We start from the raw sequence: 72,089 nt of genomic DNA, 5'->3' as shown, positions 1-72,089 counted from the left end.
CTGAGAGAGAGCTTTATTATATTTTGTTGTTTTTTTTTTTTTGGCACTTTTATTGTTAGAGTGTATGATGAGGGGCACATGGCGTTTTTATCATTTAGGTTGATATATCCGACATGTTTGGTTTTCGGCCCATGTGGGCATCAGTGAGGCTCGAGTATGCCCACGGTGGGCGGGGCCTATTTTCGCACTTTCAGTCGCGCAGTCTTCATCCGGAACAAGCAGCACGGTCCTGAGCTACGGTGGGGCCTAAGTTGATTTGTACTCCAAGGGTACAGAGGGACTTAGGATAGGAGGGACTGCTATCTAAGACGAAGCAGTGTGATCTGGGGGCAGGTAGGCGCCACAGCAGAGCTGTGGCGAGGTGCAGAGGCCTTAAGTGTTGATAAAATGAATAAACTTCATAAAAGTTGATATTAGTTGATAAATATCTTGCCAAGCAAGCAGTGCAATATTATAAAGTCTATTTTAACACATTTTGCTAATCACAGAAAAAAATTGTTGCGCTTTTATTATTTAAAGGCGCAGTATTCGTTGAAGTAAAAAAAATGTATCTATGTAATTTGACTTCAGAGCTAAATATATTGAGTTAAGACCAACTATTACTGCTATTGATAGTCTGTTTAACATGTCTGAACTTGAGGAAACTACTTGTTCTATGTGTTTAGATGCCATTGTGGAACCTCCTCTTACTTTTTGTCCCTCATGTATTGAAAGGGCCTTACAATGTAAAGGGCAGATTTTCTTTAAGGAAAGTGTGTCTAGTATGCTTCTCAGTCTGATGAGAATCGGGGTATGCCGCTACTTTCTCCCCATGCGTCACAACCTCTAACGCCCACCCAAGCGACGCCGGGTTCTTCAACCACGTCTACTTCATTTACTCTGCAGGATATGGCTGTAGTTATGTCATCTACCCTTACAGATGTGTTATCTAAGTTGCCAGTGTTACAGGGCAAACGCTTCAGGACGGAAGTCAATTTGAATACTGCGACCTCTGATGCTTTGTTGGCTATTTCCGATGTACCCTCACAGGGATCTGATTTGGGGATCAGGGAACTTCTGTCTGAGGGGGAACTTTCTGATTCGGGAAATGTGTTGCCTCAGACGGACTCGGATGTCATGTCCTTTAGATTTAAGCTGGAACACCTCCGCCTGTTGCTTCGGGAGGTTTTAGCGACTCTGGATGACTGTGACTCTATTTTGGTACCACCAGAGAAATTGTGTAAGATGGACAAATCCTTAGAGGGTACCTACTTACTCTGATGTTTTTCCGGTTCCTAAGAGAATCTCGGATATTATTACACGGGAATGGGAAAGACCGGGTATTCCCTTCTCACCTTCTCCTAATTTTAAGAAAATGTATCCCATATCTGACACTTTTCGGGACTCTTGGCAAACAGTCCCTAAGGTGGAGGGATCTATATCTACCCTAGCTAAGCGTACAACTATTCCTATTGAGGACAGTTGTGCTTTCAAAGACCCTATGGATAAGAAATTGGAGGGACTTCTAAAAAAGTTAATTATTCATCAGGGTTTCCTTTTACAACCGGCAGCCTGCATTGTACCAGTTACCACTGCGGCGGCTTTCTGGTTTGACGCCTTAGAAGAGTCTCTTAAGACTGAGACTCCTTTAGAGGAAATTCTCGATAGAATTAAGGCGCTTAGGCTGGCTAATTCTTTTATTACTGACGCCGCCTTTCAGATTGCCAAGTTGGCGGCTAAGAATGACGGATTTGCCATTTTAGCGCGTAGAGCGTTATGGTTAAAGTCTTGGTCTGCTGATGTGTCAAAGCTTTTGGCTATTCCTTTCAAAGGGAAAACCCTATTCGGACCTGACTTGAAAGAAATTATTTCTGACATTACGGGAGTTAAGGGTCATCTCCTACCTCAGGATAAAGCAGCTAAACTGAGGGGTAAACAAAATAATTTTCGTTCCTTTCGGAACTTCAAAGGAGTCCCCGCTTCTTCTTCCGCTAAACAGGAATGGAATTTTGCGCAAGCCAAGACTGTCTGGAGGCTTGGAACAAAGGTAAACAACCCAAGAAGCCCGCTGCTGCTCCCAAGACAGCATGAAGGGGCGGCCTCCGATCCGGGACCGGATCTAGTAGGGGGCAGACTTTATCTTTTTGCCCAGGCTTGGGTAAGAGATGTTCAGGACCCCTGGACACTGGAGATCATGTCTCAAGGGTATCAACTGGAATTCAAAAATTCTCTCCCAAGGGGGAGGTTTCTTCTTTCACGATTGTCTGTAGACCAGATAAAAAGAGAGGCGTTCTTACGTTGTGTAAAAGACCTCTCTACTATGGGAATAATTCGTCCCGTTCCAATACTGGAACTGGGGCAGGGGTTTTACTCAAATCTTTTTGTGGTTCCCAAAAAAGAGGGAACGTTCAGACCCATTTTAGATCTCAAGAGTCTTAACAAGTTTCTCAGGGTTCCATCCTTCAAGATGGAGACTATTCGAACAATTTTACCAATGATCCAGGAGGGTCAATATATGACTACCGTGGACTTGAAGGATGCATACCTTCATATTCCTATCCACAAGGATCAATATCAGTTCCTAAGGTTTGCCTTCCTGGACAAACATTTTTAGTTTGTGGCTCTTCCCTTCGGGTTGGCCACAGCACCCAGGATCATCACAAAGGTTCTAGGGTCCCTTCTGGCGGTTCTCAGGTCACGGGGTATTGCAGTGGCGCCTTATCTAGATGATATTCTGATTCAGGCGTCTTTCCATCTGACACAGTCTCATACAGACATGGTTCTGTCCTTTCTGAGGACTCACGGGTGGAAGGTGAATCTAGAAAAGTGTTCACTAATTCCGCAGACAAGGGTTCCCTTTTTGGGAACTCTGATAGATTACATATCCATGAAAATTTTCTTGACAGGGGTCAGAAAGTTAAAGATTCTGAATACATGCCGAGTCCTTCAGTCCAATCATTCATCATTCAGTTTGCTCGTTTTCATCTCAGACCGCTACAACTGAACATGCTCAGGAAGTGGAATGGAGATTATGCAAATCTGTCTCCTCAGATAGATCTGGATCAGGAGACAAGAGACTCTCTTCTTTGGTGGTTGTCGCCGGATCATCTGTCCCAAGGGACGTGCTTCTGCCGACCCTCATGGGTGATGGTGACAACGGACGCCAGCCTGCTAGGTTGGGGTGCAGGCTGGAATTCCCTGAAGACTCCAGGGTGTGTGGACTCGGTCAGAGTCGTCTCTTCCAATCAATATTCTGGAATTGAGAGCAATATTCAATGCGCTTCAGGCTTGGCCTCAGTTGGCTTCGGTCAAATTAATTTGTTTTCAGTCGGACAACATCACGACTGTGGCTTACATCAATCATCAGGGAGGAACAACAGTGATGACAGAAGTATCCAGGATAATTCGGTGGCCGGAGGCTCACTCTTGTTATCTGTCAGCAATCTACATCCCAGGAGTGGACAACTGGGAAGTGGACTTTTTAAGCAGACGTTTCATCCGGGGGAGTGGGAACTCCATCCGGAGGTCTTTGCCACTCCAATTCTCTGGCCTCGCAGGACTTGGTATGCCGATCTAGTAGACATGTCTTCTCTGCCACTGTGGAAGCTTCCATTGAGGCAGGACCTTCTCATTCATGGACCCTTCCAACATCCAAATCTAGTTTCTCTGCAACTGACTGCTTGGATATTGAACGCTTGATTTTATCTAAACGGAGGTTCTCTGATTCGGTCATTGATACTTTGATTCAGGCACGTAAGCCTGTTACTAGAAAGATCTACCATAAGATATGGCGTAAATATCTTTATTGGTGTGAATCCAAGGGCTACTCATGGAGTAGGGTTAGGATTCCCAAGATTCTGTCTTTTCTCCAAGAAGGATTGAAGAAAGGGTTATCAGCAAGTTCCTTAAAGGGACAAATCTCTGCTTTGTCAATTTTATTACTCAAACGTTTGGCAGATGTTCAGTCTTTTTGTTAGGCTCTATCCAGAATCAAGCCTGTGTTTAGACCAATTGCTCCACCCTAGAGTTTGAATTTAGTTCTTAATGTTCTTCAAGGGGTTCCGTTTGAACCCATGCATTCCATAGATATTAAGTTGTTCTCTTGGAAGGTGTTATTTTTGGTTGCTATTTCTTTTACAAAGATATGATGAGTCCACAGATTTCATCCTTACTTGTGGGATATTAACCTACTAACAGGAAGTGGCAAAGAGCACCACAGCAGAGCTGTATATATAGCCCCTCCCTCCACCTCCAGTCATTCTCTTTGCCTGTGTTATACTAGGGATATGGAAGAAGATTTCTGCCCTGAGGTTTGATGATCTTAGCATTTGTAACTAAGATCCACGCTAGTTCCCACAAGACTTCTGAAGGTAACCATGAGACATCTTCAGTCTGGAGACCGGTTTCATGCTACAAGCAGCATTAAGGTATGTGCAGCCTTTTTTTCTGAGGAGACTTGGTGTATCAGAACTGGTTGGCATTATTTCCCTGTATGGGAAATGGGGTAAGCAGTAAAACCTATTTCTTTCATGTAATTAGCAAGAGTCCATGAGCTAGTGACGTATGGGATATACATTCCTACCAGGAGGGGCAAAGTTTCCCAAACCTCAAAATGCCTACAAATACACCCCTCACCACACCCACAATTCAGTTTTACAAACTTTGCCTCCCGTGGAGGTGGTGAAGTAAGTTTGTGCTAGATTCTACGTTGATATGCGCTCCGCAGCAGGCTGGAGCCCGGTTTTCCTCTCAGAGTGCAGTGAATGTCAGAGGGATGTGAAGAGAGTATTGCCTATTTGAATTCAATGGTCTCCTTCTACGGGATCTATTTCATAGGTTCTCTGTTATTGGTCGTAGAGATTCATCTCTTACCTCCCTTTTCAGATTGACAATATACTCTTATATACCATTACCTCTACTGATTCTCGTTTCAGTACTGGTTTGGCTATCTACTATATGTAGATGAGTGTCCTGGGGTAAGTAAGTCTTATTTTTTGTGACACTCTAAGCTATGGTTGGGCACTTTTATATAAAAGTTCTAAATATATGTCTTCAAACTTATATTTGCCTTGATTCAGGATGATCAATATTCCTTATTTCAGACAAGTCAGTTTCATTATTTGGGTTAATGCATATGAATAATCAATTTTCTTACCTTAAAGATTGTTTTCAAATTGACTGTTTTTCCCTGTGGGCTGTTAGGCTCGCGGGGGCTGAAAATGCTTCAATTTATTGCGTCATTCTTGGCGCTGACTTTTTTGGCGCAAAATTTTTTTTGTCATTTCCGGCATCATTCTTGATGCCGGAAGTTGTTTGTGATTGCGTAATTTTTTTGACTTTTGTGCCAAAAATGTCGGCGTTACTGGATGTGGCGTCATTCTTGGCGCCAAAAAATTTAAGGCGCCAATAATGTGGGCGTCTTTTTTGGCGCTAAAAAATGTGGGCGTCATTCTTGTCTCCACCTTAATAAGAGGGGTGTTACTGGAGTCCCTATATTATATTTATCATTAGTTGATATTTGGGCATTATGTGACATGGAAGACAATGTATAAAACAATGTTTTATGTTTTTTATTTTTGGCACTTAAAACTTATTGGTTTTATGTTTGAGGGTTGTATTGTGTGTGTATTTCTACTTTAGTGCAAAACCGCATTCCCATGCAGTGTTGTTTGGACCTACTCCGACTTTTGACCTTAAGGGGCGGAGCCTATTTTTGCACGCTCAAATGCGCACTTTCTTCAGGCTTAGCAGCAGCAAACAGTAACTCGGTGGCTCCTGGACTGTGTAGCTGGTCTGAAGGGTTGGAAACTTGATTCGAAGTACCCTGGGGGCAGGTAGGCGCCACAGCAGAGCTGTGGCGAGGTGCAGAGGGTATTTTTATCTATCTTTTGACTACATGTTGATATATGTACTTCTAAAGCCTTATTTCTGCCCTTGCTTCTGGGTGCAGTCATTTTTGGATTAACCAACGATATTAAGTTAAATTTGGGAATAATTTAACGTTTTTTGTGCATTTTTGAAAAAGTGTTCACTTTTTCTTTTCTTAAAGGCACAGTACACGTTTTTTCTAATGTTTATTTTATGCTATAAATTAGGGTTGCACCGATACCATTTTTTTTATGACCAAGTACAAGTACCAATACTTGTTTTCAAATACTCGCCGATACCAATTACAGATACTTTTTTTTTTTATGTCATGTGACAGTTTACCAAGCACAATACAGACCAACTATTTAAGATTCCTTCTTTATAATTATAGAGGACTGTAACTCAAAAGACATTATGAAATAATAAAACAGTTTTATTTGTCAAAGTTCACAGAACATGTTTATAAATAAAAAATATTACAATAAAATATTAAATTTAAAGGGGTGATGCAATTGGGTTGTAGGGCTTTTATATAACATCAGTCTGACATTTGTATTTAATACAAAGTAATATAATTTAATTCTGAAAAAATATTGGGAAAGGAGTGTCCCAGTAAACCCCTATGAGAAAAATGTGACGTGCATTCTACCGACTCAACGGAAATAGGGCTTGTCTTCATATTTTTTCCAGGGCTGCTTTTCATTCCCAGTCCAGCCCTGGCTATAGATCTTCCTCAGAGTACAGTATGTTTTGAACATAATTGTGCAAGATGAGAACTAGCAGTAAAAAAGGCAATCTAGCAATTAGAATATTTTTTCAAAAGTTAGTGGCAAGTTAGAAGCATCTCTGCATGTTCAGCTATAAGTCTGTTTTTGCTATCAGTAAGGAGGTTCAACTTTCCACACTACTGTATGGGACAGAAAGATATTTTTGGGCCATTTTAGCCAGAGCTGGAAATCTGTTTATTAACTGCCCAGTACTTCATGGGTTTGTCTGAATGATGTACAGTGATCTCTCCTACAATAATACAAATAACAGCAATTTTTATTAGCAGAACACTAGTAAACAATTTTTAGTTTAGTCTCCACTCCAGTTTAAAATGAAATGGGAACATGCAGTTTGAAAAAACGCCACAAGATAGCTTATGGGTAGGAAGTGGAGGTATTGGTTTAAGTATTGGTGCATTTGCACGAGTACAAGTACTCATGCTAATACTTGGTATCGGTACCGATACTAGTATCAGTATCGGTGCAACCCTACTATAAATAAGTGTTTAAACGACTTTTTTGGTATTACTAGTCTGTTCAACATGTCTGACATTGAGGTTTCTCATTGTTCTATGTGTTTAGAAGCTATTGTGCAACCCCCTCTAACATTGTGTAACTTTTGTACAAAAAGGGCTTTACAATGTAAAAAGCATATTTTAAATAAAGAAAGTGTGCCTAAGGATGATTCTCAGTCTGAAGAGAATCAGGATATGCCATCCAATTCTCCCCAAGTGTCACAACCTTTAACGCCCACACAAGTGACGCCTAGTACTTCTAGTGCGTCTAATTCCTTTACTCTGCAGGAGATGGCTGCAGTTATGTCAACTACACTTACAGAGGTATTGTCTAAATTACCAGTGTTGCAGGGTAAACGCAGTAGGTCAGGTATTAATGTAAATACTGAATCCTCTGATGCTTTATTAGCTATTTCCAATGTTCCCTCACCGTGCTCTGAGTTGGGGGTCAGGGAATTACTGTGTGAGGGTGAAATTTCTGATTCAGGGAATGTTTTACCTCACAGATTCGTATGCTATGTCATTTAAATTTAAGCTTGACCACCTCCGCCTGTTACTTAGGGAGGTTTTAGCGACTCTGGATGATTGTGACCCTATTGCGATTCCTCCAGAGAAATTGTGTAAAATGGATAAATATTTAGAAGTACCTACTTACACTGATGTTTTTCCGGTTCCTAAGAGAATTTCGGAAATTATTTGAAAGGAATGGGATAGACCAGGTATACAGTTTCCTACCCCTCCTAATTTTAAGAAAATGTTTCCCATTCGGGACTCATGGCAAACTGTCCCTAAGGTAGAGGGAGCTATATCTACCCTAGCTAAGCGTACTACTATACCCATTGAGGATAGTTGTGCTTTCAAAGATCCTATGGATAAGAAATTAGAGGGTCTACTAAAGAAATTATTTGTTAATCAGGGGTTTCTTTTACAACCTACGGCTTGCATTGTTCCAGTAACTACTGCAGCAGCTTTTTGGTTTGAGGCTCTAGAAGAGTCTCTTAAGGTTGAGACTCCATTAGATGACATCTTAGATAGAATTAAGGCTCTCAAGCTAGCTAATTCTTACTGATGCTGCTTTTCAAATTGCTAAATTAGCTGTAAAAAATGCAGGATTTGCTATTTTAGCACATAGGGCATTGTGGCTCAAATCTTGGTCTGCTGATGTGTCATCAAAACATAAGCTTTTAGCTATTCCCTTTAAAGGTAAGACCCTTTTCGGGCCAGAATTGAAGGAAATCATTTCTGATATTACAGGAGGTAAAGGCCATGCCCTACCTCAGGATAAATCAGTTAAAATGAGGGGTAAACAGAATAATTTTTGTTCCTTTCGGAACTTTAAAGGTGGACCTCCCGCTTCTTCTTCTTCCTTAAAGCAGGAAGGGAATTTAACCAATCTAAGTCAGTCTGGAGACCTAATCAGAACTGGAATAAGGGTAAACAATCCAAAAAGCCCGCTGCTGCTCCTAAGACAGCATGAAGGGGCGCCCCCCGATCCAGGACTGGATCTAGTAGGGGGCAGACTCTCTTTCTTTGCTCAGGCTTGGGCAAGAGATGTTCAGTATCCCTGGGCATTAGAAATAGTGACCCACGGTTATCAATTGGAATTCAAGGACTTTCTCCCAAGAGGGAGATTTCATCTTTCAAAGTTATCTGCAAACCAGATAAAGAGAGGCATTCTTACGCTGTGTAAAAGACCTTTCTACTATGGGAGAAAACGGTATACCTGGTCTATCCCATTCCTTTCTAATAATTTCCGAAATTCTCTTAGGAAACGGAAAAACATCAGTGTAAGTAGGTACTTCCAAATATTTATCCATTGTACACAATTTCTCTGGAGGAATCACAATAGGGTCACAATTTGTCTAGTTCCAAAATTGGAACAGGGACAGGGTTTTACTCAAACCTATTTGTGGGTCCCAAAAAAGAGAGAACGTTCAGACCCATCTTAGATCTCAAGTGTCTAAACAAATTTCTAAGAGTTCCATCATTCAAGATGGAGACAATACGAACAATTTTACCAATGATCCAGGAGGGTCAATATATGACTACCGTGGACTTAAAGGATGCTTACCTTCATATTCCAATTCACAAGGATCATCATCAGTTTCTAAGGTTTGCCTTCTTGGACAAACATTATCAGTTTGTGACTCTTCCTTTCGGGTTGGCCACAGCACCCAGAATCTTCACAAAGGTTCTAGGGTCTCTTTTGGCGGTTCTCAGACCGCAAGGAATAGCGGTGGCGCCTTATCTGGACGATATTCTGATTCAGGCGTCAACATATCATCTCACAAACTCTCACACGGACACTGTGTTGTCTTTTCTGAGAACTCACAGCTGGAAGGTGAACATAGAGAAGAGTTCACTTGTTCCACAGACAAGGGTAGCCATGAAAATATTTTTGACGGAGGTCAGAAAATCAAAGATTCTAAATACTTTCCAAGCGCTTCAGTCCATTCCTCGGCCATCAGTGGCTCAGTGTATGGAGGTAATTGGATTAATGGTAGCGGCAATTGACATAGTTCCGTTTTGTTCTCTTTCGTCTCAGACCACTGCAGCTGTGCATGCTCGGACTTATGCGGACTTATCTCCTCAGATAAATCTGGATCAAGAGACCAGAAACTCTCTTCTTTGGTCGTTGTCGCCGGATCATCTGTCCCAAGGGACTTGTTTCCGCAGACCCTCGCGGGTGATAGTGACAACGGATGCCAGCCTTCTGGGCTGGGGTGCAATTTGGAACTCCCTGAAGGCTCAGGGTGTTTGGACTCAAGTGGAGTCTCTTCTTCCAATCAATATTCTGGAACTGAGAGCAATATTCAATGCGCTTCAGGCATGGCCTCAGTTGGTTTCGGCCAAATTCATCAGATTCCAGTCGGACAACATTGCGATTGTGGCATATATCAATCATCAGGGGGGAACAAGGAGTTCCTTAGCGATGATAGAAGTATCCAAGATAATTAATTGGACAGAGGCCCACTCTTGTCATCTGTCAGCAATCCACATCCCAGGAGTAGAGAACTGGGAAGCGGATTTTCTAAGTCGACAGACTTTTCATCCGGGGGAGTTGGAACTTCACCCGGAGGTATTTGCCTCATTGATTCTCAGATGGGGCAGACCAGAATTGGATTTGATGGCATCTCGACAAAATGCCAAGCTTCCAGGATAAGGATCCTGGTCAAGGGATCCTCAGGCCGAACTGATAGATGCCTTGGTTGTTCAGCCTAGCTTATGTGTTTCCACCGTTTCCTCTCCTCCCACGTGTGATTGCTCGAATCAAACTGGAGAGAGCATCAGTGATCCTGATAGCGCCTGCGTGGCCACGCAGGATTTGGTATGCGGATCTAGTGGACATATCCTCTCTGCCACCGTGGAAACTTCCATTGACAGGACCTTGTCATTCAAGGTCCTTTTCTACATCCAAATCTAATTTCTCTGCAGCTGACTGCATGGAGATTGAACGCTTGATTTTATCGAAGAGGATTCTCTGATTCGGTCATCAATACTTTGATACAGGCTAGAAAGCCTGTCACTAGAAAAATCTATCATAAGATATGGCGTAAATATCTTTATTGGTGTGAATCCAAGGGTTACTCATGGAGTAAAGTTAGGATTCCTAGGATTCTGTCTTTTCTCCAAGAAGGATTGGAGAAAGGGTTATCAGCGAGTTCCTTAAGGGGACAAATTTCAGCTTTGTCAATTCTGTTTCACAAACGTTTGGCAAATGTACCAGATGTTCAGTCTTTTTGTCAAGCTCTATCTAGAATTAAGCCTGTATATAGACCCATTACTCCCCCCTGGAGTTTGAATTTAGTTCTTTGAGTTCTTTAAGGGGTTCCGTTTGAACCCATGCATTCCATGGATATCAAATTGTTATCCTGGAAAGTTCTATTTTTAGTTGCTATTTCTTCTGCTCGAAGAGTTTCTGAACTTTCAGCACTACAGTGTGACTCCACTTATCTCATTTTACATTCTGATAAGGTGGTTTTACGTGCCTAACCTGGTTTCCTTCTTAAGGTTGTTTCAAATAAGAATATTAATCAGGAAATTGTTGTTCCTTCCTTATGTCCTAACCCTTCTTCTAAGAAGGAGCGTATGTTGCATAATTTGGATGTGGTCCGTGCCTTAAAGTTTTACTTACAGGCAACTAAGGATGTCCGTCAATCTTCTTCATTATTCATTGTTTATACTGGAAAGCGTAGGGGTCAGAAAGCTACGGCTACCTCTTTCTTTTTGGCTGAGACGTATCATCCGCCTGGCATATGAAACTGCTGGACAGTAGCCTCCTGAAAGAATTACGGCTCATTCCACTAGGACTGTGGCTTCCACATGGGCTTTTAAAAACAATGCATCTGTTGAACAGATTTGTAAGGCTGCGACTTGGTCGTCCCTTCACACTTTTTCCAAATTTTACAAATTTGATACTTTTGCTTCTTCTGAGGCTATTTTTGGGAGAAAGGTTCTTCAAGCAGTGGTGCCTTCTGTTTAGGTTCCTGTCTTGTCCCTCCCTTTCATCCGTGTCCTATTGCTTTGGTATTGGTTTCCCACATGTAAGGATGAAATCCGTGGACTCGTTATTTATGCTTACCTGATAAATTACTTTCTTTTACAATATGACGAGTCCACGGCCCACCCTGTTCTTTTTAAGACAGTTTTTCTTTATATTTTTTGTAAACTTCAGTCGCCTCTGCACCTTTTTAGACTTTCCTTTTCTCTTCCTATACCTTCGGCCGAATGACTGAGGGTGGAGGGGAAGGGAGGGGCTATATATACAGCTCTGCTGTGGTGCTCTTTGCCACTTCCTGTTAGCAGGAGGTTAATATCCCACAAGTAAGGATGAAATCCGTGGACTCGTCATATCGTAAAAGAAAGTAATTTATCAGGTAAGCATAAATTTAGTTTTTTTGCTTAAAATGTCTTAGAGGGTAAATTCCATTTTTCCTTATAGGGTGCAATGATTTTTGGGCCAATTGAATATAGATATTTAATTGTGTAGCGTTTATTAACGTTTTTGGCAGTTTGAGAAAAAATTGTGCGCTTTTTATTTCTTAAAGGCGCAGTACACATTTTTCTAAAAGTGGTTTAAATCAATAAATAAGGTGATCTACGACTATTGTGGTTATTGCTAGTCTGTTCAACATGTCTGACATTGGCTTCTAAACACACAGAACAATTAGTTTCCTCATTGTGGTACCCCCTCTTACTTTGTGTACCTCTTATACTGAAAGGGCCTTACAATGTAAAAAGCATATTTTAGGTAATGAAAGTGTGCCTAAGGATGATTCTCAGTCTGAAGAGAATCAGGATATGCCATCTAATTCTCCCCAAGTGTCACAACCTTTAACGCCCACACAAGCGACGCCAAGTACCTCAAGTGCGTCTAATTCTTTTACTCTGCAGGATATGGCTGCAGTTATGTCAACTACCCTTACAGAGGTATTATCTAAGTTACCAGTGTTACAGGGTAAACGCAGTAGATCAGGTATTAATGTGAATACTGAATCCTCTGATGCTTTCTTGGCTATTTCTGATGTACCCTCACAGGGCTCTGAGTTGGGGGTCAGGGAATTGTCTGAGGGAGAACTTTCAGACTCGGGAAGTATGTTACCTAAGACAGATTCAGACGTCATGTCTTTTTTAAATTTAAGCTTGAACACCTCCGCCTGTTACTTAGGGAGGTTTTAGCGACTCTGGATGATTGTGACCCTATTGTAATACCACCAGAGAAATTGTATAAAATGGACAAATATCTAGCGGTACCTACTTACACTGATGTTTTTCCGGTTCCTAAAAGAATTTCGGAAATTATAAAGAAGGAATGGGACAGACCGGGTATCCGTTCTCTCCTCCTCCTAATTTCAAGAAAATGTATCCCATATCAGACACCATTCGGGACTCTTGGCAGTCGGTCCCTAAGGTGGAGGGAGCTATTTCTACCCTGGCTAAGCGTACAACTATACCTATTGAAGAAAGTTGTGCTTTCAAAGACCCTATGGATAAGAAGTTAGAGGGTCTTCTAAAGAAATAATTTATTCATCAGGGTTTCCTTTTACAACCAACAGCTTGCATTGTTCCAGTTACTACTGCAGCAGCTTTTTGGTTCGATGCTCTAGAAGAGTCTCTAAAGGTTGAAACCCCTTTAGAGGACATTCTAGATAGAATTAAGGCACTCAAGCTAGCTAATTCTTTTATTACAGATGCCGCCTTTCAAATTGCTAAGTTGGCGGCGAAAAATGCAGGATTTGCCATTTTGGCGCGTAGAGCGTTATGGTTAAAATCATGGTCTGCTGATGTGTCATCTAAATCAAAGCTCTTAGCTATTCCTTTCAAAGGGAAGACCCTATTCGGGCCTGAGTTGAAGGAAATCATTTCTGACATTACTGGAGGTAAAAGTCACGCTCTAGCTCAGGATAAGTCTGTTAAGATGAAGGGTAAACAAAATAATTTTCGTTCCTTTCGAAAATTTAAAGTTGTACCCTCTGCTTCCTCTTCCTCCACAAAGCAGGAAGGAAATTTTGCTCAGTCCAAGTCTGTCTGGAGACCTAACCAGGCTTGGAACAAGGGTAAACAATCCAAGAAGCCCGCTGCTGCTACAAAGACAGCATGAAGGGGCGGCCCCCGATCCGGGACCAGATCTAGTAGGGGGCAGACAATCTTTCTTTGCCCAGGCTTGGGCAAGAGATTTTCAGGACAACTGGGCACTGGAAATTGTGACCCACGGGTATCAACTGGAATTCAAGGATTTTCTCCCAAGAGGGAGATTTCTTCTTTCACGATTGTCTGTAGACCAGATAAAGAGGCGTTCTTACGTTGTGTAAATGACCTCTCCACTATGGGAGTAATTTGTCCCGTTCCAAGACTAGAACAGGGACAGGTATTTCTCCAACATAGGTGTGTCCGGTCCACGGCGTCATCCTTACTTGTGGGATATTCTCTTCCCCAACAGGAAATGGCAAAGAGCCCAGCAAAGCTGTTCACATGATCCCTCCTAGGCTCCGCCTTCCCCAGTCATTCTCTTTGCCGTTGTACTGGCAACATCTCCACGGAGATGGCTTAGAGTTTTTTGGTGTTTAAATGTAGTTTTTATTCTTCAATCAAGAGTTTGTTATTTTAAAATAGTGCTGGTATGTACTATTTACTCTGAAACAGAAAAGAGATGAAGATTTCTGTTTGTAAGAGGAAAATGATTTTAGCAACCGTTACTAAAATCGATGGCTGTTTCCACACAGGACTGTTGAGAGGAATTAACTTCAGTTGGGGGAAACAGTGAGCAGACTTTTGCTGCTTGAGGTATGACACATTTCTAACAAGACTTGGTAATGCTGGAAGCTGTCATTTTCCCTATGGGATCCGGTAAGCCATTTTTATTAAATAAGAATAAAGGGCTTCACAAGGGCTTTAAAGACTGGTAGACATTTTTCTGGGCTAAAACGATTGATTTATAAGCATTTTTAATACTTCATAGCTTTGAGGAGTTATTTTATTCTTGGGAATTATGTAAAATAACCGGCAGGCACTGTATTGGACACCTTTTTCACTGGGGGCCTTCTCTAATCATAGGCAGAGCCTCATTTTCGCGCCTCTATTGCGCAGTTGTTTTTGGGAAGCAAGGCATGCAGATGCATGTGTGAGGAGCTCAGATACATAGAAAAAGCTTACTGAAGGCGTCATTTGGTATCGTATTCCCCTTTGGGCTTGGTTGGGTCTCAGCAAAGCAGATACCAGGGACTGTATAGGAGTTAAATATAAAAGAGTTAAAGCTTTCAAATTTGGTGTGCAATACTTTTAAGGCTTTAAGACACTGTGGTGAAATTTTGGTGAATTTTGAACAATTCCTTCATACTTTTTCACATTTTCAGTAATAAAGTGTGTTCAGTTTAAAATTTAAAGTGACAGTAACGGTTTTATTTTAAAACGTTTTTTGTACTTTGTTATCAAGTTTATGCCTGTTTAACATGTCTGAACTATCAGATAGACTATGTTCTGTATGTGAGGAAGCCAAGGTTCCTTCTCATTTAAATAGATGTGATTTATGTGACACAAAATTTAGAGAAAATGATGCCCAAGATGATTCCTCAAGTGAGGGGAGTAAGCATGGTACTGCATCATCCCCTCCTTCGTCTACGCCAGTCTTGCCCACACAGGAGGCCCCTAGTACATCTAGTGCGCCAATACTCCTTACTATGCAACAATTAACGGCTGTAATGGATAATTCTATCAAAAACATTTTAGCCAAAATGCCCACTTATCAGCGAAAGCGCGACTGCTCTGTTTTAGAAAATACTGAAGAGCATGAGGACGCTGATGATATTGGTTCTGAAATGCCCCTACACCAGTCTGAGGGGGCCAGGGAGGTTTTGTCTGAGGGAGAAATTTCAGATTCAGGGAAAATTTCTCAACAAGCTGAACCTGATGTGATTACATTCAAATTTAAATTGGAACATCTCCGCGCTCTGCTTAAGGAGGTGTTATCTACTCTGGATGATTGTGAGAATTTGGTCATTCCAGAGAAGTTATGTAAGATGGACAAGTTCCTAGAGGTCCCGGGGCCCCCCGAAGCTTTTCCTATACCCAAGCGGGTGGCGGACATTGTAAACAAAGAATGGGAAAGGCCCGGCATACCTTTTGTCCCTCCCCCTATATTTAAGAAATTGTTTCCTATGGTCGACCCCAGAAAGGACTTATGGCAGACAATCCCCAAGGTCGAGGGGGCGGTTTCTACTCTAAACAAACGCACTACTATCCCTATAGAAGATAGTTGTGCTTTCAAAGATCCTATGGATAAAAAATTAGAGGGTTTGCTTAAAAAGATGTTTGTTCAGCAAGGTTACCTTCTACAACCAATTTCATGCATTGTTCCTGTCACTACAGCAGCGTGTTTCTGGTTCGATGAACTAGAAAAGTCGCTCAATAAAGATTCTTCTTATGAGGAGATTATGGACAGAATTCATGCTCTCAAATTGGCTAACTCTTTTACTTTAGACGCCACTTTGCAATTGGCTAGATTAGCGGCGAAAAATTCAGGGTTTGCTGTTGTGGCGCGCAGAGCGCTTTGGCTAAAATCTTGGTCAGCGGATGCGTCTTCCAAGAACAAATTGCTTAACATACCTTTCAAGGGGAAAACGCTGTTTGGCCCTGACTTGAAAGAGATTATTTCTGATATCACTGGGGGTAAGGGCCACGCCCTTCCTCAGGATAGGTCTTTCAAGGCTAAAAATAAACCAAATTTTCGTCCCTTTCGCAGAAACGGACCAGCCCCAAGTGCTACATCCTCTAAGCAAGAGGGTAATACTTCTCAAACCAAGCCAGCCTGGAGGCCAATGCAAGGCTGGAACTAAGGTAAGCAGGCCAAGAAACCTGCCACTGCTACCAAGACAGCATGAGATGTTGGCCCCCGATCCGGGACCGGATCTGGTGGGGGGCAGACTTTCTCTCTTCGCTCAGGCTTGGGCAAGAGATGTTCTGGATCCTTGGGCGCTAGAAATAGTCTCCCAAGGTTATCTTCTGGAATTCAAGGAGCTTCCCCCAAGGGGGAGGTTCCACAGGTCTCAATTGTCTTCAGACCACATAAAAAGACAGGCATTCTTACATTGTGTAGAAGACCTGTTAAAAATGGGAGTGATTCATCCTGTTCCATTAGGAGAACAAGGGATGGGATTCTACTCCAATCTGTTCATAGTTCCCAAAAAAGAGGGAACATTCAGACCAATCTTAGATCTCAAGATCCTAAACAAGTTTCTCAAGGTTCCATCGTTCAAAATGGAAACCATTCGGACAATTCTTCCTTCCATCCAGGAAGGTCAATTCATGACCACGGTGGATTTAAAGGATGCGTATCTACATATTCCTATCCACAAGGAACATCATCGGTTCCTAAGGTTCGCCTTTCTGGACAAGCATTACCAGTTTGTGGCACTTCCATTCGGATTAGCCACTGCTCCAAGAATTTTCACAAAGGTACTAGGGTCCCTTCTAGCGGTGCTACGACCAAGGGGCATTGCAGTAGTACCTTACTTGGACGACATACTGATTCAAGCGTCGTCCCTACCACAAGCAAAGGCTCATACGGACATTGTCCTGGCCTTTCTCAGATCTCACGGGTGGAAAGTGAACGTAGAAAAAAGTTCTCTATCTCCGTCAACAAGAGTTCCCTTCTTGGGAACAATAATAGACTCCTTAGAAATGAGGATTTTTCTGACAGAGGCCAGAAAATCAAAACTTCTAAGCTCTTGTCAAGTACTTCATTCTGTTCTTCTTCCTTCCATAGCACAGTGCATGGAAGTAATAGGTTTGATGGTCGCGGCAATGGACATAGTTCCTTTTGCGCGAATTCATCTGAGACCATTACAACTGTGCATGCTCAGTCAGTGGAATGGGGATTATACAGACTTGTCTCCGACGATCCAAGTAGATCAGAGGACCAGAGATTCACTCCGTTGGTGGCTAACCCTGGACAACCTGTCACAGGGGATGAGCTTCCGCAGACCAGAGTGGGTCATTGTCACGACCGACGCCAGTCTGGTAGGCTGGGGCGCGGTCTGGGAACCCCTGAAAGCTCAGGGTCTTTGGTCTCGGGAAGAATCTCTTCTCCCGATAAACATTCTGGAACTGAGAACGATATTCAATGCTCTCAAGGCTTGGCCTCAGCTAGCAAAGGCCAAATTCATACGGTTTCAATCAGACAACATGACGACTGTTGCGTATATCAACCATCAGGGGGGAACAAGGAGTTCCCTGGCGATGGAAGAAGTGACCAAAATCATTCAATGGGCGGAGACTCACTCCTGCCACTTGTCTGCAATCCACATCCCAGGCGTGGAAAATTGGGAAGCGGATTTTCTGAGTCGTCAGACATTTCATCCGGGGGAGTGGGAACTCCATCCGGAAATCTTTGCCCAAATAACTCAATTGTGGGGCATTCCAGACATGGATCTGATGGCCTCTCGTCAGAACTTCAAGGTTCCTTGCTACGGGTCCAGATCCAGGGATCCCAAGGCGACTCTAGTAGATGCACTAGTAGCACCTTGGACCTTCAACCTAGCTTATGTATTCCCACCGTTTCCTCTCATCCCCAGGCTGGTAGCCAGGATCAATCAGGAGAGGGCATCGGTGATCTTGATAGCTCCTGCGTGGCCACGCAGGACTTGGTATGCAGACCTGGTGAATATGTCATCGGCTCCACCATGGAAGCTACCTTTGAGACAGGACCTTCTTGTTCAAGGTCCGTTCGAACATCCGAATCTGGTTTCACTCCAACTGACTGCTTGGAGATTGAACGCTTGATTTTATCAAAGTGAGGGTTCTCAGATTCTGTCATTGATACTCTTGTTCAGGCCAGAAAGCCTGTAACTAGAAAAATCTACCATAAAATATGGAAAAAATATATCTGTTGGTGTGAATCTAAAGGATTACCATGGAACAAGATAAAAATTCCTAAGATTCTATCCTTTCTTCAAGAAGGTTTGGAGAAAGGATTATCTGCAAGTTCTTTGAAGGGACAGATTTCTGCTTTATCTGTTTTACTTCACAAAAAGCTGGCGGCTGTGCCAGATGTTCAGGCTTTTGTTCAGGCTCTGGTTAGAATCAAGCCTGTTTACAAACCTTTGACTCCTCCTTGGAGTCTCAATTTAGTTCTTTCAGTTCTTCAGGGGGTTCCGTTTGAGCCCCTACATTCCGTGGATATCAAGTTATTATCTTGGAAAGTTTTGTTTTTGGTTGCAATTTCTTCTGCTAGAAGAGTTTCAGAGTTATCTGCTCTGCAGTGTTCTCCTCCTTATCTGGTGTTCCATGCAGATAAGGTGGTTTTGCGTACTAAACCTGGTTTTCTTCCGAAAGTTGTTTCTAACAAAAACATTAACCAGGAGATAGTCGTGCCTTCTTTGTGTCCGAATCCAGTTTCAAAGAAGGAACGTTTGTTGCACAATTTGGATGTAGTTCGTGCTCTAAAATTCTATTTAGATGCTACAAAGGATTTCAGACAAACATCTTCCTTGTTTGTTGTTTATTCTGGTAAAAGGAGAGGTCAAAAAGCAACTTCTACCTCTCTATCTTTTTGGCTTAAAAGCATCATCAGATTGGCTTATGAGACTGCCGGACGGCAGCCTCCTGAAAGAATCACAGCTCATTCCACTAGGGCCGTGGCTTCCACATGGGCCTTTAAGAACGAGGCTTCTGTTGATCAGATATGTAAGGCAGCGACTTGGTCTTCACTGCACACTTTTACCAAATTTTACAAATTTGATACTTTTGCTTCTTCTGAGGCTATTTTTGGGAGAAAGGTTTTGCAAACCGTGGTGCCTTCCATCTAGGTGACCTGATTTGCTCCCTCCCATCATCCGTGTCCTAAAGCTTTGGTATTGGTTCCCACAAGTAAGGATGACGCCGTGGACCGGACACACCTATGTTGGAGAAAACAGAATTTATGTTTACCTGATAAATTACTTTCTCCAACGGTGTGTCCGGTCCACGGCCCGCCCTGGTTTTTTAATCAGGTCTGATGATTTATTTTCTTTAACTACAGTCACCACGGTATCATATGATTTCTCCTATGCAAATATTCCTCCTTTACGTCGGTCGAATGACTGGGGAAGGCGGAGCCTAGGAGGGATCATGTGACCAGCTTTGCTGGGCTCTTTGCCATTTCCTGTTGGGGAAGAGAATATCCCACAAGTAAGGATGACGCCGTGGACCGGACACACCGTTGGAGAAAGTAATTTATCAGGTAAACATAAATTCTGTTTTTACTCAAATCTTTTCGTAGTTCCCAAAAAAGAGGGAACGTTCAGACCTATTTTAGACCTCAAGAGTCTAAACAAGTTTCTCAGAGTTCCATCCTCCAAGATGGAGACCATCCGAACAATTTTACCAATGATCCAGGAGGGTCAATATATCACTACCGTGGACTTGAAAGATGCATACCTTCATGTTCCTATTCACAAGGATCATCAGTTCTTAAGGTTTGCCTTCCTGGACAAACATTTTCAGTTCGTGGCTCTTCCCTTCGGGTTGGCCACTGCACCCAGGATCTTCACGAAGGTTCTAGGGTCCCTTCTGGCGGTTCTCAGGCCGCGGGGCATAGCAGTGGCGCCTTATCTGGACGATATTTTGATTCAGGCGTCAAGTTATCATCTGACGAAATCTCATACAGACACAGTTTTGTCCTTTCTGAGAACTCACGGATGGAAGGTGAACCTAGAAAAGAGTTCACTAGTTCCACGGACAAGGGTTTCCCTTCTTGGGAACTCTGATAGACTCGGTATCCATGAAGATATTTCTGACGGAGGTCAGAAAATCAAAGATTCCTAAATACTTGCCGAGCCCTTCAGTCCAATCCTCGGCCATCAGTGGCTCAGTGTATGGAGGTAATTGGATTAATGGTAGCGGCAATGGACATAATTCCGTTTGCTTGTTTTCATCTGAGACCACTGCAGCTGTGCATGCTCGGACAGTGGAATGGGGACTATGCAAATTTATCTCCTCAGATAAATCTGGATCAAGAGACCAGAGACTCTTCTTTGGTGGTTGTCGCTGGATCATCTGCCCCAGGGGACGTGTTTCCGCAGACCTTCGTGAGTGATAGTGTCAACAGACGCCAGCCTACTGGGCTGGGGTGCAGTCTGGAATTCCCTGAAGGCTCAGGGTGTATGGACTCAAGTGGAGTCTCTACTTCCAATCAATATTCTGGAATTGAGAGCAATATTCAATGCACTTCAGGCATGGCCTCAGTTGGCTTTGGCCAAATTCATCAGATTCCAGTCGGACAATAATCACGGCTGGGGCTTATATCAATCATCAGGGAGGAACGAGGAGTTCCTTGGCGATGATAGAAGTATCCAAGATAATTCAATGGGCAGAGGCCCACTCTTGTTATCTGTCTGCAATCTACATCCTAGGAGGAGTGAACTGGGAAACGGATTTTCTAAGTCGACAGACTTTTCACCCGGGGGAGTGGGAACTCCACCCGGAGGTGTTTGCCTCACTGATTCGCCGATGGGGCAGACCGGAATTGGATCTGATAGCATCTCGAAAGAATGCCAAGCTTCCAAGATACAGATCCAGGTCGAGGGATCCTCAGGCCGAACTGATAGATGCCTTGGCAGTTCCTTGGTCGTTCAGCCTAGCTTATGTGTTTCCACCGTTTCCTCTCCTTCCACGCGTGATTGCTCGGATCAAACAGGAGAGAGCTTCAGTATTCCTGATCACGCCTGCATAGCCACGCAGGACTTGGTATGCGGATCTAGTGGACATGTCCTCTCTGCCACCGTGGAAACTTCCTTTGAGACAGGACCTTCTCATTCAAGGACCTTTCCAACATCCAAATCTAAATTACTTGATTTTATCGAAGCGGGGATTCTCCGATTCGGTTATCGATACTTTGATACAGGCACGTAAGCCTGTCACTAGAAAGATATATCATAAGATATGGCGTAAATATCTTTTCTCTTGTAAAGGTGTATCCAGTCCACGGGTTCATCCATTACTTGTGGGATATTCTCCTTCCCAACAGGAAGCTACAAGAGGACACCCACAGCAGAGCTGTCTATATAGCTCCTCCCCTAACTGCCACCCCCAGTCATTCTCTTGCAGCTCTCGACAAGAAAGGAAGTATCAAGAGAGATGTGGTGACTTAGTGTAGTTTTTACCTTCAATCAAAAGTTTGTTATTTTTAAACGGTACCGGCGTTGTACTGTTTTTACTCTCAGGCAGAAATTGGAAGAAGACTTCTGCCTGGAGGTTTGATGATCTTAGCGGTTTGTGACTAAGGTCCATTGCTGTTATCACACATAACTGAAGAGTATAGAAAGAAAACTTCAGTTGGGAGGACGGTCTGCAGATTTCCTGCTTTGAGGTATGTTCAGTATATTTTTTTCTAGAGAGATAAGGTCTAGAAAATGCTGACAGTGCCTGGTATATTTAAGGTAAGCCTGATACAGTGATTTAACAACAACTTGGATCATGCTTGCAAAAAGGGATAATATTCATGTTAATACCTATATTACTCTCTGACGCTTTAGTAGCTATGTCTGATATACCCTCACAATGTGCAGAAGTTGAAGCAGGAGAGCTTCTATCTGTGGGTGACTTCTCTGATTCAGGGAAGGCGTTACTTCAGTCTGACTCTGAAATGACAGCATTTAAATTTAAGCTTGAACACCTCCGCGTGTTGCTCAGGGAGGTTTTAGCGACTCTGGATGACTGTGACACCATTGTAGTCCCAGAGAAATTGTGTAAAATGGACAAATACTTTGCAGTGCCTGTTTACACTGATATTTTTCCAATCCCTAAGAGGTTTTCAGAAATTATTACTAAGGAATGGGATAGACCAGGTGTGCCATTCTCTCCCCCTCCTGCTTTTAAGAAAATGTTTCCTATAGATGCCGCTACACGGGACTTGTGGCAGACGGTCCCTAAGGTAGCTACCCTAGCTAAGCGTACAACTATTCCTGTCGAGTACAGTTGTGCTTTCCTAGATCCTATGGATAAGAAATTAGAGAGGGTTTCCTTAAGAAAATCTTTATACAACAAGGTTTTATTCTCCAGCCTCTTGCATGCATTGCCCCAGTCACTGCTGCAGCGGCTTTCTGGTTCAAGTCTCTGGAGGAGGCTTTACAGGTAGAGACCCCGTTGGATGATATCCTTGACAGGCTTAAAGCTATTAAGTTAGCCAATTCATTTATTTCTGACGCCGTTTTTCATTTAACCAAGCTAACGGCTAAAAATTCAGGTTTTGCCATTCAGGCACGTAGGGCGCTATGGCTTAAATCCTGGTCAGCTGATGTCACTTCAAAGTCTAAACTTCTCAAGATCCCCTTCAAAGGGCAGACCCTATTTGGGCCTGGACTGAAGGAGATCATTTCTGATATTACTGGAGGAAAAGGCCACGCCCTTCCCCAGGATAGGTCAAACAAGTTAAGGACCAAACAGACTAATTTTCGTTCCTTTCGAAACTTCGAGTGGCGCAGCTTTATCTTCCTCTTCTACAAAACAAGAGGGAAATTTTGCCAAGTCCAAGCCAGTCTGGAGACCTAACCAGGCTTGGAACAAGGGGAAACAGGCCAAAAAGCCTGCTGCTGCCTCTAAGACAGCATGAAGGAGTAGCCGGGACCGGATCTAGTGGGGGGGGCAGACTTTCTCTCTTCGCCCAGGCTTAGGCAAGAGACGTCCAGGATCCCTGGGCTCTGGAGATTGTTTCCCAGGGATATCTTCTGGATTTCAAAGCTTCATCTCCAAAGGGGAGATTTCATCTCTCACAATTATCTGCAAACCAGATAAAGAGAGAGGCATTCTTACATTGTGTTGAAGACCTACTAGTTATGGGAGTGATCCACCCAGTTCCAAAGGAGGAACAGGGGCAGGGATTCTATTCAAATCTGTTTATAGTTCCCAAGAAAGAGGGAACTTTCAGACCAATCTTGGATCTCAAGATCCTAAACAAATTTCTCAGGGTCCCATCCTTCAAGATGGAGACTATTCGAACCATCCTACCTATGATCCAGGAGGGTCAATATATGATTACCGTGGATTTAAAGGATGCTTATCTACATATTCCGATACACAGGGATCATCATCAGTTTCTCAGGTTTGCCTTCCTAGACAGGCATTACCAGTTTGTGGCTCTTCCTTTCGGGTTAGCCATGGCACCAAGAAACTTTACCAAGGTTCTAGGGTCCCTTCTGGCGGTTCTAAGACCGCGGTGTATAGCAGTAGCCCCTTACCTAGACGACATCCTGATACAGGCGTCAACTTTTCATATCGCCAGGTCCCATACGGACATTGTTCTGGCATTCCTAAGGTCTCACGGGTGGAAGGTGAACGAAGTAAAGAGTTCTCTCTCACCTCTCACTAGAGTTTCCTTCCTAGGAACTCTGATAGATTCAGTAGAAATGAAGATTTATCTGACAGGTCAGGTTGTCAAAACTTCTAACTTCCTGCCGTGCTCTTTATTCCATTTCTCGTCCGTCAGTGGCTCAGTGTATGGAGGTAATCAGATTAATGGTAGCGGCAATGGACATAGTTCCGTTTGTCCGCCTACATCTCAGACCACTGCAACTTTGTATGCTCAATCAGTGGAATGGGGATTACACAGATTTGTCCCCTCTACTAAATCTGGATCAAGAGACCAGGGATTCTCTTCTCTGGTGGTTATCTCGGGTCCATCTGTCCAAGGGAATGAGTTTCCGCAGGCCAGAATGGACTATAGTATCAACAGATGCCAGCCTTCTGGGCTGGGGTGCAGTCTGGAACTCCCTGAAGGCTCAGGGTTCGTGGACTCAGGAGGAGGTCCTCCTTCCGATAAACATTCTGGAACTAAGAGCGATATTCAATGCTCTTCAGGCTTGGCCTCAGCTAGCTGCGGTCAGGTTCATCAGATTTCAGTCGGACAACATCACGACTGTAGCCTATATCAACCATCGTGGGGGAACAAGGAGCCCCCTGGCAATGTTGGAGGTTTCAATGATAATTCTATGGGCAGAGGTTCACTCTTGCCGTGTCTCAGCTATCCATATCCCAGGAGTAGAGAACTGGGAGGCGGATTTTCTAAGTCGGCAGACTTTTCATCCGGGGACGTGGGAGCTCCATCCGGAGGTATTTGCCCAGTTGATCCAACTTTGGGGCAAACCAGAACTGGATCTCATGGCATCTCGTCAGAACGCCAAGCTTCCTTGTTACGGGTCCAGGTCCAGGGATCCCAAGGCAGCTCTGATAGATGCTCTAGAATCGCCCTGGTCCTTCAGCCTGGCTTATGTGTTTTCACTGTTTCCTCTGCTCCCTCGTCTGATTGCCAAGATCAAGCAGGAGAGAGCTTTGGTGATCTTGATAGCCCCTGCGTGACCACGCAGGACTTGGTATGCAGATCTGGTGGACATGTCATCCTTTCCACCATGGACTCTGCTGCTAAGGCAGGACCTTCTACTTCAAGGTTCCTTCAAACATTCAAATCTAATTTCTCTACGTCTGACTGCTTGGAGATTGAACGCTTGATTCTATCAAAGCGTGGTTTTTCCGAATCAGTCATTGATACCTTAATTCAGGCTCGAAAGCCTGTCACCAGGAAAATCTATCATAAGATATGGTGTAAATATTTTCATGGGTGTGAATCCAAGGGTTACTCATGGATTAAGGTCAGGATTCCTAGGATATTATCTTTTCTCCAAGAAGGATTGGAGAAGGGATTGTCAGCTAGTTCCTTAAAGGGACAGATTTCTGCTCTGTCTATTCTTTTGCACAAACGTCTGGCTGAGGTTCCAGACGTTCAGGCGTTTTGTCAGGCTTTAGTTAGAATCAAGCCTGTGTTTAAACCTGTTGCTCCGCCATGGAGTTTAAATTTAGTTCTTAAAGTTCTTCAAGGGGTTCCGTTTGAACCTTTGCATTCCATAGATATTAAGCTTTTATCTTGGAAAGTTCTATTTTTAGTAGCTTTCTCCTCGGCTCGAAGAGTTTCGGAGTTATCTGCTTTACAGTGTGATTCCCCTTATCTGATTTTCCATGCAGATAAGGTAGTGTTACGTACCAAACCTGGGTTTCTGCCTAAGGTGGTATCTAATAAGAATTTCAATCAGGAGATTGTTGTTCCTTCCCTATGTCTTAATCCTTTTTCAAAGAAAGAACGTCTATTACACAATCTTGATGTGGTTCGTGCTTTAAAGTTTTATTTACAAGCTATGAAGGATTTTCGTCAAACATCTGCTTTGTTTGTTGTCTACTCTGGACAGAGAAGAGACCAAAAGGCTTCGGCAACTTCTCTTTCCTTTTGGCTAAGAAGCATAATTCGCTTAGCTTATGAGACTGCTGGCCAGCAGCCTCCTGAAAGAATTACAGCTCATTCTACTAGAGCAGTAGCTTCCACATGGGCTTTTAAACATGAGGCCTCTGTTGAACAGATTTGTAAGGCGGCGACTTGGTCTTCGCTTCATACCTTTTCTAAATTCTATAAATTTGATACTTTTGCTTCTTCGGAGGCTATTTTTTGGAGAAAGGTCTTACAGGCAGTGGTGCCTTCCGTTTAAGTTTCCTGCCTTGTCCCTCCCTTCATCCGTGTCCTAAAGCTTTGGTATTGGTATCCCACAAGTAATGGATGAACCCGTGGACTGGATACACCTTTACAAGAGAGAACCAAATTTATGCTTACCTGATAAATTTATTTCTCTTGTGGTGTATCCAGTCCACGGCCCGCCCTGTCATTTTAAGGCAGGTGTTTTTTATTTTTAAACTAGTCACCACTGCACCCTATAGTTTCTCCTTTTTTCTTGCTTGTCTTCGGTCGAATGACTGGGGGTGGCAGTTAGGGGAGGAGCTATATAGACAGCTCTGCTGTGGGTGTCCTCCTGCAGCTTCCTGTTGGGAAGGAGAATATCCCACAAGTAATGGATGAACCCGTGGACTGGATACACCACAAGAGAAATAAATTTATCAAGTAAGCATAAATTTTGTTTTTTTGGTGTGAATTCAAGGGCTACTCATGGAGTAAAGTTAGGATTCCCAGGATTGTCTTTTCTCCAAGAAGGATTGGAGAAAGGATTATCAGCGAGTTCCTTAAAGGGACAGATTTCTGCTTTGTCAATTTTGCTACACAAACGTTTGGCAGATGTTCCAGATGTTCAGTCTTTTTGTCAGGCTCTAACCAGAATTGAGCCTGTATTTAGATCAATTACTCCACCTTGGAGTTTGAATTTAGTTCTTAGTTCTTCAAGGGGTTCCGTTTGAACCCATTCATTCCATAGATATTAAATTGTTATCTTGGAAAGTTTTGTTTTTGGTTGCTATTTCTTCTGCTCGTAGAGTTTCTGAGCTTTCAGCATTTCAATGTGATTTGCCTTATCTTATCTTTCATTCTGATAAGGTGGTTTTGCGTACCAAACCGAGATTCCTTCCTAAGGTTGTTTCAAATAAGAATATTAATCAGGAAATTGTTGTTCCTTCCTTGTGTCCTAATCCTTCTAAGACGGAGCGTCTGTTACATAACCTGGACGGGGTCCGTGCCTTGAAGTTTTACTTGCAGGCGACTAAGGAGTTCCGTCAAGCATCTTCATTATTCATTGTTTATTCTGGAAAGCGTAGGGGTCAGAAAGCTACGGCTACGTCTTTCTTTTTGGCTGAAGAGTATCATCCGTCTGGCATATGCGACTGCTGGACAGCAGCCTCCTGAAAAAATAACGGCTCATTCTACTAGGGCTGTGGCTTCCACATGGGCTTTTAAAAATGATGCTTCTGTTGAACAGATTTGCAAGGCTGCGACTTGGTCTTCTCTTCATACTTTTTCCAAATTTGATACTTTTTCTTCTTCTGAGACTGGTTTTGGGAGAAAAGTTCTTCAAGCAATGGTGCCTTTCCGTTTAGGTCTCTGTCTTGTCCCTCCCTTTCATCCGTGTCCTGTAGCTTTGGTATTGTATCCCACAAGTAAGGATGAAATCCGTGGACTCGTCGTATCTTGTAGAAGAAAAGTAAATTTATGCTTACCTGATAAATTAATTTATTCTACGATAAGACGAATCCACTGCCTTCCCTTTCATTTTTCAGACAGATTTAAATTATATTTTTGTAACTTCAGTCACCTCTGCACCTTTTAGCTTTTCCTTTCTCTTCCTAAACCTTCGGTCGAATGACTGGGGGTGGAGGGAAGGGAGGAGCTATGTATACAGCTCTGTTGTGGTGCTCTTTGCCACTTCCTGTTAGCAGGAGGTTAATATCCCACAAGGATGAAATCCGTGGACTCGTCGTATCGTAGAAGAAATAAATTTATCAGGTAAGCATAAATTGACTTTTTCTTATTTTTCATCAGGATAAGGCGGTTTTGCGGACTTCATTTAAGTTCTTACCTAAGGTTGTGAAATCTAACAACATTAGTAGATACATTTAGGAAAGAAAGAAAAGAAGGCGCCACAATAGTGCAGTATCAATGGTAACACGCACTTTCCCCAAGTTCCATCTGCTCTACTTACAAAATGAAAAGCACTTGATAAGTGCCACAAGCGCAGACTGTACTTAATAGTCGTACAGCTGACTATCCTCCGTCTCTTTCAGGAGTCTCTGTCTCTTTCAGGAGTCTCTGTCTCTTTCAGGAGTGTCTGTCTCTTTCAGGAGTGTCTGTCTCTTTCAGGAGTGTCTGTCTCTTTCAGGAGTCTCTGTCTCTTTCAGGAGTCTCTGTCTCTTTCAGGAGTCTCTGTCTCTTTCAGGAGTCTCTGTCTCTTTCAGGAGTCTCTGTCTCTTTCAGGAGTCTCTGTCTCTTTCAGGAGTCTCTGTCTCTTTCAGGAGTCTCTGTCTCTTTCAGGAGTCTCTGTCTCTTTCAGGAGTCTCTGTCTCTTTCAGGAGTCTCTGTCTCTTTCAGGAGTCTCTGTCTCTTTCAGGAGTCTCTGTCTCTTTCAGGAGTCTCTGTCTCTTTCAGGAGTCTCCGTCTCTTTCAGGAGTCTCCGTCTCTTTCAGGAGTCTCCGTCTCTTTCAGGAGTCTCCGTCTCTTTCAGGAGTCTCCGTCTCTTTCAGGAGTCTCCGTCTCTTTCAGGAGTCTCCGTCTCTTTCAGGAGTCTCCGTCTCTTTCAGGAGTCTCCGTCTCTTTCAGGAGTCTCCGTCTCTTTCAGGAGTCTCCGTCTCTTTCAGGAGTCTCCGTCTCTTTCAGGAGTCTCCGTCTCTTTCAGGAGTCTCCGTCTCTTTCAGGAGTCTCCGTCTCTTTCAGGAGTCTCCGTCTCTTTCAGGAGTCTCCGTCTCTTTCAGGAGTCTCCGTCTCTTTCAGGAGTCTCCGTCTCTTTCAGGAGTCTCCGTCTCTTTCAGGAGTCTCCGTCTCTTTCAGGAGTCTCCGTCTCTTTCTCTCAGCAGAACTTGGGGAAAGTGCGTGTTACCATTGATGCTGCACTATTGTGGCGCCTTCTTGTCTTTCTTTCCTATATGTTACACCAGAACCTTACACCAACGATCGTTTGAAGAAGCTGCGAGCCACCTATACTAAGGATTGATTTCAGATCTCCCCATATTCGTCTAGGAGGCACTTTGGAGAATACATCGTATGAAGCTGTGAGACTATATATTTATATTTTACACAGACCTACACGTTGAGTGTATCTTTGTCACTTCTTTGTTGTAATTTTTCTTGTTTTATATATTGCACTGTTGGTTTATTTACTGCACTATTGTTTATTATGTAGTTTCTGACATTTAGGTGCACCCTCTGAATGTTATTTTGCAATTTTATTTTTAATTATATTACCACGTAGTATCACTGTCCATTTGGATTACCACTGCAAGTGACCAAATTGTCACTGTGCATACTTATAGGAATATTTGCCTACAGCATTTGCGTAACAGCAGTTAGTTTAATTTTATTTGTGCATTTATAAGGGATAGGCGCCTCCAATTCTCTATAATATTTGTTCATTAGTAGATACATTGTTGTCCCTTCCTTGTGTCCTAATCCTAAGAGTTCTTTGGAAAGATCCTTACATTCTTTGGATGTGGTAAGGGCTTTGAAATATTATGTTGAAGCTACTAAAGATTTCAGGAAGACTTCTAGTCTTTTTGTGATATTTTCTGGTCCTAGGAAAGGTCAGAAGGCCTCTATTTCCTTGGCTTCTTGGTTAAAGCTTTTGATTCTTCAAGCTTATTTGGAGTCGGGTCAGGCCCCGCCTCAGAGAATTACAGCTCATTCTACTAGATCAGTCTCCACTTTGTGGGCTTTTAAGAATGAAGCTTCAGTTGATCAGATTTGCAAAGCAGCGACTTGGTCCTCTTTGCATACATTTACTAAATTCTACCGTTTTGATGTATTTGCTTCTTTTGAAGCAGTTTTTGGTAGAAAAGTTCTTCAGGCAGCTGTTTCAGTTTGATTCTTCTGCTGATGTTTTAAGTTTCTTTTCTTCATGAGAATAACTTATATTTTGGGTTGTGGATTTATTTTTTAGCATATGGCTGTTTATTTTTATCCCTCCCTGTCTAGTGACTCTTGCGTGGAGTTCTACATCTTGGGTATTGTTATCCCATACGTCACTAGCTCATGGACTCTTGCCAATTACATGAAAGAAAACATAATTTATGTAAGAACTTACCTGATAAATTAATTTCTTTCATATTGGCAAGAGTCCATGAGGCCCACCCTTTTTGTATGGTGGTTATGATTTTTTTTGTATAAAGCACAATTATTTCCAGATTCCTTTGTTGATGCTTTTTACTTCTTTCTTTTTCACCCCACTACTTGGCTATTCGTTAAAACTGAATTGTGGGTGTGGTGAGGGGTGTATTTATAGGCATTTTGAGGTTTGGGAAACTTTGCCCCTCCTGGTAGGATTGTATATCCCATACGTCACTAGCTCAAAAGATACTAGCCAATTTCTTAGATATTTTTGCTAGTGAACCCCTCACTGAGTATACATGAGTGTACAATCACTTATGGAATAGAACAGACATTCTACATATATAAAACAAATTTTCCAAGCTTGCTGGTCTCATTACTAGTCTGTTAAACATGTCTGACATAGAGGAAACTCCTTGTTCATTATGTTTAGAAGCCATTGTGGAACCCCCTCTTAGAATGTGTACCAAATGCACTGACCTTTCTATAAGTTATAAAGATCATATTATGGCTTTAAAAGATTTATCACCAGAGGTTTCTCAGACTGACAAAAGGGAGGTTAAACCACCTAGCTCTCCCAATGTGTCAGAACCTATATCTCCCGCGCAAGTGACGCCTAGTACATCTGGCGCGTCCAATGCGTTTACCTTACAAGACATGGCGGCAGTTATGAAACATACCCTCACAGAGGTATTGTCCAAACTGCCAGGGTTTCAAGGAAAGCGTGACAGCTCTGGGGTTAGAACAAATACAGAGCTTTCTGATGCTTTAGTAGCTATGTCTGATATACCCTCACAATGTACAGAAGCCGAAGCAGGAGAGCTTCTATCTGTGGGTGACATTTCTGATTCAGGGAAGGCGTTACTTCAGTCTGACTCTGAAATGACAGCATTTAAATTTAAGCTTGAACACCTCCGCTTGTTGTTCAGGGAGGTTTTAGCGACTCTGGATGACTGTGACACTATTGTAGTCCCAGAGAAATTGTGTAAAATGGACAAATACTATGCAGTGCCTGTTTACACTGATGTTTTTCCAATCCCTAAGAGGTTTTCAGAAATTATTACAAAGGAATGGTGTGGCAAACCTAGCCACTTCTGGACTATAACGTAAGAAAGGTTGTCTGTGACAGACCCTTCGGTCAGGACTGAAAGTGTTAACTTTATTTTCTAACCACAAGTGGCTGGCTCCAGCTACAATCTAATTAATGCTTAGCATTCTATTGTTTGATCACCCCCAGAGAGAAACGCCTAAGTGATAAGGAGAGTCAAGAGTGTCCTGTGGTTGAAGTGTTTAAGTAATATAATCCTATTGTATCATGTCAAGGGCGTTTCTCCCTTTTATCTAATGTACAACATTCTTTCCACCCCCATCTGGGGGGGGGGGTCAAAAACCTGTATAAATCTGTATGCTGCCTTCAAATAAAGTGTTATTCTGTTTAAAACCTGAAAACTGGCTGGGTTGTGAACTGCTGATTCCCTATGCAGGACATTGTTCCCTGGTGTTAACCCTTGGTATCCGGTTGGTACCGTTACAATTGGTGGCAAGCGACGGAATGAACCTTATCGCCCAGAAGAGCAACTACACAAGCCAGTAACCTCAGGAAGAGGGGGATTACTACAATACTGACTAAGATGGAAGGAGTACCAGGGACCGAAGTGAATGGAGATGGATTATTCTAAGCTAAAGAGACAAACGTAAAAGGAACTGCTAGAAGCCAGGGGAAAGATAGGCAGCAGCAAACCCAAGGCTATATTAATTGCTGAGCTGATGGAGGGAGACAGAGCTCGCAGCGCTACGCCTCCAGCAGCCATGGAGGAGACCCTATACCAGAGGGAAATGAGGACCAGGCTGGAATTTTTACCCCAACCTGTACCACGGGATATGCTATCCGTGGTAATGGCAGATGTGCAGGAGTACGTGATGGCACACAGTCCGCGGAATGCATCCTCCCGAGCAGAATCCATTTTGGACGCACTCAGCAACCCAGTAAGACCCAAAATCCCATACCATGCATTTAAAATGTTTTGTGAGGAGAAGGATGAGATTGATGGGTATTTACAGGATTTTGAGAGACTGTGCGAGTTACATGATTTGGAGCAGTCCGTATGGGTGCCGGTGCTAGCAGGCAAGCTAGCCGGTAGGGCAGCGGAAGCGTATCGCGCTGTACCCAGGGAGGACAGCAAGGATTACGCTAAAGTGAAGAGAGCGATCTTGGAAAGATATGCCATTACCTCAGAGGCATACCGGCGCAAGTTTAGAGGCCTGCGCAAGCCAGAAAGAGATTCCCATGCAGAGTGGGCCCACAAGCTGGATCAAGCATCTCAGGGGTGGATACAGGCCAGCCAAGCTACCACCATGGAAGAATTGCGACAACTGATGCTGTTGGAGCAATTCTTTAACGGCTTGTCCCCAGAAGCCCAAGAATGGGTGAGAGATCGAAAACCCCTCACCTTAACCGAAGCAGCCAGATTAGCAGACCAGCATTTTGATGCCAGGAGGCACCATGGACTACAGCCTAACAACGGACGGGCTAATATACAATGCCACACCTGCAAGCAGTGGGGACATATGGCACGTGAGTGCACCCAAAATCAGAGCAGACAAGCTTGGAACCAGGTCAGACAGAACCTGGCCCCAAGGGCGGCTGCTCACCATTACCAAACGGAGCCAGCCGCTCATGAGGTGTTGAGCACCCAAGCCGAGGAACCCCTGGGAATTCTGCATGAGGTGATGTCGGTCCAGGGACTTCGGGATTCGGGAGCTACTTTAACCCTGATAGCTCCCCATTTGGTGCCGGATACAGCACCCACTGGCGGATCCGTGGCAGTACGAGGGGCAGGGGGAGCAGTATACCGATTGCCCACTGCTAGAGTGGAGTACAGACCCCCAGTCACCCCAGCAGCTGCCAGTTACCAACCCCCGGCGCACCGCTATACCACACGGCCTCCGGCCACGAACTACCCTCAGAGAGCCCGGTTCAATTCGCGGGGCTACTCACAACCTATTCGGTGCTTTGGATGTAAGCAACTAGGGCACAAAAGACCAGAGTGTCCCCTAAATGCAGCGAATCAAGCACAGTCCTGGAGAAGACCCGCTGGCGGAATCCCACATAATCCTCAGCCTGTGGCCCGCTACGTAGAGGCGCCAGAATGCTGGGGCAGCCTACATGAAGCAGACCCCGTGCAAGCTGCCCACCGGAATAACCGGCAACGGGTTAAAGTGAATGGGAAGGAGGTCAGTTGTCTACGGGATACTGGTGCTACCATGACCTTGCTTCAAGAGAACTTGGTGCCTGAGAAACAGCACACTGGAGACACTGTGGCTGTGAGGGTAGCAGGGGGCACTGTGTTCCGCCTACCTGTTGCCAGGGTACATTTGGATTGGGGAGTGGGCGCTAGACTTGTGAATGTGGGGGTCAAGAAGGACTTACCTGCTGATGTTCTCCTTGGAAATGACTTGGCCCCCCTTTTTTCTGCCTATGCTCCCATGGATCCCGCTAATGTTAACCCTGTGACTACGCAAGCCCAGTCCCTCCGGGAAGAGACGCTTCCATGTTTGGGGTGGGGGCAGTACTGAGCCAAGTTGGAGCAGATGGCGGAGAACACCCCGTAGCTTACTTGAGCCGAAAGTTGTTGCCCCGGACATCCCCAAGCCGATCCGTTGGGATCAGACTGTGTATGCCGGCTTGGTTCTGGGGGAGCATTGTGGCAAACCTAGCCACTTCTGGACTATAACGTAAGAAAGGTTGTCTGTGACAGACCCTTCGGTCAGGACTGAAAGTGTTAACTTTATTTTCTAACCACAAGTGGCTGGCTCCAGCTACAATCTAATTAATGCTTAGCATTCTATTGTTTGATCACCCCCAGAGAGAAACGCCTAAGTGATAAGGAGAGTCAAGAGTGTCCTGTGGTTGAAGTGTTTAAGTAATATAATCCTATTGTATCATGTCAAGGGCGTTTCTCCCTTTTATCTAATGTACAACATTCTTTCCACCCCCATCTGGGGGGGGGGGGGGGGTCAAAAACCTGTATAAATCTGTATGCTGCCTTCAAATAAAGTGTTATTCTGTTTAAAACCTGAAAACTGGCTGGGTTGTGAACTGCTGATTCCCTATGCAGGACATTGTTCCCTGGTGTTAACCCTTGGTATCCGGTTGGTACCGTTACAAATGGGATAGACCAGGTGTACCGTTCTCTCCCCCTCCTGCTTTTAAAAAGATGTTTCCCATAGATGCCGCTACACGGGACTCGTGGCAGACGGTCCCTAAGGTGGAGGGAGCAGTCTCTACCCTAGCTAAGCGTACAACTATCCCCGTTGAGGACAGTTGTGCTTTCCTAGATCCAATGGATAAAAAATTAGAGGGTTTCCTTAAGAAAATCTTTATACAACAAGGTTTTATTCTCCAGCCTCTTGCATGCATTGCCCCTGTCACTGTTGCAGCAGCTTTCTGGTTCGAGTCTCTTGAAGCGGCTCTACAGGTGGAGACCCCGTTGGATGATATCCTAGACAGGCTTAAAGCCCTTAAGTTAGCCAATTCATTTATTTCTGACGCTGTTTTTCATTTAACAAAGCTAACGGCTAAGAATTCAGGTTTTGCCATTCAGGCGCGTAGGGCACTATGGCTTAAATCCTGGTCAGCTGATGTTACTTCAAAGTCTAAGCTTCTCAACATCCCCTTCAAAGGGCAGACCCTATTCGGGCCTGGACTGAAGGAGATCATTTCTGATATTACTGGAGGAAAAGGCCATGCCCTTCCCCAGGATAGGTCCAACAAATTAAGGACCAAACAGACTAATTTTCGTTCCTTTCGAAACTTCAAGAGTGGCGCAGCTTCAACTTCCTCTACTGCAAAACAAGAAGGAAATATTGCCCAGTCCAAGCCAGTCTGGAGACCTAACCAGGCTTGGAATAAGGGAAAGCAGGCCAAAAAACCTGCTGCTGCCTCTAAGACAGCATGAAGGAGTAGCCCCTGATCCGGGACCGGATCTAGTTGGGGGCAGACTTTCTCTCTTCGCCCAGGCTTGGGCAAGAGATGTCCAGGATCCCTGGGCTCTGGAGATTGTTTCCCAGGGATATCTTCTGGATTTCAAAGCTTCATCTCCAAAGGGGAGATTTCATCTCTCACAATTATCTGCAAACCAGATAAAGAGAGAGGCATTCTTACGTTGCATTCAAGACCTTCTGGTTATGGGAGTGATCCACCCAGTTCCAAGGGAGGAACAGGGGCAGGGATTCTATTCAAATCTGTTTATAGTTCCCAAAAAAGAGGGAACTTTCAGACCAATCTTGGATCTCAAGATCCTAAACAAATTTCTCAGAGTCCCATCCTTCAAGATGGAGACTATTCGAACCATCCTACCTATGATCCAGGAGGGTCAATATATGACTACCGTGGACTTAAAGGATGCTTATCTCCACATTCCGATACACAGAGATCATCATAGGTTTCTCAGGTTTGCTTTCTTAGACAGGCATTACCAGTTTGTGGCTCTTCCCTTCGGTTAGCCATGGCACCAAGAATCTTTACAAAGGTTCTAGGGTCCCTTATATCGTTTCTAAGGCCACGAGGCATAGCGGTGGCTCCTTACCTAGACGACATTCTGATACAGGCGTCGAATTTTCAAATCGCCAAGTCCCATACGGACATTGTTCTGGCATTCCTGAGGTCTCACGGGGGAAGGTGAACGAAGAAAAGAGTTCTCTCTCCCCTCTCACAAGAGTTTCCTTCCGAGGAACTCTGATAGATTCAGTAGAAATGAAGACTTTTCTGACAGAGGTCAGGTTGTCAAAGCTTCTAACTTCCTGCCGTGCTCTTTATTCCACTTCTCAGCCGTCAGTGGCTCAGTGTATGGAAGTAATCGGTTTAATGGTAGCGGCAATGGACATAGTTCCTTTTGCCCGCCTACATCTCAGACCACTGCAACTTTGCATGCTCAATCAGTGGAATGGGGATTACACAGATTTGTCCCCTCTGCTAAATCTGGATCAAGAGACCAGGGATTCTCTTCTCTGGTGGCTATCTCGGGTCCATCTGTCCAGGGGAATGAGTTTCCGCAGGCCAGAATGGACTATAGTGACGACAGATGCCAGCCTTCTGGGCTGGGGCACAGTCTGGAACTCCCTGAAGGCTCAGGGTTCGTGGACTCAGGAGGAAGCCCTCCTTCCGATAAACATTCTGGAACTAAGAGCGATATTCAATGCTCTTCAGGCTTGGCCTCAGCTAGCTGCGGTCAGGTTCATCAGATTTCAGTCAGACAACATCACGACTGTAGCCTATATCAACCATCAGGGGGGAACAAGGAGCCCCCTGGCAATGTTGGAGGTCTCAAAGATAATTCTATGGGCAGAGGTTCACTCTTGCCATCTCTCAGCTATCCATATCCCAGGAGTAGAGAACTGGGAGGCGGATTTCCTAAGTCGGCAGACTTTTCATCCGGGGGAGTGGGAGCTCCATCCGGAGGTATTTGCCCAGTTGTTTCAACTATGGGGCAAACCAGAACTGGATCTCATGGCGTCTCGTCAGAACGCCAAGCTTCCTCGTTACGGGTCCAGGTCCAGGGATCCCAAGGCAGAGCTGATAGATGCTCTAGCAGCGCCCTGGTCCTTCGGCCTGGCTTATGTGTTTCCTCTGCTCCCTTGTCTGATTGCCAAGATCAAGCAGGATCCGAGTCGGTCATTGATACCTTAATTCAGGCTCGAAAGCCTGTCACCAGGAAAATCTATCATAAGATATGGTGTAAATATCTTCATTGGTGTGAATCCAAGGGTTACTCATGGAGTAAAGTCAGGATTCCTAGAATCTTATCCTTTCTCCAAGAAGGATTGGAGAAGGGATTGTCAGCTAGTTCCTTAAAGGGACAAATTTCTGCTCTGTCTATTCGTTTGCACAAACGTCTGGCTGAGGTTCCAGACGTTCAGGCGTTTTGTCAGGCTTTAGTTAGAATCAAGCCTGTGTTTAAACCTGTTGCTCCGCCATGGAGTTTAAATGTAGTTCTTAAAGTTCTTCAAGGGGTTCCGTTTGAACCTTTGCATTCCATAGATATTAAGCTTTTATCTTGGAAAGTTCTGTTTTTAGTAGCTCTCCTCGGCTCGAAGAGTTTTGGAGTTATCTGCTTTACAGTGTGATTCTCCTTATCTGATTTTCCATGCAGATAAGGTAGTTTTCCGTACCAAACCTGGGTTTCTTCCTAAGGTAGTATCTAATAAGAATATCAATCAGGAGATTGTTGTTCCTTCATTATGTCCTAATCCTTCCTCAAAGAAGGAACGTCTTTTACACAATCTTGATGTGGTTCGTGCTTTAAAGTTTTATTTAAAAGCTACGAAGGATTTTCGTCAAACATCTGCTTTGTTTGTTGTCTACTCTGGACAGAGGAGAGGCCAAAAGGCTTTGGCAACTTCTCTTTCTTTTTGGCTGAGAAGCATAATCCGCTTAGCTTATGAGACTGCTGGCCAGCAGCCTCCTGAAAGAATTACAGCTCATTCCACTAGAGCGGTGGCTTCCACATGGGCTTTTAAAAATGAGGCCTCTGTTGAACAGATTTGTAATGCGGCGACTTATTCTTCGCTTCATACTTTTTCTAAATTCTACAAATTTGATATTTTTGCTTCTTCGGAGGCTACTTAGAAAGGTCTTACAGGCAGTGGTGCCTTCTGTTTAAGTTCCTGCCTTGTCCCTCCCTTCATCCGTGTCCTAAAGCTTTGGTATTGGTATCCCACAAGTAATGGATGAACCCGTGGACTGGATACACCTTTACAAGAGAGAACCAAATTTATGCTTACCTGATAAATTTATTTCTCTTGTGGTGTATCCAGTCCACGGCCCGCCCTGTCATTTTAAGGCAGGTGTTTTTTATTTTTAAATTAGTCACCACTGCACCCTATAGTTTCTCCTTTTTTCTTGCTTGTCTTCGGCAGAATGACTGGGAGTGGCAGTTAGGGGAGGAGCTATATAGACAGCTCTGCTGTGGGTGTCCTCTTGCAACTTCCTGTTGGGAAGGAGAATATCCCACAAGTAATGGATGAACGCGTAGACTGGATACACCACAAGAGAAATAAATTTATCAGGTAAGCATAATTTTTTTTTTTTTCTCTTCCCCGTGCAAACCAGCAGTTCTGGTTGCAGCAGCACAGTTCACAGCAGAAGAATTTTCCCTTCAGACACCTCTCCGGTCTTGCTGTTTGCTTTGTCGCTAGCGGATTATACCGCAATCCTGGGACTCCCACAGCCAATAGGCTTAGATGATGCCTAATGCTCAAACCAGCCCTTAAGAAATGCGGGCCACAGAGCTAATGGCGGGGGAAGAGGCGCGACGGTCTAAATCGCTCGGCTCGGGCGCGACGGTCTAAATCGCTCGGCTCGGGCGCGACGGTCTAAAGCGCTCGGCTCGGGCGCGACGGTCTAAAGCGCTCGGCTCGGGCGCGACGGTCTAAAGCGCTCGGCTCGGGCGCGACGGTCTACAGCGCTCGGCTCGGGCGCGACGGTCTAAAGCGCTCGGCTCGGGCGCGACGGTCTAAAGCGCTCGGCTCGGGCGCGACGGTCTAAAGCGCTCGGCTCGGGCGCGACGGTCTAAAGCGCTCGGCTCGGGCGCGACGGTCTAAAGCGCTCGGCTCGGGCGCGACGGTCTAAAGCGCTCGGCTCGGGCGCGACGGTCTAAAGCGCTCGGCTCGGGCGCGACGGTCTAAAGCGCTCGGCTCGGGCGCGACGGTCTAAAGCGCTCGGCTCGGGCGCGACGGTCTAAAGCGCTCGGCTCGGGCGCGACGGTCTAAAGCGCTCGGCTCGGGCGCGACGGTCTAAAGCGCTCGGCTCGGGCGCGACGGTCTAAAGCGCTCGGCTCGGGCGCGACGGTCTACAGCGCTCGGCTCGGGCGCGACGGTCTACAAACTACCTTATAAAGTGTGAATTTGTTCTACTCAGGCTGTGGCTTAATTTCTGACTTCCATGATCTGTAAGATGTTTTCAACTGAAGGTCAATGCTGACACATCCGTGTGTTTGTGTCTTATGCCTGGTGTGTTGCTCAGATTCATTTCTTGTAGTAGTAATACTCTATCATTTTCTCCTCTAAATAAGTTCCAGTTTGACTATAGGTGACCTAAAGCAGGTAGGTAAGGGAGGAATATGCGCTGCATGTTTGAGTGGTTCTCCATATTCCAATAAATGTAGGTTACAGATAGTCTTTGTTTTCTAAACTAGAACGTATTTATTTTTTGTGATGTGTATATCAGCTTCTCCTTCCTCATTAGACAGTTCTTATATTGTGTTTTGTTAGATCCGATATGTACATAGAAAATTGGAAAAACTTCAGGAAGAAATGTCACACACAAACTAAATGTCACATCTATAATAAAATGCAAAATTACTTTATTGTTAATACTAATCTCAATAATAATAATCATCATTCATTCTACTTTTTGATTTCTAGCTAAGCATTTCCCTGTCTTGAGACCTCTTCAGATGTCACCTCCTTGACTCAATATACAACAGGAATGACCTTCCCTGTTATTAACACCTTAATATTAGGCTGATGTGCACAATTGTATGTGTTCCAGAACCCTGAGGTTTCTTAAGTACAAGAGATCTTTTAATTTGTGACAACAATCCTCTCAAAACATCTCAGGTACTGGTCTTAGTTTCTGGGTATGAGCTGAACATTTTATCCTGTGAGGGGGAGCAGATAATCTTGAAGGGTCTGTGATCTGGTTGTATTGGAGGTAGGTTCTTATTACAGGTGTTGAAGGGAGCAGTGGATAAAGCGGTGGCCGTGTATGGACACACAGTGTTATGAGGTTCTTTAGATACAGTTGCTTGTTGGGGAAAACAAAATCCACAGGTCTCCACTGGTTCTGGGCTTCTGCTCTCTGCAGATCCACTTGAAGCACTAATGGCTTCCTCCAGGTAATCTAGAACCAAAGCACGAGAGGTGATTACTTGCCAAAGCCACCTTTAATTGACCACCTATAAACTACATTGGACTTTACTTAACCCCATTACACAATATTAAAGACACACTGAGCCAGGGGCAGCCTGAGATCAATCAGGGTCCTGGGCAAAAATTAGGAAAGGGTCCCCATTGTTTCACACTGACCCAAATGTATTCAAATGAACATGGTAGTCTCCCTGCCCCGCCCCGCCCCCCCCCCAACAGGCCTCCCAAACAACAAGGCTAGAACCCCCAACATCAAGGGCCAGAAACAGGGCCCCCAACCTCCAGGTCCAAATCCCACACTCCATGGACCTCACAGCTACAGACCCCCAACAGGGCACCCCCTTCTCTAGGTCCCCCCAAGCACAAGGCCCCCCACTTAAACCACACTTTATTGCTTAGTTAGTGATAGGGCAGCTGTCAGCCCCAGCTTAAGCAGCACACCAGAAGCCATGCTGGGCCCTCAGTCCGTGTCCTTTTTGCCTAGCTGATCAGTCCATCCCTGCACTGAGCACTTGGTTCTCTCATTTCATAACTTTATCACATAAAGTAAACAGTCTAAAGGAAAAGACTTTTTGTATCCGTTTGTAGAAACCTCTCTTCCTTCTCCAATTACTTTCTACAGGACCTTTTTGACAATTAACCGGTTTTCCCTCCAATATCTGGTACCTACAGCTTGGTCTGGTGTCATTTCCTAACCTTTACATGCTCAGATGATGCTGGGTAATATCTTCTTATTGGTGGCTGAACTAAATGTTTTGTTCACTCCTCATATTTAATCGGACAGTAAAGTCATTTTTATACAAAGATCTGTGTACGTAACTAATGCTTTAGGGGTTTAAAACAATTTAGTCAGCAGAATCTGGCAGTACTTTGTGCATCTGTTGTCACTAAACTAGCTTGTATTGTAGACCCACCTAGTTTCTGTATAGAACTGTTTAGTGAAGCCATCTACTGCTAGCAGTACAGATATCTCAGGGACTAACCTTTGGATAACTCCTTGGAAACAACCTCATCGGTGTTGGATTTAGACAAGAAGTGTTGCTCACGCCTCCTGAGTAGTCGCCATAAGATGCACACACAGACTGCAAGCAGAAGGATGAGACAGATAGCCAGCAGGCAGTAACTCAGCAGCATGTAGTCCGAGGGCATCTGCAACCTGGCATCAATTCTGGCATTGTTCAGTGTCCTGCTGCCTGGAATTACAAGGAGGAGAGATTAGAAGATTGATCTGTCACATGCACTACTGTGTCTGTAATTATTAACCCCTTATCCTTTCCTACATATACAGTTTTGCACTTTGTGATATTCACTTCAGATTCTACTCATTGCCGAATCCTTGTTTTTTTTGTTTTTTTTTTTTTTTTTTGTTTTTTTTTTTTTTTTTTTGTTTTTTTTTACTACCACTAATCATCTGATCTATGTCACCGAGAACATCTGTTGTAAATATTTGTATCAGCTGCAAAAAGACATCCCCTTCCTTTAAAGGGCCACTGTAAGTAAATATTTTTTATGCCTGTTACTAACTAACTACCCCAAATACGCTTTTTATGAAATGCATTTTATTAACATATCTCTACCGTATATCAGAAATCTTGTCTGCAAATTTAATTGTTTTCCAAACCCACTCCGTGGGTATCCTTTGCTCTGTACCAATCCGCTTACAATACCTAGGTTTCAAAATGGCGCTTTAAACACAAAGTTATTGGTTTAAGAATTTTGAACATGCAGTGCTGAAAATAGTGGGCAGGATAACGTGACATCATCGGCGAATAAATGATATAACTTTTAGAACGTTATGAAACTTTGTTTTGGAGAAAATATAGGTCAGTAGGTTTTAATTAATGTTTATTAACTTTTATATGTTAGTTGTTTAGCTTAAAAATTATAATAGAAAGTAATCCTTTAAGCCAGCCAGTATCACCGATAAATGTTAAACAAGCTCTACCACTGAATGCTGAGGCACACAACTAATTGCCCCCTCCACTGACTGCAGTCAGTTCATTTAAACACTCTGCTGTCTATCCTTAAACAAAAACTCTACCTACATAATAAGTCCAAAATGAGTTTGTTGAACAGGACTTGTTAAATACTTGTCTAGAATCTAGTTAAGTGACATTTACATCACAACCCTGGTCTGTCACTGGTCAAATCACCTATATTATCCTGAGATGGTCATGGTGCGGACTTTGTGAGACACAACTTTATCCTTTCCTGCTGAACTAGGGTTGCCACCTGCCCTGGTTTCACTGGCACAGTCCCGGTCTGAGACTGTATGTCCTGTGTCACGGAACTACCGTCAAATGCCCCAGGACGTAGCAGTGAGTACAGATTAAAAAATAAAATAGCTGGTCAGGGGAGTTCTTAGCCCAGGAGGAGAGACGGAGCCTGGAGTATGTGGGAGGGTCACGTCCATCCCTCGCTGTGCTGCGCAGATTTATTAGTGCCATCTAAGGAGACAGACAGTCAAACAGCAGAGGTGCTTGCAGCCGCGCCGGTCCCGTAACAGCACAGAGGTACAATTTACAAACCAATTTGATTTCATATTGAATTTGAGTCTGTGAGAAGCCACGCCCCTCCACCCCCATTTAGAAAGTGTCCAGGAATCTTCTGGGCAAAAGGTGGCAACCCTATGCTGAACTCATTCTCATAGGCCTCTAGTAGTACAAGCACTTGATATGTCAGGTTGCTCAGCAAGTGAAACAACCATACTGCAGGCCTCATGGCCCAGGGCTTTATTGTACTAATGTTTTCCCCAGCTTTTCATTGCAACAGATCTGCATACAAAATGTTTTCAAACTTCAAAGCATTTTAGCTTAATTTATTTAAACAAAATTAGCATTGTTTGCAGTCCAGGGACACACCAATGGAAAAGCCTTAAAAGGACAGTCAACACCAACATTTTATTGTATAAAAAGGTAGATAATTCCTTTATTACCCATTCCCCAGTTTTGCATAACCAACACAGTTATATTAATATACTTTTTACCTTTGTGATTACCCTGCATCTAAGCCTCTGCAGACTGCTCCTTATCTCAGTTATATTAATACACTTTTTACCTGTGTGATTACCTTGTATCTAATCCTCTGCAGACTGCCCCTTATCTCAGTTATATTAATATACTTTTTACCTCTGTGATTACCTTGTATCTAAGCTTCTGCAGACTGCTCCTTATCTCAGTTATATTAATATACTTTTTACCTCTGTGATTACCTTGTATCTAACCCTCTGCAGACTGCCCCTTATCTCATTTATATTAATATAATTTTTACCTCTGTGATTACCTTCTATCTAAGCCTCTGCAGACTGCCCCTTATCTAAGTTATATTAATACACTTTTTACCTCTGTGATTACCCTGTATCTAAGCCTCTGCAGGCCGCCCCTTATTTCAGTTATATTAATATACTTTTTACCTCTGTGATTACCTTGTATCTAACCCTCTGCAGACTGCCCCTTATCTCAGTTATATTAACATACTTTTTACCTCTTTGATTATCCTGTATCTAAAATTCTGCAAACAGCCCCCTTATCTTAGTTATATTAATATACTGTTTACCTCTGTGATTACCTTGTATCTAACCCTCTGCAGACTGCTCCTTATCTCAGTTATATTAATATACTTTTTACCTCTGTGATTACCTTGTATCTAACCCTCTGCAGACTGCCCCTTATCTCAGTTATATTAATATACTTTTTACCTCTGTGATTACCCTGTATCTAATCCTCTGGAGACTGCCCCCTTATCTCAGTTATATTAATACACTATTTACCTCTGTGATTACCTTGTATTTAAGCGTCTGCAAACTGCTCCTTATTTCAGTTCTTTTGAAAGACTTGCATTTTAGCTAATCAGTGCTGACTCCTAAGTAACTTCACGTGCATGAGCTTAATGTTATCTATATGAAACACATGAACTAATGCCCTCTAGTGGTGAAAACTGTCAAAATGCATTCAGATTAGAGGCGGCCTTCAAGGGCTAAGAAATTAGCATATGAGCCTACCTAGGTTTAGCTTTCAACTAAGAATACCAAGTGAACAATGCAAAATTGGTGAAAAAAGTAAATTGGAAAGTTATTTAAAATTACATACCCTATCTGAATCATGAAAGATTATTTTGGACTTGACTGTCTCTTTAAGTTTTGTTATTATGTCCTCTAAAGTGGCTAGTGCTCCTGCACTGAACAAGCAATCACTGTGTATCATGATGCTAGGTTAGTGTTCTGTATACAACAGAATGCACTATAGCCTGTCTGGGTTAGTGGAAAATTACAAGAAAAGCAGCAGAATAAAGTTGTTTCACTGAGTATAATTAGGTGTTTTATTGTTTTTTTAAAGGGTCACTAAACACAGGTTAATGTCCTAATCTGCAAATACATAGTAACAAGACAATGCAATAGCGATTACACTAAATTTCACTAGAATTTCAGAGCAGTGGAATTTGTTTCTGACAAATCTTATCATTTCAGTCCTTTTCCCTGCATCATGTGACAGTCACCAGCGAATCACAGACACACATGTGCATGCTCAGTAGACGCTGGTGCTACAGCAGTTGTGCGTGAAAAAATAAGTATAATGTCCCTTAGGCTGTTCAGTAGTGCAGAGCTCAGGTAATTATTTGTATCTGGTGTGTTAGGGCCACAACTTCTGGAGTTAGTGTGACTCTATCACAGAGGTTTTGTAAATGCTCCTTCTCAGCCCACAAGATGGCGCCGGTGTGTAGTATATAATGTAATGAGGGCACGTGCTGCAATAAAATGCTATCAGACCTAACAAGATGGCGCTGGTGTGTAGTATATAATGTAACAAGGGCACGTGCTGCAATAAAATGCTATCAGACCTAACAAGATGGCGCCGGCGTGTAGTATATAATGTAATGAGGGCACGTGCTGCAATAAAATGCTATCAGACCTAACAAGATCGTGCCGGCGTGTAGTATATAATGTAATGAGGGCACGTGCTGCAATAAAATGCTATCAGACCTAACAAGATGGCGCCGGTGTGTAGTATATAATGTAACGAGGGCACATGCTGCAATAAAATGCTATCAGACCTAACAAGATGGCACCGGTGTGTAGTATATAATGTAATGAGGGCACGTGCTGCAATAAAATGCTATCAGACCTAACAAGATGGCGCTGGTGTGTAGTATATAATGTAATGAGGGCACGTGCTGCAATAAAATGCTATCAGACCTAACAAGATCGTGCCGGCGTGTAGTATATAATGTAATGAGGGCACGTGCTGCAATAAAATGCTATCAGACCTAACAAGATGGCGCCGGTGTGTAGTATATAATGTAACGAGGGCACATGCTGCAATAAAATGCTATCAGACCTAACAAGATGGCACCGGTGTGTAGTATATAATGTAATGAGGGCACGTGCTGCAATAAAATGCTATCAGACCTAACAAGATGGCGCTGGTGTGTAGTATATAATGTAATGAGGGCACGTGCTGCAATAAAATGCTATCAGACCTAACAAGATGGTGCCGGTGTGTAGTATATAATGTAATGAGGGCACGTGCTGCAATAAAATGCTATCAGACCTAACAAGATGGCGCCGGTGTGTAGTATATAATGTAATGAGGGCACGTGCTGCAATAAAATGCTATCAGAACTAACAAGATGGTGCCGGTGTGAATTATATAATGAGGGCACGTGCTGCAATAAAATGCTATCAGACCTAACAAGATGGTGCCGGCGTGTAGTATATAATGTAATGAGGGCACGTGCTGCAATAAAATGCTATCAGACCTAACAAGATGGCGCCGTGTGTAGTGTAGTATATAATGTAATGAGGGCACGTGCTGCAATAAAATGCTATAAGACCTAACAAGATAGTGCTGGTGTGTAGTATATAATGTAATGAGGGCACGTGCTGCAATGAAATGCTATCAGACCTAACAAGATGGCGCCGGTGTGTAGTATATAATGTAATGAGGGCACGTGCTGCAATAAAATGCTATCAGACCTAACAAGATGGCGCCGGTGTGTAGTATATAATGTAATGAGGGCACGTGCTGCAATAAAATGCTATCAGACCTAACAAGATGGCGCCGGTGTGTAGTATATAATGTAATGAGGGCACGTGCTGCAATAAAATGCTATCAGACCTAACAAGATGGCGCCGGTGTGTAGTATATAATGTAACGAGGGCACGTGCTGCAATAAAATGCTATCAGACCTAACAAGATGGTGCCGGTGTGTAGTATATAATGTAACAAGGGCACGTGCTGCAATAAAATGCTATCAGACCTAACAAGATAGTGCCGGTATGTAGTATATAATGTAACGAGGGCACGTGCTGCAATAAAATGCTATCAGACCTAACAAGATGGCGCCGGTGTGTAGTATATAATGTAACGAGGGCACGTGCTGCAATAAAATGCTATCAGACCTAACAAGATGGCGCTGTGTGTAGTGTAGTATATAATGTAATGAGGGCACGTGCTGCAATAAAATGCTATCAGACCTAACAAGATGGCGCCGGTGTGTAGTATATAATGTAACAAGGGCACATGCTGCAATAAAATGCTATCAGACCTAACAAGATGGCGCCGGTGTGTAGTATATAATGTAATGAGGGCACGTGCTGCAATAAAATGCTATCAGACCTAACAAGATGGCGCTGGTGTGTAGTATATAATGTAATGAGGGCACGTGCTGCAATAAAATGCTATCAGACCTAACAAGATGGTGCCGGTGTGTAGTATATAATGTAATGAGGGCACGTGCTGCAATAAAATGCTATCAGACCTAACAAGATGGCGCCGGTGTGTAGTATATAATGTAATGAGGGCACGTGCTGCAATAAAATGCTATCAGAACTAACAAGATGGTGCCGGTGTGAATTATATAATGTAATGAGGGCACGTGCTGCAATAAAATGCTATCAGACCTAACAAGATGGTGCCGGCGTGTAGTATATAATGTAATGAGGGCACGTGCTGCAATAAAATGCTATCAGACCTAACAAGATGGCGCCGTGTGTAGTGTAGTATATAATGTAATGAGGGCACGTGCTGCAATAAAATGCTATCAGACCTAACAAGATGGCGCCGTGTGTAGTATATAATGTAATGAGGGCACGTGCTGCAATAAAATGCTATCAGACCTAACAAGATGGCGCCGGTGTGTAGTATATAATGTAATGAGGGCACGTGCTGCAATAAAATGCTATCAGACCTAACAAGATGGCGCCGGTGTGTAGTATATAATGTAATGAGGGCACGTGCTGCAATAAAATGCTATCAGACCTAACAAGATGGCGCCGGTGTGTAGTATATAATGTAACGAGGGCACGTGCTGCAATAAAATGCTATCAGACCTAACAAGATGGCGCCGGTGTGTAGTATATAATGTAACAAGGGCACGTGCTGCAATAAAATGCTATCAGACCTAACAAGATAGTGCCGGTATGTAGTATATAATGTAACGAGGGCACGTGCTGCAATAAAATGCTATCAGACCTAACAAGATAGCGCCGGTGTGTAGTATATAATGTAACGAGGGCACGTGCTGCAATAAAATGCTATCAGACCTAACAAGATGGCGCCGTGTGTAGTGTAGTATATAATGTAATGAGGGCACGTGCTGCAATAAAATGCTATCAGACCTAACAAGATGGTGCCGGTGTGTAGTATATAATGTAATGAGGGCACGTGCTGCAATAAAATGCTATCAGACCTAACAAGATGGCGCCGGTGTGTAGTATATAATTTAATGAGGGCACGTGCTGCAATAAAATGCTATCAGACCTAACAAGATGGCGCCGGTGTGTAGTATATAATGTAATGAGGGCACGTGCTGCAATAAAATGCTATCAGACCTAACAAGATGGCGCCGGCGTGTAGTATATAATGTAATGAGGGCACGTGCTGCAATAAAATGCTATCAGACCTAACAAGATGGCGCCGGTGTGTAGTATATAATGTAATGAGGGCACGTGCTGCAATAAAATGCTATCAGACCTAACAAGATGGCGCTGGTGTGTAGTATATAATGTAATGAGGGCACGTGCTGCAATAAAATGCTATCAGACCTAACAAGATGGCGCTGGTGTGAATTATATAATGTAATGAGGGCACGTGCTGCAATAAAATGCTATCAGACCTAACAAGATGGCACCGGTGTGTAGTATATAATGTAATGAGGGCACGTGCTGCAATAAAATGCTATCAGACCTAACAAGATGGCGCTGGTGTGTAGTATATAATGTAATGAGGGCACGTGCTGCAATAAAATGCTATCAGACCTAACAAGATGGCGCCCGCGTGTAGTATATAATGTAATGAGGGCACGTGCTGCAATAAAATGCTATTAGACCTAACAAGATAGCGCTGGTGTGTAGTATATAATGTAACGAGGGCACGTGCTGCAATAAAATGCTATCAGACCTAACAAGATAGCGCCGGTGTGTAGTATATAATGTAATGAGGGCACGTGCTGCAATAAAATGCTATCAGACCTAACAAGATGGCGCCGGTGTGTAGTATATAATGTAATGAGGGCACGTGCTGCAATAAAATGCTATCAGACCTAACAAGATGGCGCCGGTGTGTAGTATATAATGTAATGAGGGCACGTGCTGCAATAAAATGCTATCAGACCTAACAAGATGGTGCCGGTATGTAGTATATAATGTAATGAGGGCACGTGCTGCAATAAAATGCTATCAGACCTAACAAGATGGCGCCGGTGTGTAGTATATAATGTAACGAGGGCACGTGCTGCAATAAAATGCTATCAGACCTAACAAAATGGCGCCGGTGTGTAGTATATAATGTAACAAGGGCACGTGCTGCAATAAAATGCTATCAGACCTAACAAGATAGTGCCGGTATGTAGTATATAATGTAACGAGGGCACGTGCTGCAATAAAATGCTATCAGACCTAACAAGATAGCGCCGGTGTGTAGTATATAATGTAACGAGGGCACGTGCTGCAATAAAATGCTATCAGACCTAACAAGATGGCGCCGTGTGTAGTGTAGTATATAATGTAATGAGGGCACGTGCTGCAATAAAATGCTATCAGACCTAACAAGATGGTGCCGGTGTGTAGTATATAATGTAATGAGGGCACGTGCTGCAATAAAATGCTATCAGACCTAACAAGATGGTGCCGGTGTGTAGTATATAATTTAATGAGGGCACGTGCTGCAATAAAATGCTATCAGACCTAACAAGATGGCGCCGGTGTGTAGTATATAATGTAATGAGGGCACGTGCTGCAATAAAATGCTATCAGACCTAACAAGATGGCGCCGGCGTGTAGTATATAATGTAATGAGGGCACGTGCTGCAATAAAATGCTATCAGACCTAACAAGATGGCGCCGGTGTGTAGTATATAATGTAATGAGGGCACGTGCTGCAATAAAATGCTATCAGACCTAACAAGATGGCGCTGGTGTGTAGTATATAATGTAATGAGGGCACGTGCTGCAATAAAATGCTATCAGACCTAACAAGATGGCGCTGGTGTGAATTATATAATGTAATGAGGGCACGTGCTGCAATAAAATGCTATCAGACCTAACAAGATGGCACCGGTGTGTAGTATATAATGTAATGAGGGCACGTGCTGCAATAAAATGCTATCAGACCTAACAAGATGGCGCTGGTGTGTAGTATATAATGTAATGAGGGCACGTGCTGCAATAAAATGCTATCAGACCTAACAAGATGGCGCCCGCGTGTAGTATATAATGTAATGAGGGCACGTGCTGCAATAAAATGCTATCAGACCTAACAAGATAGCGCTGGTGTGTAGTATATAATGTAACGAGGGCACGTGCTGCAATAAAATGCTATCAGACCTAACAAGATAGCGCCGGTGTGTAGTATATAATGTAATGAGGGCACGTGCTGCAATAAAATGCTATCAGACCTAACAAGATGGCGCCGGTGTGTAGTATATAATGTAATGAGGGCACGTGCTGCAATAAAATGCTATCAGACCTAACAAGATGGCGCCGGTGTGTAGTATATAATGTAATGAGGGCACGTGCTGCAATAAAATGCTATCAGACCTAACAAGATGGTGCCGGTATGTAGTATATAATGTAATGAGGGCACGTGCTGCAATAAAATGCTATCAGACCTAACAAGATGGCGCCGGTGTGTAGTATATAATGTAACGAGGGCACGTGCTGCAATAAAATGCTATCAGACCTAACAAGATAGCGCTGGTGTGTAGTATATAATGTAATGAGGGCACGTGCTGCAATAAAATGCTATCAGACCTAACAAGATGGTGCCGGTATGTAGTATATAATGTAATGAGGGCACGTGCTGCAATAAAATGCTATCAGACCTAACAAGATGGCGCCGGTGTGTAGTATATAATGTAACGAGGGCACGTGCTGCAATAAAATGCTATCAGACCTAACAAGATGGCGCTGGTGTGTAGTATATAATGTAATGAGGGCACGTGCTGCAATAAAATGCTATCAGACCTAACAAGATGGCGCCGGTGTGTAGTATATAATGTAATGAGGGCACGTGCTGCAATAAAATTCTATCAGACCTAACAAGAGCGAAAAATACAACTTGCTGACAACAGGCACCTAACACTTTGTCACCTAGGCAGGGGCAGACAACACCTGGCCTGCACTAGCTGTCCCCAATACATCTGCCGGAAGTCTATTCTATGTATCAACTACTCACTCTGCTGCTGCTGCTGTTGTATTGGTGCTCTGCACATAAATATATCTTCCTGCACTTCAATAACTCCTCTTCACGTCACCTATCTCATTTCTATTATAGTGACGTTTTATTTCCTTAGCCCTCAAGTGCTCATAGTAAAACATAAACCAAATTAATTTGTTTTCATAAGTTCTCGCACACAATAAGGGCTAGATTACAAGTGAGGTGCAAGCGATATGTTTTCACAATCCGTTTTAATTGCGTGATATGCGATTTACGTTACAATTCTCACCGCTATCTCAGAGCTGTGGTTAACTGTTTCCTAAACTAAAAAGTGTCACAAAACACCTAAAAAATACATTGCAAAGTTCAGTTACACTAATAATACTATCTAATAAATATATATTACACAGTACAGTTACACATATAATAACACTATCTAATAAATATACCTTACACAGTACAGTTACACTCATAATAACACTATCTAATAAATATACATTACACAGTACAGTTACACTCATAATAACACTATCTAATAAATATACCTTACACAGTACAGTTACACACATAATAACACTATCTAATAAATATACATTACACAGTACAGTTACACACATAATAACACTATCTAATAACAATATATTACACAGTACAGTTACACTCATAATAACACTATCTAATAAATATACATTACACAGTACAGTTACACACATAATAACACCATCTAATAAATATACATTACACAGTACAGTTACACACGTAATAACACTGTCTAATAAATATACATTACACAGTACAGTTACACACATAATAACACTGTCTAATAAATATACATTACACAGTACAGTTACACACATAATAACACTATCTAATAAATATACATTACACAGTACAGTTACACTCATAATAACACTATCTAATAACAATACATTACACGGTACAGTTACACTAATAATAACACTATCTAATAAATATACATTACACAGTACAGTTACACACATAAAACTGTCTAATAAATATTCATTACACAGTACAGTTACACTCATAATAACACTATCTAATAACAATACATTACACGGTACAGTTACACTAATAATAACACTATCTAATAAATATACATTACACAGTACAGTTACACACATAAAACTGTCTAATAAATATACATTACACAGTACAGTTACATACAACACTATCTAATACATATACATTACACAGTACAGTTACACACATAACACCATCTAATAACAATACATTACACAGTACAGTTACACTCATAATAACATTATCTAATAAATATACATTACACAGTACAGTTACACACATAACACTATCTAATAATTATACATTACACAGTACAGTTATACACATAATAACACTATCTAATAAACATACATTACATAGTACAGTTACACACATAACACTGTCTAATAAATATACATTGCACAGTACAGTTACACACATAATAACATCTAATAAATATACATTACACAGTACAGTTACACACATAATAACAGCATCTAATAACGATACATTACACAGTACAGTTACACTAATAATAACACTATCTAATAACAATATATTACACAGTACAGTTACACTAATAATAACACTATCTAATAACAATATATTACACAGTACAGTTACACTAATAATAACACTATCTAATAACAATATATTACACAGTACAGTTACACTAATAACAGTATCTAATAACTATATTACACAGTACAGTTACACTCATAATAATACTGTATAATAAATATACATTACACAGTACAGTTATACACATAACACCATCTAATAAATATACATTACACAGTACAGTTACACACATAATACCACTGTATAATAAATATACATTACACAGTACAGTTACACACATAATAACACCATCTAATAAATATACATTACACAGTACAGTTACACTCATAATAACACTGTCTAATAAATATACATTACACAGTACAGTTACACACATAATAACACTGTCTAATAAATATACATTACACAGTACAGTTACACACATAATAACACTATTTAATAACAATATATTACAAAGAACAGTTACACACATAATAACACTATCTAATAACAATATATTACACAGTACAGTTACACACATAATAACACTGTCTAATAAATATACATTACACAGTACAGTTACACACATAATAACACTATCTAATAACAATACATTACACAGTACAGTTACACTAATAACACTATCTAATAAATATACATTACACAGTACAGTTACACTAATAACACCATCTAATAAATATACATTACACAGTACAGTTACACTAATAACACTGTCTAATAAATATACATTATACAATACAGTTACACACATAATAACACTGTCTAATAAATATACATTACACAGTACAGTTACACACATAATAACACTATCTAATAACAATACATTACACAGTACAGTTACACTAATAACACTATCTAATAAATATACATTACACAGTGCAGTTACACTAATAATAACACCATCTAATAAATATACATTACACAGTACAGTTACACTAATAACACTGTCTAATAAATATACATTACACAGTACAGTTACACACATAATAACACTATCTAATAAATATACATTACACAGTACAGTTACACATAATAACACTATCTAATAAATATACATTACACAGTACAGTTACACTAATAATAACACCATCTAATAAATATACATTACACAGTACAGTTACACTAATAATAACACCATCTAATAAATATACATTACACAGTACAGTTACACTAATAATAACACCATCTAATATATATACATTAAACAGTACAGTTACACACATAATAACACTATCTAATAAATATACATTACACAGTACAGTTACACATATAATAACACTGTCTAATAAATATACATTACACAATACAGTTACACACATAATAACACTGTCTAATAAATATACATTACACAATACAGTTACACACATAATAACACTGTCTAATAAATATACATTACACAGTACAGTTACACTAATAACACCATCTAATAAATATACATTACACAGTACAGTTACACTAATAACACTGTCTAATAAATATACATTACACAGTACAGTTACACACATAATAACACTATCTAATAAATATACATTACACAGTACAGTTACACATAATAACACTATCTAATAAATATACATTACACAGTACAGTTACACTAATAATAACACAATCTAATAAATATACATTACACAGTACAGTTACACTAATAATACCATCTAATAAATATACATTACACAGTACAGTTACACTAATAATAACACCATCTAATAAATATACATTACACAATACAGTTACACACATAATAACACTGTCTAATAAATATACATTACACAGTACAGTTACACACATAATAACACTATCTAATAAATATACATTACACAGTACAGTTACACACATAATAACACCATCTAATAAATATACATTACACAGTACAGTTACACTAATAATAACACCATCTAATAAATATACATTACACAGTACAGTTACACACATAATAACACTATCTAATTACTATATGACACAGTACAGTTACAAAAAATAATAACACTATCTAATAACAATATATTACAAAGTACAGTTACACTCATAATAACACTGTATAATAAATATACATTACACAGTACAGTTATACACATAACACCATCTAATAAATATACATTACACAGTACAGTTACACTCATAATAACACTGTATAATAAATATACATTACACAGTACAGTTACACACATAATAACACCATCTAATAAATATACATTACACAGTACAGTTACACACATAATAACACTATCTAATAACAATATATTACACAGTACAGTTACACACATAATAACACTATCTAATAACAATATATTACACATTACAGTTTCACACACATAATAACACTGTATAATAAATATACATTACACAGTACAGTTACACACAATAACACTAATAAATATACATTACACAGTACAGTTACACACATAATAACACTATCTAATAACAATACATTACACAGTACAGTTACACTAATAATAACACTATCTAATAAATATACATTACACAGTACAGTTATACACATAATAACACCATCTAATAAATATACATTACACAGTACAGTTACACTAATAACACTGTCTAATAAATATACATTACACAATACAGTTACACACATAATAACACTGTCTAATAAATATACATTACACAGTACAGTTACACACATAATAAAACTATCTAATAAATATACATTACACAGTACAGTTACACACATAATAACACTATCTAATAAATAAATATTACACAGTACAGTTACACTAATAATAACACCATCTAATAAATATACATTACACAGTACAGTTCCACTAATAATAACACTATCTAATAAATATACATTACACAGTACAGTTATACACATAATAACACCATCTAATAAATATACATTACACAGTACAGTTACACTAATAACACTGTCTAATAAATATACATTACACAGTACAGTTACACACATAACACCATCTAATAAATATACATTACACAGTACAGTTACACTCATAATAACACTATCTAATAAATATACATTACACAGTACAGTTACACTTATAATAACACTATCTAATAAATATACATTACATAGTACAGTTACACTCATACTGACACCCCTAATAAATATACATTACATAGTACAGTTACACTCATACTGACACCACTAATAAATATACATTACACAGTACAGTTACACACATAATAACACTATCTAATAACAATATATTACACAGTACAGTTACACTCATAATAACACTATCTAATAAATATACATTACACAGTACAGTTACACACATAATAACACCATCTAATAAATATACATTACACAGTACAGTTACACACGTAATAACACTGTCTAATAAATATACATTACACAGTACAGTTACACACATAATAACACTGTCTAATAAATATACATTACACAGTACAGTTACACACATAATAACACTATCTAATAAATATACATTACACAGTACAGTTACACTCATAATAACACTATCTAATAACAATACATTACACGGTACAGTTACACTAATAATAACACTATCTAATAAATATACATTACACAGTACAGTTACACACATAAAACTGTCTAATAAATATACATTACACAGTACAGTTACACTCATAATAACACTATCTAATAACAATACATTACACGGTACAGTTACACTAATAATAACACTATCTAATAAATATACATTACACAGTACAGTTACACACATAAAACTGTCTAATAAATATACATTACACAGTACAGTTACATACAACACTATCTAATACATATACATTACACAGTACAGTTACACACATAACACCATCTAATAACAATACATTACACAGTACAGTTACACTCATAATAACATTATCTAATAAATATACATTACACAGTACAGTTACACACATAACACTGTCTAATAAATATACATTACACAGTACAGTTACACACATAACACTATCTAATAATTATACATTACACAGTACAGTTATACACATAATAACACTATCTAATAAACATACATTACATAGTACAGTTACACACATAACACTATCTAATAATTATACATTGCACAGTACAGTTACACACATAATAACATCTAATAAATATACATTACACAGTACAGTTACACACATAATAACAGCATCTAATAACGATACATTACACAGTACAGTTACACTAATAATAACACTATCTAATAACAATATATTACACAGTACAGTTACACTAATAATAACACTATCTAATAACAATATATTACACAGTACAGTTACACTAATAACAGTATCTAATAACTATATTACACAGTACAGTTACACTCATAATAACACTGTATAATAAATATACATTACACAGTACAGTTATACACATAACACCATCTAATAAATATACATTACACAGTACAGTTACACACATAATACCACTGTATAATAAATATACATTACACAGTACAGTTACACACATAATAACACCATCTAATAAATATACATTACACAGTACAGTTACACTCATAATAACACTGTCTAATAAATATACATTACACAGTACAGTTACACACATAATAACACTGTCTAATAAATATACATTACACAGTACAGTTACACACATAATAACACTATTTAATAACAATATATTACAAAGTACAGTTACACACATAATAACACTATCTAATAACAATATATTACACAGTACAGTTACACACATAATAACACTGTCTAATAAATATACATTACACAGTACAGTTACACACATAATAACACTATCTAATAACAATACATTACACAGTACAGTTACACTAATAACACTATCTAATAAATATACATTACACAGTACAGTTACACACAATAACACTAATAAATATACATTACACAGTACAGTTACACACATAATAACACTATCTAATAACAATACATTACACAGTACAGTTACACTAATAATAACACTATCTAATAAATATACATTACACAGTACAGTTATACACATAATAACACCATCTAATAAATATACATTACACAGTACAGTTACACTAATAACACTGTCTAATAAATATACATTACACAATACAGTTACACACATAATAACACTGTCTAATAAATATACATTACACAGTACAGTTACACACATAATAAAACTATCTAATAAATATACATTACACAGTACAGTTACACACATAATAACACTATCTAATAAATAAATATTACACAGTACAGTTACACTAATAATAACACCATCTAATAAATATACATTACACAGTACAGTTACACTAATAATAACACTATCTAATAAATATACATTACACAGTACAGTTATACACATAATAACACCATCTAATAAATATACATTACACAGTACAGTTACACTAATAACACTGTCTAATAAATATACATTACACAGTACAGTTACACACATAACACCATCTAATAAATATACATTACACAGTACAGTTACACTCATAATAACACTAATAAATATACATTACACAGTACAGTTACACTTATAATAACACTATCTAATAAATATACATTACATAGTACAGTTACACTCATACTGACACCACTAATAAATATACATTACATAGTACAGTTACACTCATACTGACACCACTAATAAATATACATTACACAGTACAGTTACACACATAATAACACTATCTAATAAAAATATATTACACAGTACAGTTACACTCATAATAACACTATCTAATAAATATACATTACACAGTACAGTTACACACATAATAACACCATCTAATAAATATACATTACACAGTACAGTTACACACGTAATAACACTGTCTAATAAATATACATTACACAGTACAGTTACACACATAATAACACTGTCTAATAAATATACATTACACAGTACAGTTACACACATAATAACACTATCTAATAAATATACATTACACAGTACAGTTACACTCATAATAACACTATCTAATAACAATACATTACACGGTACAGTTACACTAATAATAACACTATCTAATAAATATACATTACACAGTACAGTTACACACATAAAACTGTCTAATAAATATACATTACACAGTACAGTTACACTCATAATAACACTATCTAATAACAATACATTACACGGTACAGTTACACTAATAATAACACTATCTAATAAATATACATTACACAGTACAGTTACACACATAAAACTGTCTAATAAATATACATTACACAGTACAGTTACATACAACACTATCTAATACATATACATTACACAGTACAGTTACACACATAACACCATATAATAACAATACATTACACAGTACAGTTACACTCATAATAACATTATCTAATAAATATACATTACACAGTACAGTTACACACATAACACTGTCTAATAAATATACATTACACAGTACAGTTACACACATAACACTATCTAATAATTATACATTACACAGTACAGTTATACACATAATAACACTATCTAATAAACATACATTACATAGTACAGTTACACACATAACACTGTCTAATAAATATACATTGCACAGTACAGTTACACACATAATAACATCTAATAAATATACATTACGCAGTACAGTTACACACATAATAACAGCATCTAATAACGATACATTACACAGTACAGTTACACTAATAATAACACTATCTAATAACAATATATTACACAGTACAGTTACACTAATAATAACACTATCTAATAACAATATATTACACAGTACAGTTACACTAATAACAGTATCTAATAACTATATTACACAGTACAGTTACACTCATAATAACACTGTATAATAAATATACATTACACAGTACAGTTATACACATAACACCATCTAATAAATATACATTACACAGGCGCTCGGGCGCGACGGTCTAAAGCGCTCGGCTCGGGCGCGACGGTCTAAAGCGCTCGGCTCGGGCGCGACGGTCTAAAGCGCTCGGCTCGGGCGCGACGGTCTAAAGCGCTCGGCTCGGGCGCGACGGTCTAAAGCGCTCGGCTCGGGCGCGACGGTCTAAAGCGCTCGGCTCGGGCGCGACGGTCTAAAGCGCTCGGCTCGGGCGCGACGGTCTACAGCGCTCGGCTCGGGCGCGACGGTCTACAGCGCTCGGCTCGGGCGCGACGGTCTACAAACTACCTTATAAAGTGTGAATTTGTTCTACTCAGGCTGTGGCTTAATTTCTGACTTCCATGATCTGTAAGATGTTTTCAACTGAAGGTCAATGCTGACACATCCGTGTGTTTGTGTCTTATGCCTGGTGTGTTGCTCAGATTCATTTCTTGTAGTAGTAATACTCTATCATTTTCTCCTCTAAATAAGTTCCAGTTTGACTATAGGTGACCTAAAGCAGGTAGGTAAGGGAGGAATATGCGCTGCATGTTTGAGTGGTTCTCCATATTCCAATAAATGTAGGTTACAGATAGTCTTTGTTTTCTAAACTAGAACGTATTTATTTTTTGTGATGTGTATATCAGCTTCTCCTTCCTCATTAGACAGTTCTTATATTGTGTTTTGTTAGATCCGATATGTACATAGAAAATTGGAAAAACTTCAGGAAGAAATGTCACACACAAACTAAATGTCACATCTATAATAAAATGCAAAATTACTTTATTGTTAATACTAATCTCAATAATAATAATCATCATTCATTCTACTTTTTGATTTCTAGCTAAGCATTTCCCTGTCTTGAGACCTCTTCAGATGTCACCTCCTTGACTCAATAACAGGGAAGGTCATTCCTGTTGTATATTAACACCTTAATATTAGGCTGATGTGCACAATTGTATGTGTTCCAGAACCCTGAGGTTTCTTAAGTACAAGAGATCTTTTAATTTGTGACAACAATCCTCTCAAAACATCTCAGGTACTGGTCTTAGTTTCTGGGTATGAGCTGAACATTTTATCCTGTGAGGGGGAGCAGATAATCTTGAAGGGTCTGTGATCTGGTTGTATTGGAGGTAGGTTCTTATTACAGGTGTTGAAGGGAGCAGTGGATAAAGCGGTGGCCGTGTATGGACACACAGTGTTATGAGGTTCTTTAGATACAGTTGCTTGTTGGGGAAAACAAAATCCACAGGTCTCCACTGGTTCTGGGCTTCTGCTCTCTGCAGATCCACTTGAAGCACTAATGGCTTCCTCCAGGTAATCTAGAACCAAAGCACGAGAGGTGATTACTTGCCAAAGCCACCTTTAATTGACCACCTATAAACTACATTGGACTTTACTTAACCCCATTACACAATATTAAAGACACACTGAGCCAGGGGCAGCCTGAGATCAATCAGGGTCCTGGGCAAAAATTAGGAAAGGGTCCCCATTGTTTCACACTGACCCAAATGTATTCAAATGAACATGGTAGTCTCCCTGCCCCGCCCCGCCCCCCCCCCCAACAGGCCTCCCAAACAACAAGGCTAGAACCCCCAACATCAAGGGCCAGAAACAGGGCCCCCAACCTCCAGGTCCAAATCCCACACTCCATGGACCTCACAGCTACAGACCCCCAACAGGGCACCCCCTTCTCTAGGTCCCCCCAAGCACAAGGCCCCCCACTTAAACCACACTTTATTGCTTAGTTAGTGATAGGGCAGCTGTCAGCCCCAGCTTAAGCAGCACACCAGAAGCCATGCTGGGCCCTCAGTCCGTGTCCTTTTTGCCTAGCTGATCAGTCCATCCCTGCACTGAGCACTTGGTTCTCTCATTTCATAACTTTATCACATAAAGTAAACAGTCTAAAGGAAAAGACTTTTTGTATCCGTTTGTAGAAACCTCTCTTCCTTCTCCAATTACTTTCTACAGGACCTTTTTGACAATTAACCGGTTTTCCCTCCAATATCTGGTACCTACAGCTTGGTCTGGTGTCATTTCCTAACCTTTACATGCTCAGATGATGCTGGGTAATATCTTCTTATTGGTGGCTGAACTAAATGTTTTGTTCACTCCTCATATTTAATCGGACAGTAAAGTCATTTTTATACAAAGATCTGTGTACGTAACTAATGCTTTAGGGGTTTAAAACAATTTAGTCAGCAGAATCTGGCAGTACTTTGTGCATCTGTTGTCACTAAACTAGCTTGTATTGTAGACCCACCTAGTTTCTGTATAGAACTGTTTAGTGAAGCCATCTACTGCTAGCAGTACAGATATCTCAGGGACTAACCTTTGGATAACTCCTTGGAAACAACCTCATCGGTGTTGGATTTAGACAAGAAGTGTTGCTCACGCCTCCTGAGTAGTCGCCATAAGATGCACACACAGACTGCAAGCAGAAGGATGAGACAGATAGCCAGCAGGCAGTAACTCAGCAGCATGTAGTCCGAGGGCATCTGCAACCTGGCATCAATTCTGGCATTGTTCAGTGTCCTGCTGCCTGGAATTACAAGGAGGAGAGATTAGAAGATTGATCTGTCACATGCACTACTGTGTCTGTAATTATTAACCCCTTATCCTTTCCTACATATACAGTTTTGCACTTTGTGATATTCACTTCAGATTCTACTCATTGCCGAATCCTTGTTTTTTTTTTTTTTTTTTTGTTTTTTTTTTTTTTTTTTTGTTTTTTTTTACTACCACTAATCATCTGATCTATGTCACCGAGAACATCTGTTGTAAATATTTGTATCAGCTGCAAAAAGACATCCCCTTCCTTTAAAGGGCCACTGTAAGTAAATATTTTTTATGCCTGTTACTAACTAATTACCCCAAATACGCTTTTTATGAAATGCATTTTATTAACATATCTCTACCGTATATCAGAAATCTTGTCTGCAAATTTAATTGTTTTCCAAACCCACTCCGTGGGTATCCTTTGCTCTGTACCAATCCGCTTACAATACCTAGGTTTCAAAATGGCGCTTTAAACACAAAGTTATTGGTTTAAGAATTTTGAACATGCAGTGCTGAAAATAGTGGGCAGGATAACGTGACATCATCGGCGAATAAATGATATAACTTTTAGAACGTTATGAAACTTTGTTTTGGAGAAAATATAGGTCAGTAGGTTTTAATTAATGTTTATTAACTTTTATATGTTAGTTGTTTAGCTTAAAAATTATAATAGAAAGTAATCCTTTAAGCCAGCCAGTATCACCGATAAATGTTAAACAAGCTCTACCACTGAATGCTGAGGCACACAACTAATTGCCCCCTCCACTGACTGCAGTCAGTTCATTTAAACACTCTGCTGTCTATCCTTAAACAAAAACTCTACCTACATAATAAGTCCAAAATGAGTTTGTTGAACAGGACTTGTTAAATACTTGTCTAGAATCTAGTTAAGTGACATTTACATCACAACCCTGGTCTGTCACTGGTCAAATCACCTATATTATCCTGAGATGGTCATGGTGCGGACTTTGTGAGACACAACTTTATCCTTTCCTGCTGAACTAGGGTTGCCACCTGCCCTGGTTTCACTGGCACAGTCCCGGTCTGAGACTGTATGTCCTGTGTCACGGAACTACCGTCAAATGCCCCAGGACGTAGCAGTGAGTACAGATTAAAAAATAAAATAGCTGGTCAGGGGAGTTCTTAGCCCAGGAGGAGAGACGGAGCCTGGAGTATGTGGGAGGGTCACGTCCATCCCTCGCTGTGCTGCGCAGATTTATTAGTGCCATCTAAGGAGACAGACAGTCAAACAGCAGAGGTGCTTGCAGCCGCGCCGGTCCCGTAACAGCACAGAGGTACAATTTACAAACCAATTTGATTTCATATTGAATTTGAGTCTGTGAGAAGCCACGCCCCTCCACCCCCATTTAGAAAGTGTCCAGGAATCTTCTGGGCAAAAGGTGGCAACCCTATGCTGAACTCATTCTCATAGGCCTCTAGTAGTACAAGCACTTGATATGTCAGGTTGCTCAGCAAGTGAAACAACCATACTGCAGGCCTCATGGCCCAGGGCTTTATTGTACTAATGTTTTCCCCAGCTTTTCATTGCAACAGATCTGCATACAAAATGTTTTCAAACTTCAAAGCATTTTAGCTTAATTTATTTAAACAAAATTAGCATTGTTTGCAGTCCAGGGACACACCAATGGAAAAGCCTTAAAAGGACAGTCAACACCAACATTTTATTGTATAAAAAGGTAGATAATTCCTTTATTACCCATTCCCCAGTTTTGCATAACCAACACAGTTATATTAATATACTTTTTACCTTTGTGATTACCCTGCATCTAAGCCTCTGCAGACTGCTCCTTATCTCAGTTATATTAATACACTTTTTACCTGTGTGATTACCTTGTATCTAATCCTCTGCAGACTGCCCCTTATCTCAGTTATATTAATATACTTTTTACCTCTGTGATTACCTTGTATCTAAGCTTCTGCAGACTGCTCCTTATCTCAGTTATATTAATATACTTTTTACCTCTGTGATTACCTTGTATCTAACCCTCTGCAGACTGCCCCTTATCTCATTTATATTAATATAATTTTTACCTCTGTGATTACCTTGTATCTAAGCCTCTGCAGACTGCCCCTTATCTAAGTTATATTAATACACTTTTTACCTCTGTGATTACCCTGTATCTAAGCCTCTGCAGGCCGCCCCTTATTTCAGTTATATTAATATACTTTTTACCTCTGTGATTACCTTGTATCTAACCCTCTGCAGACTGCCCCTTATCTCAGTTATATTAACATACTTTTTACCTCTTTGATTATCCTGTATCTAAAATTCTGCAAACAGCCCCCTTATCTTAGTTATATTAATATACTGTTTACCTCTGTGATTACCTTGTATCTAACCCTCTGCAGACTGCTCCTTATCTCAGTTATATTAATATACTTTTTACCTCTGTGATTACCTTGTATCTAACCCTCTGCAGACTGCCCCTTATCTCAGTTATATTAATATACTTTTTACCTCTGTGATTACCCTGTATCTAATCCTCTGGAGACTGCCCCCTTATCTCAGTTATATTAATACACTATTTACCTCTGTGATTACCTTGTATTTAAGCGTCTGCAAACTGCTCCTTATTTCAGTTCTTTTGAAAGACTTGCATTTTAGCTAATCAGTGCTGACTCCTAAGTAACTTCACGTGCATGAGCTTAATGTTATCTATATGAAACACATGAACTAATGCCCTCTAGTGGTGAAAACTGTCAAAATGCATTCAGATTAGAGGCGGCCTTCAAGGGCTAAGAAATTAGCATATGAGCCTACCTAGGTTTAGCTTTCAACTAAGAATACCAAGTGAACAATGCAAAATTGGTGAAAAAAGTAAATTGGAAAGTTATTTAAAATTACATACCCTATCTGAATCATGAAAGATTATTTTGGACTTGACTGTCTCTTTAAGTTTTGTTATTATGTCCTCTAAAGTGGCTAGTGCTCCTGCACTGAACAAGCAATCACTGTGTATCATGATGCTAGGTTAGTGTTCTGTATACAACAGAATGCACTATAGCCTGTCTGGGTTAGTGGAAAATTACAAGAAAAGCAGCAGAATAAAGTTGTTTCACTGAGTATAATTAGGTGTTTTATTGTTTTTTTAAAGGGTCACTAAACACAGGTTAATGTCCTAATCTGCAAATACATAGTAACAAGACAATGCAATAGCGATTTTCCCTGCATCATGTGACAGTCACCAGCGAATCACAGACACACATGTGCATGCTCAGTAGACGCTGGTGCTACAGCAGTTGTGCGTGAAAAAATAAGTATAATGTCCCTTAGGCTGTTCAGTAGTGCAGAGCTCAGGTAATTATTTGTATCTGGTGTGTTAGGGCCACAACTTCTGGAGTTAGTGTGACTCTATCACAGAGGTTTTGTAAATGCTCCTTCTCAGCCCACAAGATGGCGCCGGTGTGTAGTATATAATGTAATGAGGGCACGTGCTGCAATAAAATGCTATCAGACCTAACAAGATGGCGCTGGTGTGTAGTATATAATGTAACAAGGGCACGTGCTGCAATAAAATGCTATCAGACCTAACAAGATGGCGCCGGCGTGTAGTATATAATGTAATGAGGGCACGTGCTGCAATAAAATGCTATCAGACCTAACAAGATCGTGCCGGCGTGTAGTATATAATGTAATGAGGGCACGTGCTGCAATAAAATGCTATCAGACCTAACAAGATGGCGCCGGTGTGTAGTATATAATGTAACGAGGGCACATGCTGCAATAAAATGCTATCAGACCTAACAAGATGGCACCGGTGTGTAGTATATAATGTAATGAGGGCACGTGCTGCAATAAAATGCTATCAGACCTAACAAGATGGCGCTGGTGTGTAGTATATAATGTAATGAGGGCACGTGCTGCAATAAAATGCTATCAGACCTAACAAGATCGTGCCGGCGTGTAGTATATAATGTAATGAGGGCACGTGCTGCAATAAAATGCTATCAGACCTAACAAGATGGCGCCGGTGTGTAGTATATAATGTAACGAGGGCACATGCTGCAATAAAATGCTATCAGACCTAACAAGATGGCACCGGTGTGTAGTATATAATGTAATGAGGGCACGTGCTGCAATAAAATGCTATCAGACCTAACAAGATGGCGCTGGTGTGTAGTATATAATGTAATGAGGGCACATGCTGCAATAAAATGCTATCAGACCTAACAAGATGGTGCCGGTGTGTAGTATATAATGTAACAAGGGCACATGCTGCAATAAAATGCTATCAGACCTAACAAGATAGTGCCGGTATGTAGTATATAATGTAACGAGGGCACGTGCTGCAATAAAATGCTATCAGACCTAACAAGATGGCGCCGGTGTGTAGTATATAATGTAACGAGGGCACGTGCTGCAATAAAATGCTATCAGACCTAACAAGATGGCGCTGTGTGTAGTGTAGTATATAATGTAATGAGGGCACGTGCTGCAATAAAATGCTATCAGACCTAACAAGATGGCGCCGGTGTGTAGTATATAATGTAACAAGGGCACATGCTGCAATAAAATGCTATCAGACCTAACAAGATGGCGCCGGTGTGTAGTATATAATGTAATGAGGGCACGTGCTGCAATAAAATGCTATCAGACCTAACAAGATGGCGCTGGTGTGTAGTATATAATGTAATGAGGGCACGTGCTGCAATAAAATGCTATCAGACCTAACAAGATGGTGCCGGTGTGTAGTATATAATGTAATGAGGGCACGTGCTGCAATAAAATGCTATCAGACCTAACAAGATGGCGCCGGTGTGTAGTATATAATGTAATGAGGGCACGTGCTGCAATAAAATGCTATCAGAACTAACAAGATGGTGCCGGTGTGAATTATATAATGTAATGAGGGCACGTGCTGCAATAAAATGCTATCAGACCTAACAAGATGGTGCCGGCGTGTAGTATATAATGTAATGAGGGCACGTGCTGCAATAAAATGCTATCAGACCTAACAAGATGGCGCCGTGTGTAGTGTAGTATATAATGTAATGAGGGCACGTGCTGCAATAAAATGCTATCAGACCTAACAAGATGGCGCCGTGTGTAGTATATAATGTAATGAGGGCACGTGCTGCAATAAAATGCTATCAGACCTAACAAGATGGCGCCGGTGTGTAGTATATAATGTAATGAGGGCACGTGCTGCAATAAAATGCTATCAGACCTAACAAGATGGCGCCGGTGTGTAGTATATAATGTAACGAGGGCACGTGCTGCAATAAAATGCTATCAGACCTAACAAGATGGTGCCGGTGTGTAGTATATAATGTAACAAGGGCACGTGCTGCAATAAAATGCTATCAGACCTAACAAGATAGTGCCGGTATGTAGTATATAATGTAATGAGGGCACGTGCTGCAATAAAATGCTATCAGACCTAACAAGATAGTGCCGGTATGTAGTATATAATGTAACGAGGGCACGTGCTGCAATAAAATGCTATCAGACCTAACAAGATGGCGCCGGTGTGTAGTATATAATGTAATGAGGGCACGTGCTGCAATAAAATGCTATCAGACCTAACAAGATGGTGCCGGTGTGTAGTATATAATGTAACGAGGGCACGTGCTGCAATAAAATGCTATCAGACCTAACAAGATGGCGCCGGTGTGTAGTATATAATGTAACGAGGGCACGTGCTGCAATAAAATGCTATCAGACCTAACAAGATGGCGCTGTGTGTAGTGTAGTATATAATGTAATGAGGGCACGTGCTGCAATAAAATGCTATCAGACCTAACAAGATGGCGCCGGTGTGTAGTATATAATGTAACAAGGGCACATGCTGCAATAAAATGCTATCAGACCTAACAAGATGGCGCCGGTGTGTAGTATATAATGTAATGAGGGCACGTGCTGCAATAAAATGCTATCAGACCTAACAAGATGGCGCTGGTGTGTAGTATATAATGTAATGAGGGCACGTGCTGCAATAAAATGCTATCAGACCTAACAAGATGGTGCCGGTGTGTAGTATATAATGTAATGAGGGCACGTGCTGCAATAAAATGCTATCAGACCTAACAAGATGGCGCCGGTGTGTAGTATATAATGTAATGAGGGCACGTGCTGCAATAAAATGCTATCAGAACTAACAAGATGGTGCCGGTGTGAATTATATAATGTAATGAGGGCACGTGCTGCAATAAAATGCTATCAGACCTAACAAGATGGTGCCGGCGTGTAGTATATAATGTAATGAGGGCACGTGCTGCAATAAAATGCTATCAGACCTAACAAGATGGCGCCGTGTGTAGTGTAGTATATAATGTAATGAGGGCACGTGCTGCAATAAAATGCTATCAGACCTAACAAGATGGCGCCGGTGTGTAGTATATAATGTAATGAGGGCACGTGCTGCAATAAAATGCTATCAGACCTAACAAGATGGCGCCGGTGTGTAGTATATAATGTAATGAGGGCACGTGCTGCAATAAAATGCTATCAGACCTAACAAGATGGCGCCGGTGTGTAGTATATAATGTAATGAGGGCACGTGCTGCAATAAAATGCTATCAGACCTAACAAGATGGCGCCGGTGTGTAGTATATAATGTAACGAGGGCACGTGCTGCAATAAAATGCTATCAGACCTAACAAGATGGCGCCGGTGTGTAGTATATAATGTAACAAGGGCACGTGCTGCAATAAAATGCTATCAGACCTAACAAGATAGTGCCGGTATGTAGTATATAATGTAACGAGGGCACGTGCTGCAATAAAATGCTATCAGACCTAACAAGATAGCGCCGGTGTGTAGTATATAATGTAACGAGGGCACGTGCTGCAATAAAATGCTATCAGACCTAACAAGATGGCGCCGTGTGTAGTGTAGTATATAATGTAATGAGGGCACGTGCTGCAATAAAATGCTATCAGACCTAACAAGATGGTGCCGGTGTGTAGTATATAATGTAATGAGGGCACGTGCTGCAATAAAATGCTATCAGACCTAACAAGATGGCGCCGGTGTGTAGTATATAATTTAATGAGGGCACGTGCTGCAATAAAATGCTATCAGACCTAACAAGATGGCGCCGGTGTGTAGTATATAATGTAATGAGGGCACGTGCTGCAATAAAATGCTATCAGACCTAACAAGATGGCGCCGGCGTGTAGTATATAATGTAATGAGGGCACGTGCTGCAATAAAATGCTATCAGACCTAACAAGATGGCGCTGGTGTGTAGTATATAATGTAATGAGGGCACGTGCTGCAATAAAATGCTATCAGACCTAACAAGATGGCGCTGGTGTGAATTATATAATGTAATGAGGGCACGTGCTGCAATAAAATGCTATCAGACCTAACAAGATGGCACCGGTGTGTAGTATATAATGTAATGAGGGCACGTGCTGCAATAAAATGCTATCAGACCTAACAAGATGGCGCTGGTGTGTAGTATATAATGTAATGAGGGCACGTGCTGCAATAAAATGCTATCAGACCTAACAAGATGGCGCCCGCGTGTAGTATATAATGTAATGAGGGCACGTGCTGCAATAAAATGCTATTAGACCTAACAAGATAGCGCTGGTGTGTAGTATATAATGTAACGAGGGCACGTGCTGCAATAAAATGCTATCAGACCTAACAAGATAGCGCCGGTGTGTAGTATATAATGTAATGAGGGCACGTGCTGCAATAAAATGCTATCAGACCTAACAAGATGGCGCCGGTGTGTAGTATATAATGTAATGAGGGCACGTGCTGCAATAAAATGCTATCAGACCTAACAAGATGGCGCCGGGTGTGTAGTATATAATGTAATGAGGGCACGTGCTGCAATAAAATGCTATCAGACCTAACAAGATGGTGCCGGTTTGTAGTATATAATGTAATGAGGGCACGTGCTGCAATAAAATGCTATCAGACCTAACAAGATGGCGCCGGTGTGTAGTATATAATGTAACGAGGGCACGTGCTGCAATAAAATGCTATCAGACCTAACAAAATGGCGCCGGTGTGTAGTATATAATGTAACAAGGGCACGTGCTGCAATAAAATGCTATCAGACCTAACAAGATAGTGCCGGTATGTAGTATATAATGTAACGAGGGCACGTGCTGCAATAAAATGCTATCAGACCTAACAAGATAGCGCCGGTGTGTAGTATATAATGTAACGAGGGCACGTGCTGCAATAAAATGCTATCAGACCTAACAAGATGGCGCCGTGTGTAGTGTAGTATATAATGTAATGAGGGCACGTGCTGCAATAAAATGCTATCAGACCTAACAAGATGGTGCCGGTGTGTAGTATATAATGTAATGAGGGCACGTGCTGCAATAAAATGCTATCAGACCTAACAAGATGGTGCCGGTGTGTAGTATATAATTTAATGAGGGCACGTGCTGCAATAAAATGCTATCAGACCTAACAAGATGGCGCCGGTGTGTAGTATATAATGTAATGAGGGCACGTGCTGCAATAAAATGCTATCAGACCTAACAAGATGGTGCCGGCGTGTAGTATATAATGTAATGAGGGCACGTGCTGCAATAAAATGCTATCAGACCTAACAAGATGGCGCCGGTGTGTAGTATATAATGTAATGAGGGCACGTGCTGCAATAAAATGCTATCAGACCTAACAAGATGGCGCTGGTGTGAAGTAATAATGTAATGAGGGCACGTGCTGCAATAAAATGCTATCAGACCTAACAAGATGGCGCTGGTGTGAATTATATAATGTAATGAGGGCACGTGCTGCAATAAAATGCTATCAGACCTAACAAGATGGCACCGGTGTGTAGTATATAATGTAATGAGGGCACGTGCTGCAATAAAATGCTATCAGACCTAACAAGATGGCGCTGGTGTGTAGTATATAATGTAATGAGGGCACGTGCTGCAATAAAATGCTATCAGACCTAACAAGATGGCGCCCGCGTGTAGTATATAATGTAATGAGGGCACGTGCTGCAATAAAAATGCTATCAGACCTAACAAGATAGCGCTGGTGTGTAGTATATAATGTAACGAGGGCACGTGCTGCAATAAAATGCTATCAGACCTAACAAGATAGCGCCGGTGTGTAGTATATAATGTAATGAGGGCACGTGCTGCAATAAAATGCTATCAGACCTAACAAGATGGCGCCGGTGTGTAGTATATAATGTAATGAGGGCACGTGCTGCAATAAAATGCTATCAGACCTAACAAGATGGCGCCGGTGTGTAGTATATAATGTAATGAGGGCACGTGCTGCAATAAAATGCTATCAGACCTAACAAGATGGTGCCGGTATGTAGTATATAATGTAATGAGGGCACGTGCTGCAATAAAATGCTATCAGACCTAACAAGATGGCGCCGGTGTGTAGTATATAATGTAACGAGGGCACGTGCTGCAATAAAATGCTATCAGACCTAACAAGATAGCGCTGGTGTGTAGTATATAATGTAATGAGGGCACGTGCTGCAATAAAATGCTATCAGACCTAACAAGATGGTGCCGGTATGTAGTATATAATGTAATGAGGGCACGTGCTGCAATAAAATGCTATCAGACCTAACAAGATGGCGCCGGTGTGTAGTATATAATGTAACGAGGGCACGTGCTGCAATAAAATGCTATCAGACCTAACAAGATGGCGCTGGTGTGTAGTATATAATGTAATGAGGGCACGTGCTGCAATAAAATGCTATCAGACCTAACAAGATGGCGCCGGTGTGTAGTATATAATGTAATGAGGGCACGTGCTGCAATAAAATTCTATCAGACCTAACAAGAGCGAAAAATACAACTTGCTGACAACAGGCACCTAACACTTTGTCACCTAGGCAGGGGCAGACAACACCTGGCCTGCACTAGCTGTCCCCAATACATCTGCCGGAAGTCTATTCTATGTATCAACTACTCACTCTGCTGCTGCTGCTGTTGTATTGGTGCTCTGCACATAAATATATCTTCCTGCACTTCAATAACTCCTCTTCACGTCACCTATCTCATTTCTATTATAGTGACGTTTTATTTCCTTAGCCCTCAAGTGCTCATAGTAAAACATAAACCAAATTAATTTGTTTTCATAAGTTCTCGCACACAATAAGGGCTAGATTACAAGTGAGGTGCAAGCGATATGTTTTCACAATCCGTTTTAATTGCGTGATATGCGATTTACGTTACAATTCTCACCGCTATCTCAGAGCTGTGGTTAACTGTTTCCTAAACTAAAAAGTGTCACAAAACACCTAAAAAATACATTGCAAAGTTCAGTTACACTAATAATACTATCTAATAAATATACATTACACAGTACAGTTACACATATAATAACACTATCTAATAAATATACCTTACACAGTACAGTTACACTCATAATAACACTATCTAATAAATATACATTACACAGTACAGTTACACTCATAATAACACTA

The 72,089-nt window shown here is 41.2% G+C and overlaps 1 protein-coding gene across 1 annotated transcript; it reads right to left on the bottom strand.

Annotated features, from left to right (window-relative positions):
- Positions 1 to 39,790: 39,790 nt before the first annotated feature.
- On the bottom strand, positions 39,791 to 63,189 carry TNFRSF13B (TNF receptor superfamily member 13B). The gene is made up of 5 exons (XM_053694288.1): positions 63,048 to 63,189; positions 61,460 to 61,669; positions 60,171 to 60,449; positions 41,087 to 41,296; positions 39,791 to 40,077 (listed from the first exon to the last, which is right to left on the bottom strand). Exons 1-5 carry the CDS (start codon positions 63,187 to 63,189, stop codon positions 39,791 to 39,793), a joined length of 1,128 nt encoding a protein of 375 aa, XP_053550263.1.
- Positions 63,190 to 72,089: the final 8,900 nt, after the last annotated feature.

The sequence above is a fragment of the Bombina bombina genome, chromosome 11 (assembly GCF_027579735.1).
Source record: "Bombina bombina isolate aBomBom1 chromosome 11, aBomBom1.pri, whole genome shotgun sequence".
NCBI lineage: Eukaryota > Metazoa > Chordata > Amphibia > Anura > Bombinatoridae > Bombina > Bombina bombina.
The sequence above is the reverse complement of the archived record's forward strand: the minus strand, read 5'-3'. Positions and strand labels throughout refer to the sequence as shown.

Coding starts and splice junctions, on each gene's coding strand:
- TNFRSF13B (XM_053694288.1), bottom strand. CDS start 63,189: ATGAGGCCTGCAGTATGGTTGTTTCACTTGCTGAGCAACCTGACATAT. Junction 41,297..60,170: donor ATACCCAGAAACTAAGACCA/GTACCTGAGATG, acceptor TTGTAATTCCAG/GCAGCAGGACACTGAACAAT. Junction 40,078..41,086: donor TTCCAAGGAGTTATCCAAAG/GTTAGTCCCTGA, acceptor CTTTGGTTCTAG/ATTACCTGGAGGAAGCCATT.